Here is a 72089-nt window from a genome sequence, read left to right on the forward strand (position 1 = left end):
GACCTTAGCCATACTAAGTCATGCCAAGATATTATTAATCATGTTTTAGTTGTCTCTAAGATACATTAAAATTTTCCACTCTATTTAACAAAGATAATCAACATGTATATGTTATTTTTCTTTCCAAAATTGTTTCATTTGAACCCTAATTTTTAAAGATGGAATATAAACGGGAAATCTTATTAATGTGCTAATTTTGCTGTGCATCTTTCAAACATACACACAATTGTTTCTTGAGCACTGATACAGGTTCTGATAACAGATCTCTGTATCTACTCCAGTTTAATCATTGTCAAGAATATCTTCTCATTGAATCAACTTTTGACATTAAAATGTAATTAAGTCTGAGCTGCAGTAACACTACAAAACAATGACTTTCTTAGAGAGTAACAAGGATGCTTTTCAATTAATAGTATTTTGTCTTCCTTACCTGGCTGAATTTGGAAAAATTTTCCAATGGATGGTAAATTAACTCCATAAGATTACGGCAGAAAAGCCGAATATTACCATCAACTCGTTACAAATGAAATTATTTCTGACACCAACCTGCAGCCTCAGCCCATCCATTTCCATCTTCCTGCCATCTCGTGTTCTTCTTTTCAATTGGTCATGCCACATAATTTGGTATCAAAAGCAACATCCTTTTCTTTTATCTGTCCACATTACTGATATAAATAAAAGCGGTCCAAGCAACACACCCCTCAGCCAACAACTTCCCACAGTAACAAAAGTCCTTTTATTACCTTTTGGTGTCTTCAGGGGGTTAAAGGGATCTCCACAATAACAGGATACATCTATAAAAGATACTACTCTTTGCTCTTCAGGAAAACGGCCATGAATCTTTTCAAAGAAAATTAAAGCTGTTGTCCTGAGCCTGACAAACTTCGAGGGAGCAATAACACAAGGCCCAATGTGGAAATACAAAAAAAAATGCAAGCATCAAAAGGCAATTGCTCCATGTACCGAGACGGATTTAAAATTTTCATTTTCATTTCTCAACTATGTCAGATGTGTTTTCATTTGTGACTGTGCAAAAGAAGATAGGGGAAATAACGGCAACTTGAGTCGGGCGCATGCGCAGTGAAATGCCTGGCAGATTGGTAAGCCTGCCGAGAAATCTACCATCACTCTCAAGGAGAATGGAGGTGTCTAGCACCAACGTTGAACAGGGATTTGACAAAGGCTTGGCCATTCTTTCTCATGAGGATTTGGTGGTCCTCTCCTCCGCCACACTTTTTGGGTTCTACCCTGATGCAGCATCTGATGGCTAATGTGGTGTTCCACAGGGATCAGTGCTGGGACCTCTGCTGTTCGTGGTCGACATAAAATGATTTGGAGGAAAACGTGGCTGGTCTAATTAGTAAGTTTGCGGACGATACAAAGATTGGTGATGTTGTGGGTAATGAAGAGGATTGTCAGAAGATGTAGCAGGATATAGATCAGTTGGAGACCTGAGCAGAAAAACAGCAAATGGAGCTTAATCCAGACAAATGTGAGGTGATGCATTTTGGAATGTCAAGTACAGGTGGAAATAATACAGTGAATGGCAGAACCCTTAGGACTATTGATGTGCAGAGAGATCTGGGTGTGCAGGTCCACAGATCACTGAAGGTAGCAGCGCAGGTAGACAAGGCTTATGGCACACTTGCCTTCATTGAAAGGGGCATCGAGATAAGGATAGACAAGTTATGCTGCAGCTTTATACAACTTTACTTAGGCCACACTTGGAATATTGCGTACAGTTCTGGTCACCATATTATCAGAAGGATGTGGATTCTTTGGAGACAGCACAGAAAAGATTTACCAGGATGTTGTCCGGTATAGATATTGGCTATAAAGGAAAGTTGGATAGCCGAGGTTTGTTTTCACTGGAATACAGGAGGTTGAGGGGCGACCTGATAGAAGGTAATAAAATTGTGAATGGCTTGGGTGGAGTGGAAAGTATGAGTTTTTTTTCCCCCAAGTTGGAGGGGTCAATTGCTAGGGGACACAGGTTCAGAGTGCAAAGGAGGAAGTTTAAAAGAGATGTGCGAGGCAAGATTTTCACCAAAGGGTGGTGTTTGCATGGAATGCGCTGCCAGAGGAGGTAATGGAAGCAGACACAACAGCAGCGTTCAGGAAGCACCAGGACAAATACATGACTAGGAAGGGAATAGAGGGATATGGATCCTGTAAGTGAAGACAGTTTTAGTATGGAAGGGCAAAATGTGTTGGTGCAGGCTTGGAGGGCCAAAGGGCCTGTTCCTGTGCTATATTGTTCCTTGCGTCAACCTACACCACAGCACAAGTAAAACCCACAAAAACCTGGGTACTGAAAGAGAAGCTCAAATTGAAGTAATGCAAGGTACTGCTTACTGTCACCCAGGCATACTGTGCTGCTATCATGCTGCAAACATCAGTATTTAAACGTGGCTATTGTGACCTCAGCAGGCAAGCGATCTGTTCTCTATCAAGCTGCTCAGATTACAAATGTGTTGCCCTGTGGCAGTAGCTCCAAGAGCATGAATCTATTGTTCTTTGTCAGGATGAAAGAATTGTTGCTTCCACCATTGAAAGCCCAGAACTTGCTGCATATTTTGAATTGCTGCTTGGTCTTTTAGACCAAGAGAAGAATGTCCTGTAAGCTAACTGCAGTCTTCCCCAGTAAACGTCAGCAGTCTTCCACTAGACAATGCAATAATCAACAATATTAGATGTCACCTTTACTATAATGAAGCATCTCAAAGCCCCTGCAATATAACAGGACAAGCAATGGCATAGAGAAGACAGATGTAAGAAAAAGCACAGGATGATCATCCGACTCTTGCATAGAGCATTGAATGGTTTGGTTTCTGAAATTGGCTTTGAATATTTTTGATAATGGCTTTGAGTTCAGCATTGTGACCACGTGCTTGCTGCACTGTACTTGGTGATGGAAGAAAGAGAAGATGCCAGCTTGTCAGTGAATGTGAAATTGGGGTATCGCATTCAACAATCCAGTTGGATGAGCTGATCACAGACAATCCAGTTGGAATGGATCAGGTCGGTTAACTCACCCCCTTCTTGCTTTGCCTCCCTTCATCCTCTTCTTGGACATTGTAGGACTGAAATCCCTATATGTTGTCATACGTCTCCAAATTGGACATTAGCACCTATTGAATTACCAGTCATTGGTACCTTGTACCGTACCTTCTTGGAATTCAGAGATTCTGTGATCTCTCCTGTCCAATAGTGGCTGGTGAACTGGGAGATATTGCAAATATAGCCTACTACGTCTGACTTTGTGTAACCTCTGTTCTCCCTTGATTCGAAATGATGTGATTTGATTTATTGTTGTCATGTGTACCTAAGTACAGTGTAAAGTTTGGCTTTGTGTGCAGTATAGGCAGATCATAACATACAAAGATCATTGGGTGATTGAACAGAGCGAGGAATACAAAGTTATGGCTGCAAAGAAGGTGCACAAAAAGCAAAATCTTCATTAGATTTGAAATTTGAGAGGTCCATTCAGAAGCCTAATAACAGCGGGGAAGAAGCTATTCTTGAACGTTTTGGTATGTGCGTTTAAGCTTTTGTATCTTCTGCCTGATGGAAGAGGTTGGAAGAGAGTATTACCAGGGCGGGAGGAGTCTTTGATGGTGTTGGCTGACTTTCCGCGGCAGCAAGTGTGTAGATGGAGTCAGCGGATGGAAGGTTGGTTTGCGTAATGGACTGGGCTGTGTTCACAACTCTCTGTAGTTTCTTACAACCCTGGGCAGAGCAGTTGCTGTGCCAAGCCATGATACATCCAAATGGAATGCTCTCTGTGATGCATCTGTAGAAGACGGTGAGAGCCCTTATGGACATGCCGTCAGGCAGAGTAGTGTAGGCTAAGCTAAGGGAATGGAAACTACAGCACTCATGCCTAGGAAAAAGTAGAGAAAAAGGCTTTCAGCACATACCATGCCACTCCCTGTAGATTTCATCAACTTTAAATATCAGTGCAACCCTCCAAATACTTCTATTAACACAGCATTGGCCAACATCAATCAATCAGTATCTAACCTGTCAGTGGTTGATGATTCCCTTAAATAGCAAAGGTACAGAAAGATGTCTCCTGCCGCTGAAAACATCTGCTGCTGTACAAGGCTGAGAAAGGATGGTAGCTAAAGCGTCAAGATTGAAAATGACGCTGCTGGAGATAAATCATTCTTATACGCTGACTGACATGAATGGGCTACTCCAGATACTGCTAATGCATACACCATGCTTATGCTACCCAGGCTAAACATTGTGTACCAAAGTAATATCTGACATGGACTGCACCTGTTAAATATGCGTGCATGGTATCAGAGCCATTCTCAACCAGAGATAGTAACCCAGTGCCTAAAGAATGAGCACAATGTACCCAAATTTTGCAGCTATCGTGTTCCATGCTCTTTCCTGTTTGCTTTCGTAGCAAAAAAATTAATCGCCAATGTCAGAAACAAACATTTCCCATCTGTTCAGCAGCTTATTCCAAAAGCGTTTAAAATATATCAAGATCCTCAATAATAAAAACATCTAACATTTCATACTCAGAGAGCATGCAACATTGTAAGAGGGTTTGAAATAAATAATATTTGCTCCAGGTATCAAGTTGCAATGAGCTGTATTTTGGCAGAAATCTTTTAAAACAAATATAATTGGATATACTAGGAGAGAGAAATGGCTGAATGCATCTTGACATAAAACACTCTCTTTATAACAAAGATTTTCTACTTCCTTAAAAGACTGAAAGTTTACTGAGCTTTGAGAATCACAATTGATTTTCCACCCCTTTCACATATATTACATAAAGAAAATCAAAGAACTAAATACATAATGTCACATTATAAAGAAAATAATTTCTTCTTACAATCTCTGGCAGGAGTTTGAAATGGCTCTGTAAAATATGAAAAGACATGAACCAAGAAGGTGCTGCAGTCGGTCAGGGCTCCCATATATTTGCATTAATGTTTCAAGTTACTGGAGGCGGAGATGGGAATTAAACCATGATAATTAATATAAAGAACCATCATCAATGACGAATAGCAATCAAAGAAGCAGCTACCTATGGACGTAGATAAATGAAGGACAGGAAATATTTATTCAGCCATCTAATCCTTCCCTTGAAATACTGAGTGGATCATGATATAAACACTCTCCTCTCTCCACTCTCCCAAAGCCATAATATCTCCTGGGAAAAGCAAGAAATAAAACAGTAAAAACTCAAGCCAATTAGAAACAGGGAGTCTTAAAAATTCTTCTCTCATTTCCTACAGGTGATCAAAACTAGATCGGAAGATCACATTAACCTGAGTTTATAAGGCATGTATTGTACAAAGTGACCCCAGCAAGTTCAGCAGTAGCTAGACACAACAGTAGGCCAATTAAGCCTTTTAATTAAATGATAAAGACTTTATGCTGAAAAAATTGGATGGCTTAAAGAAGTAAGGGATGAGGAGGCTTGGGGGAGGGGTCTGGACAGTTTAGTTGGTGAGATGGCTAGCAAGGGGATCCTATTAATCTATTGTTGTCATGTGGTGGTCTTGGGTCTGCTTTACTTTATGGTGGAGATGTACCAAGAGTCATAGGACTTTTTCAACCAATTCTTCATTTATGTTACACTAACTAGGTGCATTCTAACTAAACACAAAGTCTAAGTTGCTGCTGCTCCTCTCTTCAGGGCATCTCCATCATCACGTGATCATGATAGCTTCCTTAGTACATACTCATAAATTAACCCTTTATTTTACATCTTTGTCCCAGCATCCCCCCCACGCCATCGTTATAAAATATATCCACAAAATATGTACATTGCCTCCAAAGTCTCTATTTTACTGGGACAGTTTTTGTGGTGCTTTCACCAAACTCCCTGACCTGATACAGTGTTGTTATTGAAATTGTTGAGCATGCCCATTCCCCAACTTAGTACACACATTTTGAGAGTGTTCCTTTCTTCTTTTCACTGAACAATTCCTTCTTCACTTCTCCCCAGCCCACTGTGACCCTCCCCCCAGTCAAGTGGAGGGCTTGTCCTTTATTGAGCTTTCCTTTTTTCTTTGATTTCTGAGAGCTGCAGACAAGTATTCCCTACTTCCCTGGAATTAATTTCTTCTTATTGTGGAGAATCAGTAGGCATTCATGACAACATGTTAGCTTGCTGCTTCCCCTGACTGTATTCAGTACTGCTATCACATTGCATTACAATCAATCTAAATGATTGGATCCTTGGTGACATTTTAACAATTTTATTTCTACTTCAGAGTCACGAGTGGCTAATAGTCAGTTTCACCGCTGAGCTGCAAATCTAAAACATGATCAGAAATTTTCTTGTTTGGCTATATTAGCACTTCTTTATAAACCACGTATCACCCTTCAGTTACTATTAAAGACCTTGGTGCAGAATCGATTAGCATTTTTCTGCCACATGGAGCCACACAATTCCAAGCCCTGTTGACAACACAACAGATGCCACAATAGCTGATAGTTCAGAGTCAAAATGAACTAAGATTTCTGAGGACTCTAACATCTCTTTCACTTGATCAAAGGATTCTTGTTGATGCTCTCCCTTGTACCATGCCTAGTTTTGCCTCGGGAGTTGCCACAAAAGTTCATTACATTTCCACTACACCAAACTCAAATCAATCATTTGCTTAGTCATTCCCTTGATGCAGATTTTCCGATGGCTGGCTGATTGTTTCTAGATGCGAGTTGTACTTTGGGACCTTGGATACAGCCAACACCAAAGGAATTGACCAGGAAATAAAAGATTCTGATGAGCAATTCTTGAAAGCTTGGAGCCTTCTGAAAGTATCCGTCTATATTGGAGAATTTGGGGGATTCTGCCGCAGTTTAAACACCCTGTCCCCCATCACCCAACACAACTCCTCTTGCATCACCACCGCACTCAATGACCCCCTCACCCACTGGGACCTGGCAACCCCCAGGCCCCAGCTCCCCTGAACTTTGCCCCTCCTATCGTGGGACCCATAATCCTTCTTATGGCCATGGTCCCAATTCTACTGTCACCAGAGTTGACAACTCCAACTTGCCAACAAGACATCACACAGCCCTATCTCAGACCAGATCTGATAAACCTTCCCCACCCTATGCTCTCCATCACTTATGTGGCCTTGCACCTTCCCTTTGTAATTGTAGTTTCAGAAGTAATTATCAAGGATCTTCCTTCAGGTAGCAAATTCAAAAAGAAATGAAAATTAAATCAAAGAGCTGAATCTTAGGTTATTTTTGACTAACACTGAGTTGCGTCGAGTTTTTGTGGAGGGTTTTTCACCACAATGTCTAGACATTTTCTAGCCAAACTCATTGCTTCAACCATGTTGCTATGCCATCTCTCACATATGATTTCTCCCCATCTTACCATGTGCCATTCCCTGCCCCCCGAACCCTGGCATTATACCATAATGGTACCCAACATGCTCCTCTATGCTCCCCTTGCTCAGTCCATGTTGGTGGTCACTTACACAAATGCCCTAAAGCCTGGCATGGCCTCCAAATCTGTTCCGCATACTGCCTGGAGTTCTCCCTCAGCACCACTCACTGCCCTTATCCCCACCTTTACAAATGCCTCTACTATCCCCCAGCTTTGACTCCTCAACCCTTCTGGCAATAATACTCTACTATGCTTACAGGCACTCCCATGTCACCTCCTTAATGATCAATAGGCAGATAGGTAGTGGTATTTGGCCTAGACCACTGACTGACTTCGATGAACAGCCCCTAGACATCAGACTCCTGACCACAGTGTTTGCAGTTTCCCAACTGATACATGGCAAAAGGCCTCCTGCCTTCTATCAACTCTGTGAATGTCTCCCAGGCAGCTGACCAGCTCATGGCTATGAATGTTTGGAGAGAAGCCACCTGATTGTTGAGAGGGGAGGAGCTGTCCCTGTTCAGTAAAAAAAAACCTCGAGCCTCAAGGAAAGGCAATTAGTTTTCTCTCAGCATTTGCCGTAAGATGCAGTTTTGAATCAATAAGCCAGAGACTTTATAAATGTGAACCAGTTGCCCTGTGTCTCCTGCAAAGGAGTGAAAGGACCTGAAGAGGGAAAATCATGGAGCAGCAAGTCCTGACAAGCCGAAACGATCATCTCAGTAAACACTGTGGATACAGACCACTGAACTACCTTCCCAGTCTTTCCCTCTATCCTTAACTCCCATTCTTTTTTATGTCTGTCTGCATGCGTATAGGGGGTGTTTTATAAGGGACTTTGAGTTTTAACCATATTACATTGATGGTTCATGATTTTTTAGCTGTAGCTAGAATCTATTTACCTTTTTCAGTACAAAAACATGGCTCATGCTTTGTATCAAGCCAGGTCTAACTGACAGGAAAATTGAAGAATTCTATGCACTTTAATAAAATATTTAACTTTTGTGACAATTTTAGGTATAGTGGGTCTTGATTTACAGTGGGGAACCCCAGTGAGGTGTCACACCCTGAACATGAGCATCCCAAGTGGATGTAGCAAAGCCCCTGGACTATGTGCAAACCATGCCCACAGTACTGCGTCCCCTGACTAGATTAAGTACTAGCCCCCACCTAGTTTCTGATGTGGCCATTTGGTTAAATGAATATGTAACATGCTTGCTGCATAGGCAGCTGGCACATGCTGCAAGTGATCTTTTGGTTTGCCATTCAACAATTACCAAGACTTCCCCTCCTCCAGATAAGCAGCCTGTCTGTGTGTCTGTGCAAAACAGCATCTCAAAATTATAGCATCAAGAGCTTTGGCCCTTTCTGAAATGTCAACACACTAACAGGCAAGACAAGGCATGAACGGTGTGAGCATGCAGGTAGCGAGCACTAACAGAGCAAATGAGCAGCCTTGAGATGAAGTCTAGTCAAGTCTGTGAGCTGAGAGCCATCCCTGTGTGCAAAATGTCCCTGAAGCATCCTTTCAATAGGAGTTGCCAGTGCACCCCATGATACAAGTCAGTGCTTCACATGCAGAAAGGGCAAGTGTATTGGAGAGGTGCCATGATGGTCATGAGGGGTTTGCAAGTACTGGATGCCAATATCCTTGGAAGTGGGGGGATGCAGCTGATATCTGTGTGTCATTCCCCAATACACCATTTGGCTGTATGCAACATGGAGTCCTTCAGCACAAAGGACGAGCTAAATCGCCAGTGTCCCACTCTGGTTAGCACGTTGAGTTTTTTCAATGTCTAACTTGATTGGTAAGGTAGAAAGCTGAATATTAATTAGAGGAAGCAGACTGTTAACAAGATCTTTAACAAGCAATAATCTCCCTCGCTTGACAACTCAACAATCCATGGAAAATCTCACCACACCACTTGTGGAAAACATAAATGATGGAACAAGTTGCTCCCAACTATAAGATGAGCTTCATCAGTCGTCTCATCTGATTCTTTCTCAAATCTCACCATAGCCCAGGTCACTTATACTGCTAAATAAAAACGAAAAGAACTGAGGATGCTGTAAATCAGGAGCAAACAAAGAAGTTGCTGGAAAAGCTCAGCAGGTCTAGGAACAGTTAAAAAGAAAAATCAAAGTTAACATTTCAGAGCTGGTGAACCTTCCTCAGAACGGTCAGGAACTTCCAGAACGGCCTGTTCTGAGGAAGAGTGACCAGACATGAAATGTTAACTCTGATTTTTCTTCGCAGATGCTGCCAGACCTTTTCCAGCAACTTCTATTTTTGCCACTCAAACCCCTGTAAGATTCTGGTTTAGATTTATTTGGTCAGAGTTTTTGCTGAATGTATTTAACTGCATGAAGCATTTGATGGATAACTCCACATAGTCACACCCAGTGGGATTAAACACTGTTCGGAATCATCCTGGGCTCATTGGCCATTTTCCCAACTGGATACCCAGAGTGAGCTCACTACAAATGCAGCGTAAGTATAAATCCTGCTATATGTTTCATATTCTCCATCGTAAGTTAGCACATTATATACAGGAGACTGTTGAGAACTTTAAATGACGGATGAACATTGTCAGGAGAGTAACTCCTTAAGTCACAATTGTCCTTGACATAAATTATTTAAATGCCTCCAAGCTTCAAGTCTGAAGTTAGAAAACAAAATAAGCACATTTAATCTGCTGCCAATTCAATAAGGATCCCTTAAGAGACGAGTTGTATAAACCATACTGGTATAGTTTATTTGTTGTACTATGGGAATATAACTCCTGACTAGCTATCCACTGACTTAAAAAGAATCCTTCACATGTACTGACAGCAATGTGTGACAAAGGGAGACTTAGCGCTCAATCAGACACAAAAGTAAACAGGCAGAGTTTTCATATAATTGGTGCAGCCTTTTGTTATATCTGCAGCTGAAGATCAATAAAATACCATTAATGGGTATTTGAGATAGTAGGAACTGCAGATGCTGGAGAAGCTGAGACAACAAAGTGCAGAGCTGGATGAACACAGCAGGCCAAGCCTACTCCTATGATGCTGCTTGGCCTGCTGCGTTCATCCGGCTCTACACATTAACAGGTATTTCTACCATTAACAGGTAAATCCCACCTGAAGGGTGCAGCAGGAGATTGAGAGGATCAAATGGAAGTTCCTGCCATCCAGCAATGTGACAAAATCCCTTGACGGTTACTTCAAAATAGCTTTCTTCCCTTAGATAGGCTTTGAAAAAATGTAATACAAACAAAGTGCTGGAAGCCCGAAGCCTGATCAATCAATGTTTGTGTTGAAAAAAGTTTTGGGTAATGCTTTTGAACAGAGTCCGTCTACAGAAGTGCTAACCTGCCTTTCTGTCTTTATAGATGCTGACTGACTGGATCACACTTCCTGCATTTTTTTATCTTTCCTTAAGTTACCAGCATTTTCAGAATTCTGTTTTGCTGCTCAATTTGAAACAAAAATAAACTCCACAAGATGCAACCATTAACAAAATCCCACCCACTGAAATGGTACTGCTGTCACAGAACAGAAATACACTTGAAGTGTAATGAAACATAAGGCCTTCAGTTTTAAAATATTTCAGCTGAGGAGCCAAATGAATGTTTTATACAATTCAGAAGCAAGAGAAATATAAATGGAATCTCTTCACAACCATACTGAAAAATGGATTCATTGTTATTAACCTTGTTATGGACCAGGCCAGACCCCACTCCCACAAAGCATATTACGGAGACAGCCTAGACCCTAACTTTTGTATTTTTTTAAAAGGCAAGTGTAGGGCACTATGTTCCAGATATGCTTTGATTGGTCCACCACTAAGCTTTAATCAAATCACGCTTTATTCTTACAACATATTTAAAATACAATAAAAAGAAGGAGAATTGGCATAACTTTACTCTATTGACATACTTAACAAGACAACATATTATTTAACCACTAATCATCAACTGTTCTAATATAGGCAGCATCCCAGACCAACACCCTTGGCAAAGGCAATTCGACAACGCAGTTATTATTCTAATGTGCTGTCTCTCTCCAGTCTAGTAGAGAGAAACAATCTGCCTCTTTTGGTTTTTAAGAGGAAGCCTCTCTGTCTAAATCTTCACTCTAGCAGCAGAGAACTCAAGCTTTCAGCTCCAGGTGCCAGCAAAACCCACCAACTGACTGAAAACAAAACTAAAGTCTTCGGTGTGACCCTCACCCCGCCCACTCATGATTCTTTTGCCTTGTTTTCTTAAAAAAAAGGGAGAACTGAAAGCTCTTCACCAGCTGCCTGTCTGATGGAGACATTCCAGCATCACTGTAACAACACCCCTCTGCAAGAGGGGCAGGACAGAACACCTGTCTCTTAAAGGTATCATCACACCCTCCAGATTGCGCATCTATCATTGCAAATTTCAGCTCCATGGTGGTACTTTATAGCACAATATGCCATTTTTAACTCCAAAAAGATGTCATTTGACATTCTCGTCTAGCGTGAGTCATGCTGGATACCATTTAGGCAATGGTGTCAGTGCATGTTCATCCATCTGTTGGACGTACCAGGACTGGTAAGATCATGGTACGACAGTATGGAACTTTGGAACTCAATATTCCAGTTGACACCATCATTTAACAGCTCGCAAAGCTGAACATGTGCTCAGCAGCATAAAGAAACCTCCGTCCACCCCAACCAAAGTGAACAAAGCCATGGCTACCCGCTCCAAATCCACACGGACACTACCTCGGCCACTGCACTTGTACACAATGGTGATTCAGAAGGCTTATATTGTTCGCTCACAGACAATTTAATGAGAAAGTGGAACTTAATTCTGGTGAGATGGTCTTTTAATTAAAATGTATGATGTGCAAGTTTATATGAAAGGGATTTCAAAGTTTACATCAGGAATCACAGAGCTGTCATGGTGCAAAATGGGGCCTTTTGGCCCATCGTGTCTGCAACGGTTCTCTGAGCATTTTAACTGAGTACCAATCTCCTGACTTTTCTCCATAGCCCTGTACCTTGTTACTATTTAAATGCCCTGTTGAATGCCTCAACTGAACCTACCTCCACCACATTCCGGGCAGTGCTATCCAGACCTGAAATACTCACTGTGTGAAAAAGGATTTTTCTCACCTCGCATTTGCTCCTTTTGCAAAACATTTTAAATCTGTGCCCTCTGGTGCTCAATCCTTTTGCTAGCAAGAACAGGTTCTCCCTATTTACTCTATCCAGACTCGTCATTTTGAAAACTTCTTTCAAATTTCATGTTCGACCGCTCCTCTTTAAAGATAACAATTTCAAATTCTAACATCTTTCCTCGTAACTGAAGTGCCTCATCCTTGAAGTCATTCGTCTAAGTCCCTTCTGCACTCTCTGCAATGAACTCATGTTGCTCCTATCGTGTCGCACCCAAAATTCTAAGTCCTACATATCTTCCCTCCTCTTGTACCCTATCTCCCTGCTAATGAAATCTAGAAGATAGCAAGTTTTATCAACAGGTCTCTTTACCTGGTCTTTACCTTTAATGTTTTATGCACATATACAACCAGGTCTCTCTAGTCCTGCACACCCTTTAGAACAGTATCCTTTATTGGATAATACTTCTCTCTGGTCTCCATATCACCTCACATTTCTCCACATTGATCTTAATCTGCCATCTATCTGACCACTCCTCCAATACGTCAATGTCTTTTTGATGTTCAACAACATCTTCATCACAGATTACAAATCCTTGAAGTTTTGTGGCATCTGCAAACTTTCAAATTGTCCCCTGGACACCACCTATATACATCAAGAAAAGCAAGGGACCCAATACCACCCACTGGGGACCTTCATGATGGACCTTCTTCCAGACAGAAAAAATACCAATAAGCTATTACTGTCAGGTTCCTACTCTTCAGTCAGTTCAGTATCCACATTGCTACTGTACCTTTTCTTCCATAACCTTAAACTTCCCTCAAGTCATTTGTGTGGCATTGTATCAGACATGCTTTGGAAGTTCATGTATACCACTTCAACAGACTCGCATTTGTCTAGTTTTTTTTTTCAAAACACTCCAGTTTGTTGGATACGATTTTCTCTTAAGAAATTCTTCCAAATCAAGCCACATTTTTCCATGTGACTACCAATTCTACCCTCAATAATTTATAAAAGATAAATTGACTGATCTGTAATTGTCCAAAGTTTAACCTGCCTCTAACATTTCAAGAACTTAATTCCTAGGTTTCATTCCACTGTCAGGAAGCTGATTTTTAATTTCCTACACAATTAATATCCCCTACTGACCTTGCTTCCTGCTCACAATGTTTCTTGCAGCAGTTATAATGTAGGGTTACAGATTATGTGTTGTAGAATGCATGTCAGGATTTGTGACAGGCTGCTGCATGTGACACAACCTCACCATCATGAGGGCACAGACCAGTCATATGGAATGAAGCGGAGGGCGAGGAAGAATTGGACAGTCAACTGAGTCCGTTGAAGCTTTTGCGACACTGCATCCCTGAGATCCTCAGGCTAGGCTCCTGACAATGACTCCCACTACTTTGCTTCTCACTGCTGTCACAGAGATTGGCTACAGATTCTCTAGATCCTTACAGCAGAGGCCATCCCATCTCCTCTCCACCTCTTGCCCAAGGCCCCTACTACAGCAGTCAATTTTGGAGACTGCTTTATGCCATGTTCCTTTCTGTGATGGTACAGATAAGATAGGCCAAATGGCCCTTTCTGTATTGTAGCTATTCTATCATTCTCTGATTCAATGCTATGCAATAAACACATGTTCTTTCAATCGAAATGTGCATTTTTAAAAATATAACATTGGCAACAATTGTTAATATAGTCACCATGGCAATAGCAAATGAAGAAAAGGCTTCAAATTTCAATAGTGCCTTTCATGTCCTGGGGATACCCAGGTGCCTTCAACACAGTGAACTGCATTTTAAAGTGTAGCTTCTGTAGGAAGATATAGCAGCCAATTTGTACCCTGCAAGTTTCCACAAACAGCATAGATAAATAACCAATTAATCAGCATTGGTGACATTGGATGGGAAATGCCTGTTAATCAAGGAAACCAAATAAATGTATCAGAGATAGTAGGAACTGCAGATGCTGGAAAATCTGAGATAACAAGATGTAGAGCTGGATGAACACAGCAGGCTCCTATGATGCTGCTTGGCCTGCTGTGTTCATCCAGCTCTACACCTTGCTATCTCTTAACCAAATAAATGTCACTACATTCCTTCAAATAATACAACAGGCTATTTTATATTGACTAACAGACAGTGCTTCAGTTTGACAGCTCATTTGACAAACAATGAGGAAGAAATTGGAACAGAACCAGAAAACATAGAAATATGGAGAATAGGTGCAGGAGTAGGCTATTCACCCCTTCGAGCCTACACCACCACTCAATATGATCATGGCTGATCATGCAGTCTCAGTATCTCACTCCTGCTTTCTCTCCATACCCATTGATCTATTTGGCCACAAGGGCCACGTCCAGCTCCCGCTTGAATATATCTAACAAACTGGACCCACTGCTTTCTGTGGTCAAAAATTCTGCAGGTTCACAACTCTCCTCATCTCAGTCCAGAATGCTTACCCCCTTAATCTTAGACTGTGATCCCTAGTTCTGGACTTTCCAAACATCGGGAACATTCTTCCCACATTTAGCCTGTCCCGTGCCATCAGTATTTTATATGTTTCTATGGGATTCCCCCTCATTCTTCTAAATTCCAGTGAGTACAAGCCCAGTCTATTCTGTCTCTCTTCATACGTCGGTCCTGCCATACTTGGCAGGTCTGGCAGCATCCGTGGAGAAGAAGCAGCATTGACCTCTCAAGCCCAGTGACCCTTGCTCAGAACTGTGCTTGTCTGTAGCAATACATGTCAGCCAGTTATCACAGTTGGGTGATTGTTCACCTCAAAATTATGTAGTTCTAGGTTCAAATCCAAGTCCAGGGCTTGAGTGTAAATATCAAAGCTGAAGCTTCAGAGAAGAAACGAGGGAGTGCTACACTACTGGAGATGCTGTCTTTCAAATGACATATTAAACTGAGTCCTCACTTGCATCTTGGGTAGACGTAAATGAGCCTACTTCAATGAGGAACTATAATTTTTATTCCTGGTGTCCTAACCAATATGTAGCTCTCAATTAAATTCACGAAAAATTATCTGATTGTTTCAAATTGTTGTTTAGAGGAGCTTACTGGGTGCAAATTGGCTGCTGTATTTCCAACATATCAACACTGATTGTATTCCAAAAGTACTTAATTGGCTGTTTGAGACATTTGGTGGTTACAAAATATATTATGTACATGCAAGTTTTGAAGTATAAAAATCCTTTTTTTTTGATTAATCTGAATTCTGAACTCTTAATTTATAACAATAGAGTTCCCCATTTATGCTTGGCCTAAGATGATATGAACAACCTGCATTAATGAATCAAGTAGAATCTATTAAGCAAGATTTCATAAATATTTGACAAGAATGTGAAGCCAATGCGAAGGTTTGTTTAATCCAAAATGTCCCAGGATTCCTTGATGCTGCCAGAGTGGCTAATGTCTGTCTTCTCCAGTTTTTCTTGGCTAAGTGAGAGATGTGTTCTGTCTTTTAGAGGCATTTGCACTGCGTGGGCTCGTGAATTTTCTCATTCTACCTTACCAAACTGGCCTTATTAACTATTTGGCCAGCCCCACATCTTACTACTCATTTTGCTCAGAACCACTCGGTGAATATCCCAGAATTCGGCACCATCTATGGCAATGTCCATAAGCCCATGGTGCACCTGGATGAGTACTGTCAGTCCGGAAGTGCCCTACACATGGCAGGCAAAGGGATATCAGTGCATACAGGGACCTAAAATTCCTGCTGGACAGAGTGGTGCAGAGACAGGGCTTCCTTTTTCCCAGGACCAGCAGTCGAAGCAATGACGCCAGACCATGCCAGCCTGGTCTGAGGTTGCCACCTGGTTTAAGCAGTCTCAGCCACCTACAGAGGAATGTCTCGTAATGTAGGAAGAAGGTCAATGATCTTCCCCATTTTGCCAATGTAAATGTCACCATCTTCTGTCCAAGATCTCTCACTCACTCACCTTGTACCCACCTCCCAGCAAGGCTCATGTTCTACCACTCTCACTATTATATGGAACATCTTCCCTCACTCACTCTCACCCAGACCAATGCCCAACTCCACCGATGCAACATTGGAAACTTTGGTGCAGGAAGTGCACCAGAAGAGAGAGGTCCTTTTCCCTCAGGTGTTGTAAGAATTGGGAGCAGGATAATGCCAAATGATCTGTCAAGTCTGTTCCATCACCCAATATGACCACGGCTGACCTTAAGTTCAATTCCACCTTCCCGATATAGAGTTGTAAACACTCGTGGAAGGGATGGAGATCTACTAAACTTGAGACTTATTGCAGGCAATCCAGGAGCTGTTAAAATGATATTTCAAGCAAATAATGCCCATGAATTGGCCAAAGCCTCTGACCGGTCACCATTCAATGAAAACGGTAATTGGATTGTGATGGCAGTGCAGCAGCATAAGGTAGAAAGTATGGACACATATAGCACTCACAAGCATCATTGTGTTATCTGCTTTCCACTCAGTACTGAGCCATTACATTGAGGACAGATGGAGATAAAATGAGGAGTGAGCACTATTGCAAGGATAATTTAACCTAAGAGCATTGCAAAGTTGTCTCATTGATTTCTCTGATTTTAATGGTGTGAGAATAAAACCCAAGATGTTAAACTTATTTACACATGAAGGAATTTTACAGCATTTGTCACTGGTTTCTGTTTGTTCTTCACTCTGTGTCTGTGTGAGTAACAGGTCCCCTCAGTCTTTGCCCCTTGCACTCCCTGCAGAGCAGAAGGGAGCAGGCTGCTGAACCATGAACAGTACTAGAGAATTAGTGCTGACTGTGGGACATCCCAAACCCCGCAACTCTACCCCTTGTTCCCATGCTCACTGCCGACTGCTCCCAGTTAATCGGTCATTTGGGCCTGGGATAATGAATTAACGCATATCTCAATGGTTTCAATGAGTGTCTGACCCTGGGGAATGGATGAAAACGTTTGATGACTTTTTTCCCTTTTTTTTCTTGTGGGCAGAAGCTGATCCTAATGGGGTTTTAAGCAAAGAATTGCAGGTGTCAGAAATCTGAAACAAAAACAGAGTGCTGGAGAAACTCAGCAGGTCTGTCCGCATCTTTGGAGAGGAAAAGTGAAGTTCTGAAGAAGGGCCACTGGCCTCAAAATATTAACTGCTTCTCTTTCCACAGATGTTGCCAGATCTGTTGAGGCTTTCCAGCATCCTCTATTTTTGTTCCTAATGGGATTTACTTTGACAGAGGAAAATACTAATCTTCATGGGATTTCAATCCTGACAAGAATTTTGTTGTTTTTCAAGTTTCCACTTTTGTCAAGACGAACCTTGCGGTAGTTCATTTAAATCCCTTTTTATCACTAATATATGCAAAGCTGAGGTGAGTGGACAATGTTAAATTTTCAATCCTGTAAAAATGGAGATATTTCCTACTCACTACAGAGTTGTTCCCAAAAGTGATCTATGTCTATAAAGTTGTTTTCCTCTCCTGAACTTGAATCCAATCACACTACTTCACCAGCTTCCTGCAATATCATGGTCCTGGGGTCTGTCCAGCCAGAATTGGAAACCCTTTCCCCATCTCCCTCGATTCCCTGAGAGGCCATAATCTGGTTATTTCAGACTTGAATATGATGGAGAATCCACAACTTTCTAGGGCAGGGAATTTCAAGAATTCACAACTCAACTTTGAGTGAAGAAATCTCTCCATAACTTAGCCCTAAGTCATCAACCCTTTATCTTGAGACCATGGCCCCTTGACCTAGATCCTCCAACCAGGGAGATCAGCCTCTGAATTGAGCTTTTCAGGTTTCTACAGAACCTCAACTGTTCTAATAAGAAAACCGCTCAGCCCCCTAACACACAGAATGTAGATTCAAGCTACCCAGCTTCTTATCAGAGGAAAGCATCCCAGGATCTGACTGAATGAACCTTTGCTGCACAGTCTCTAATGCAAATACATCTTTCCTCAAATAAGGATTCTGCAAGGTCCTTAGAGTAAGACATCTTTATTTTTGTACTCCAATCCCCTTGCAATAATTATAAGCCATTTGCCTTCCAAACCTGGATGTTAATTCATATTTCTTATATGAGCACTCCCAAGCCCATCAACTTTTATAATCTCCTGCCTTGTTAAAATATTAAAATGTAAGACCAAAACGGATAACAAGTTCAGATAATGACTTGTTGTTTTCCCCTCACCTCCTTTCCGTCTCACTTCCCTCAGCCCAACACCATGCACCATATCCCCTCAGATACCGGAGAAACTGAAATCCTAGTCAAGGACTGGCACGGGAGAGAGGGCAGTGCAAAAGGAGCAAGATACTGATGAAGAAAAAAACTGCAATGCAATCTCTTACTATTGAATTGACGACTGCAAGGCTCCCTGAGAGCAGTTCCATTACCAGCAACTTACCAAATGACTCCTCTAGGAGGTTTCAGGTTACCATGTACGAGTAGGTTGTAGAGTAGTTATGAGGCAGGAATGAGAGCCGAGTGACACAGATCCTGGACTGATATAAGATAAAAACAAGACAACCACCAGGATATCAGGTATTTACCAGCAAGATGTGCTGAGTATGGTTACATGTCAACCGCATATTCAGAGAGTGAACACCTTTATGGTTTGCAATACATCTCAGTATTAAGGTGCGCTGCTCACAAAGCTAATGAGTGCAGTCAATTGCACATACCTCTATAGCAAAGCCCCCTATCCTGCCAGGGCCACATAAAGGTCATCTATTTGCTCTTCTTTGGTAAGAAACGATGCTATGAGCTCCCCTGTCCTGGCGTACATAGCATCTGTCACATCTCTTGTGCAGGATTGTCTGGCAAATTGAGAGATGTCACCAAATTCAGAATGGATCCCAAGGTGAAGAAAGACTGAACACAGTCACATTGACAGTTACCACCAAAACTCTCCTCACTGTACCGTGAGATTTCAGCTGTTATTTCAAGAGGTGGCAGAGTTTTGTGAGAACATCCTCCTTCAGATAGTGAGGATACTGCTGGTGGCTGATGGCCTGGTGGTATATCGTGATACTATTAATCCAGAAACTCAGCTGATGTTCTGGGAACCTGGGTTCGAATCCTACCACAGCAGATGGTGGAATTAGAATTCAAAAAAGAGAGTCTGGAATTAAGAATCTACTGATCACCATGAAATCATTGCCGATCGTTGGAAAAACCCATCTGGTTCACTAATGTCCTTGAGGGGAGGAAATCTGCCACCCTCACCTGGTCTGGCCTACATATGACTCCAGACCCACAGCAATGTTGTTGACTCTCAACTGCCCTCTGAAATGGCCTAGCAAGCCACTCAGTTGTACCAATCATGACAAAGACTCAAAGTAGTGAAACTGGACGGATCACCTGGCATTGAACTAGGCTCCGGAAAAGACAGCGGCAGAAACAGCCTTGTCGACCATGAAAGGTCCCCCTCATTAACATTTAGGGATTAGTGCCAAAATTGGGAGAGCTGTCTCACAGACTAGTCAAACAACACCCTGACATAATCATACTCACAGTATCATACCTTACAGACAATGTCCCAGACACCACCATCACCATCCCTGGATATGTTCTGTCTCACCGGCACAACAGACCCAGCAAAGGGGGTGGCACAGTGGCATACAGTTGGGAGGGTGTTGCTCTGGGAATCCTCAACATTGACTCCGGACCCCATGAATTCTCATGGCTTCAAGTTAAACATGGGCAAGGAAACCTCCACATACTGCCCTCCCTCAGCTGATGAATCAGTACTCCTCAATGTCGAACAACACTTAGAGGAAGCACTGAGGATGGCAAGGACACAAAATGTAGTCTGGGTGGGGGATTTCAATGTCCACCACCAAGAGTGGCTCAGCAGCAGTACTACTGATCGAGCTGGTTGGGTCCAAAAGGATATAGCTGCTAGACTGGGTCTGCGGCAGACGGTGAGGGAACCAACAAGAGGGAAAAACACACTTGACGTCATCCTTACTAATCTGCCAGCTGCAGTTGTATCTGTCCATGACAGTATCGGTAAGAGTGACCATCGCACAGTCCTTGTGGAGACAAAGTCCCGCCTTCACATTGAGAATAACCTCCATTATGTTGTGTGGTACTATTGTTGTGCTAAATGGGACAGACTTCACACAATCTAGCAACTCAAGACTGGGCATCCATGAGGTGCTGTGGGCCATTGACAGCAGCAGAATTGTACTCCAGCACAATCTGTAACCTCATGGCCCGGCATATCCCCCACTCAACCATTACCATCAAGTCAGGGAATCAACCCTGGTTCAATGAAGAGTGCAGGAGGGCATGCCATTAGCAGCACCAGGCATACCTGAAGATGAGGTATCAACTTGGTGAAGCCACCGAACAGGACTACTTGCATGCCAAACAGCGAAAGCAGCAAGTGATAGACAGAGCTAAGTGATCCCACAACCAATGGATCAGATCTAAGCTCTGCAGTCCTATCACATCCAGTCGTGAATGGTGGTGGACAATTAAACAACTCACTGGAGGAGGAGGCTCCACAAATATCCGCATCCTCAATGATGGAAGATCCCAGCACATCAGTGCAAAAAATAAGGCTGAAGCATTCGCAGCAATCTTCAGCCAGAAGTGCTGAGTGGATGATCCATCTCGGTCTCCTCTGGTCGTCCCCAACATTACAGATACCAGTCTTCAGCCAATTCGATTCACTCCACGTGACATCAAGAAACGGTTGGAGACACTGGATACTGCAAAGGCTACTGGCCCTGACAACATTCCGGCAATAGTACTGAAGACTTGTGCTTCAGAACTTGCCGCTCCCCTAGCCAAGCTGTTTCAGTACAGTTACAACACTGGTATCTACTCGGCAATGTGGAAAATTGCCCAAGTATGTCCTGTACATAAAAAGCAGGACAAATCCAACCCGGCCCATTACCACCCCATCAGTCTCCTCTCGATCATCAGTAAAGTGATGGAATGTGTCATCAACAGCGCTATCAAGCAGCACCTGCTCAGCAATAACCTGCTCAGTGACGCCCAGTTTGGGTTCCGCCAGGGCCATTCAGCTCCTAACCTCATTACAGCCTTGGTTCAAACATGGACGAAAGAGCTGAATTCCAGAGGTGATGTGAGAGTGACAGCCCTTGACATCAAGGCTGCATTCGACTGAGTGTGGTATCAAGAAGCCCTAGCAAAACTGGAATCATTGGGCATCGGGGTGCAAACGCTCCAGTGGTTGCAGTCATACTTGACACATAGGAAGATGGTCATGGTTGTGGGAGGTCAATCATCCCAGCTCCAGGGCATCTCTACAAGAGTTCCTCAGAGTAGTGTCCTCAGCCCAACCATCTTCAGCTGCTTCATCAATGACCTTCCCTCCATCATAAGGTCAGAAGTGGGGATGTTCGCCAATGATTGCACAATGTTCAGCACCATTCGTGACTCCTCAGATACTGAAGCAGTCCACATTCACATGCAACGAGACCTGGATAATATCCAGGCTTGGGCTGACAAGTGACAAGTGATTTTCGCACCACACAAATGCCAGGCTATGACCATCACCAATAAGAAACAATCTAAGCACTGCCCCTTGACATTCAATGGTGTTACCATCATTGAATCCCCCACTATCAACATCCTGGGGGTTATCATTGACCAGAAACTCAACTGGACTCACCACATAGACACAGTGGCTACAAGAGCAGGCCAGAGGCTGGGAATACCGCAGCGAGTAACACACCTCCTGACTCCCCAAAGCCTGTCCACCATCTACAAGGCACAAGTCAGGAATGTGATGGAATACTCCCCACTTGCCTGCATGAGTACAGCCCCAAAAACACTCACGAAGCTTGACACCATCCAGGACAAAGCAACCTGCTTGATTGTTACTACATCTACAAGCATCCACTCCCTCCACCACCGACGCTCAGTAGCAGCAGTGTGTACTATCTACAAGATGCACCGCAGAAATTCACCAAAGATCCTCAGACAGCACGTTCCAAACCCACGACTACTTCCGTCTAGAAGGACAAGGGCAGCAGACATATGGGAACACCACCACCTCCAAGTTCCCCTCCAAGTCACTCACCATCCTGATTTGGAAATATATCGCCGTTCCTTCACTGTCGCTGGGTCAAAATCCTGGAATTCCCTCCCTAATAGCCTTGTGGGTCAACCCACAGCAGGAGGACTGCAGTGATTCAAAAAGGCAGCTCACCACCACCTTCTGAAGAGCATCTAGGGATAGGCAAGAAATGCTGGCTAGCCAGCGATGCCCACATCCCACAAATGAATTTTAAAAAATAGTTCAGAGGAATGTTGTCACAAGGGCCACAGGTGAATAAGGCCCCTGCACCTCCTTCTCCCTTTGTGAGCCAAATGTCCTCTTCTGGACTGTCTTTGGTTCATCTTCTTCTCATGGTGCAGCCCATGGGGAGTGTTTATAATATAGCAGTCATGACTGGGAGCAAGTAGTGCAACCAGAATCCTTTCATAACAACAAGTCCTTCTCTAGCTGTCAATTTCACCATATGTAAGCAACTCTGTAAATCACCAAGCACTTTTACAATCACCAACAGAATCAAGAGAAATTAATCAGCCATCAGCCTGAAAGTCATTGATGAGCCTTCAAAAAGCACTAGTGGGAGTTCTTCCTGTTGCTGAACACATTTCCGCTGTGTTTTTCCGAGCAGCATGATCAAAAATGGCAGCTTTTGCCTTAAGAGTGTTATAAAATACCGATCTCACAAGCTGCCACTCTGTATATTTTTAATGCACGCTCCCATTATCCACAATCATACGAGAAGCCCTTCAACACAGAAAACATAAAAAGAAGGTGCATACAGGACACAGATGTCAGTTTGCTACCAAAACAACTTCCGTGTGACTGAAACAATGGACACTACAGAGCACAGTGTTGTAGCCAGGATCCCTGACGACAATGCATGCTCTCAGAAATATCATCCAACGTTTCGTAAGTCCAGGGGCAAGTCTTGAATTAATGATTTTCAGACTCAGGAGCCAGTATTCTACCATTACATCAAGGCTGGCATTTAAAATATATTACGATAGATTCAAACACAGACAAACTTATACATCCAGACAATTTAATTTTCTTGTTAGTTCAATGTTTGATAAAAAGAAGCAAAAGAAATGACTGTGAAAAGAGGCAGGAGCAATTTCAATCAACATCAGATGTTATAAAAGAGCATTACACCTCATAAATAATGGTTTACAAATTGCATTCTTTTCAATTTCTCAGCTGAAATACTCACTAGCGTACACCTTAACTTCTTGGATTAACATTTTGTGCAGACTAACATGGATGTCCCCAAAAATTGGTAGGTAATCAGAGTCCCATTAATGAGATATCATTTCATTAAGACCCAAATTACTTCTGTGCAAACGTAGCTATAATTGTGCTTTAACACCAACTTCTAACATGTTTCTCTGCTGTTTAAGGCACTGTAATGTGTAATTAAGCGGCAACAGTGCTGACAGCATTTTCTGTTATGTCATTCATGTTTTCTCTACATAGCTATTTTGGAGTACAAAAAGACTAAATGACTGAAATTCTGCAACATGTAGTCATGAAAGGCCCCTTATTATGTTTATTCAGTTGTATTCATAGTCATAACTTATTACCCTGCTCTCTATATGCTTAGAATAAATTACACTGAACTTTAAGCGACAAATGCTTTGTGTGTTAATTTGAGGTTGTGGGATAGAGCATTGCACTCCTTTGTAAGAACTGAAACAGGGACAAAAAGGATCTGTCCTAGTGGAGGTGACATGTGCCATATCTACTTCAACATCATATTAATTAGTATGGTTTTGCAGGAATCTTGGGTAGTCACCTAAAACAGATATCACATTCCATACATATGTAAATGACAGGCCTGACATTGTCTTGGTTATTGTCACACCAAATATCAACACAACAATATTATAAGCCTTTAAAGCTATATTTTAAAAGCTTGAAAATTGATGTGGTTTACAAGTGTCACTAGATGTTTTTTGTGGATTAAGAAACCATATTATCACTAGTAAGAACAAAGAGACCATTCTTTTAGATGTGACTCACTGTGGGTCATACCAAAAGATAGGCCCATTGGTGTCTTCATTCAAATATATTGGTTTGCCTATCAAACAGATAGGCCTTTGGTTGACTGAAAGCAAAGGGATGAGAGTATCCATAACCCAGACTCCACATTGGATTACCACAACACCGTACTTAAACAGTGAGTCCACGGATTATACCAGGTCACATGATAAAGTGGCTGCCTTTGCTCCATGTTAAAAGAGATATTGGTAGAATTCAAGAGAATTCCATCAGTGAAAGAATCCAGCAAGTAACGCTATCAGAAAACTGCAGCCAGCTCAGCAGAGAATTGATTGTAGTAAGACTAGGTTTATACACTTGAAAGTGAACATAAACAAGTTCTGTTATGTGTGACAACATACAAGGGATGGCAAAAGAGATCACGTTCTGCAACTCTACACACTCAGTCTCTAGTTTGATGTGATCATGTAATGACAAAGCTAATTAGGCTCACCTTCAGTAGCTATTTTTAGAGTGAAGGTATTGGTAGCCTTCGCTCTAAATAATCCCCCCAAGTCTGTTTATTGAGCTGCTTGTGGAGTCTTGAGTATTGTTCAGAAGCTGAAATTGGATCAGTGAAGCAGAAATTACCTTCCATTACAGAAACTACAGTCCTAGAACTATAGAAAGGTACGGCAGATTATTTACTTCTTTCAAATAAGAAGCTACAAACAGAGAGAAAAATAGAAGTGCTAAAGGCACAAAAGTTTTCTGTGATGTCGCTTCCATTCTAGTGAAATATGGCATGCATTTGACTTCTCACTCTGATGTTAATATCTTCTTCACCCCTATGCAAAATGGAGGGTGAGCTATGAATATTTCCCCTTAACCATGGCATAAGAGCCAAAGGAATAGATATATCTATCTTACTATCCAATTTAAGATAAGTTTTCCCGTGATTAAACATAATGCCTGCAAAACAGAATTTATCTTATAGGTCTGCAAAATCGAGGGATACAAGTGCCTCCCATGGAATGCTATATCCCTAAGAAGAATTCATGTTGTTCCTCCACAATGTATGGTCTGTTTTCCCTTTTCTGTGCTGGCAGTGTAGATACATACTGGTCTCTCTCTCTCTTGGCAATGATGATCCTCCATATTACAAATTAGGCCAACTCCTGTCAGTGGCATCCCTTGCAGCTTCAACCACGTTCTAGTTCCTTCTGTGCTTCATAATCAGAATTCATTTGCTAACCAAACAGCAACCTGTCTCTCATATGGTATAAATTATTGCTCCCTTTGAAATTTGGGATTCTTGCATCTGTCCTGACAAGATCTCTTTTCTCAGCAGTACTCAAGAGGCACTAACACCAGTGACTCTCAAACAATCAGATCCCCAAATTATCTCTGAACTGTCCTTCAAGTTTAGTTCCTTGAAAACCAAATTCTACTTAATTGAATTGGTACACATTGAGCTCACAGTCACTCACAGTTCAATCAGCATGTATCTCACTATGTTTTTATTAAAGTCAATGGAAGCAGCAGGTTTATTCCATCCCCATATTTTGAACATCAAATTTTATAGCAAATTTAACAGAGTTAAGCAAGCCAGTCACAAAACTAAATCACAAAGTCACCCAGAAACTAAATTATCAGATCTGCAAATCACTTCACCAGCTTTTCCCTTCCATTTACTGATATTCTCCTTCATTCTCACAAACACCCGTATCTCAGGAGCACCCCATTTCAAAATGTCCTCGTGCCATTAAAGTTCTATTAAAGTAATCTAAATTTGTCTCTGCTCTGAAAACAGGGCCTAGCTTTCACCCCACAGATCCTTTCCTCTACCTCATTCTTACATTGCGGATTAATCTTTTCCATTTACTCTATTCCTTTAATATTGTCCCAGTTAGACACTTGACTTCAGTCCTTCCCATCCTATGCCGTAGGGTTCAGAGTTTTGGTGTAGTGAGAATATAAATCCCACACGTAGAATAATCTTTCTGCGTAAATCCCAGTGCTGCCAGCATCAACATAAAGATCTGGTTGGCCACATGGTTGAAGGGGAAAATATAAGGAGAGTTTGATTGAGAGTTATAGCTTCAAACCAGTCAGGACCTTCCCTTTAAAGAAAGCAAGATTGCCTAATCTAAACAGGGTTAACGTTTCGGGTCCGGTGACCCTTCCTCAGAATGGAAGTTCTGAGGAAGTGTCACTGGACCCGTAACATTAACTCTGTTTTTTTCCTTCACAGATGCTGCCAGACCTGCTGAGTTTTTCCAGCAACTCTGTTTTTGTTCCTGATTTATAGCATCCACAGTTCCTTCGGGTTTTTTTTGCCTAATCTAAAAGTTGTTCAACATATTACACAATCGCGAGACATTTCAAGTCAGGCAGCTTATTGTAACCTCTCTCACGTGGCTTCATAGCACTATACAAATTAAAAATAATAACATGCACAGAACTATAATTAAAGTTGAAGTGCAGGAACTAATCTAATCACATTTATGATGCATATTAAATTTAAATTAATATTTATTTTACCCTTTTGAATTGAAACATTTATACACATAATTGGCATGATTGGAGCAGTAGTTCAAAATTCAAATCTATGCTTTCTTAAAGCTGACAGGCAGCATCATTATTTATAAAGTTGTCTGGAATCATTCTCTGAATATCGTAACAATGTCATGTATTTTTGTTCCAAGGTTTTGAAAACTAGACTCACCCCTTGCAAATTTTTATTGGTATGTGCAAGATCAGCTCCAATAATGATGGAGAGGACAAAAACAATATATTAACAGAACACATCTCATTCGTTATAAAGTATGTCAAATATTAAAGTAATTGGCATGTACTGAAATCATGACATTGGATTCCATAACGTTGTTGGTGCTGATGCTGTAGAAGCACTGAGGCAGAAGGGGAGAGGACACCATGTTCTTGTCAAATGTCAGTGCAACACTGAGGCATGACTTGCTAGAAAGGAGATTATGGCAGACATGATAATGTGCACTAGCAACACGACTAGTAACATCAATCAGCCATGGTGGATGACTTGGAGGATGAGGACAGAGTTCAATGGTTTAATTATTGTGCATTTGATTGAGAGAGTTTGGTAGTTGATATATGCTGACTAGTCAAACCCGAGAGTTGACTTGGAAAGTAGATGGAAAGATATAATTGAAGCTGGAGTTGTATTAAGCAGGCAGTTTGTGATTGCCAAAACACCTTAAAACTCCCGCAATAAACATGTTGCATATTTAGAAACTAGTGTCACCCCCGTTGCTGTGGGATGTATACAAATATATAACAAACCAGAAAATATGCAACAGAGAGTACTTATGTCTTCAACTGTGTAAAATCCTGTGAACAGATATTCACAGGAATATTTACTAAAAATAAAGCAAAAATAGTTACAATAAGAGTAATAATTTAAAATAACATATCTACCAGTAAGTACACACATGATGAAGGGATGTTAATTAAGCACCGTTTGATGCTATATGGAAACTTTGGTGCCCTTGAAAGAAGTAACAAAGCACTTCAATTGATTTTTCACTTCCCTTTTATTGGGACGACAGATTTTGCTGGACATTTTGCAGGTAAATGCACGACAACTTGTAGAAATGACTGGTGACATCTTGATTGATGTACCAAATGAAATTATGCTGACACTTGATCTCACTTCTCTGCCTTCTTTCATGCACTTCAGGTAAAAACGTAGCACAAGGCACTTGGAATACTTTCAATGAAGCCTCTAATAGTATGGGAAGGCAGGCTCTCTCCTACGACTGAGGTGTTCCATCTGCCTTTGGAGCAAGGACTATTCACACTAATCGTTGACAGCAAGACAACTGGATGGGCAAAAAGCAAATGGTGCACAGCCTGACCTAACAGGCATGGATCCTCCTTTTCTTCAGGATGGAGATTTCTACTCAATAATCTGTCATTGACAGTAATGGTGCTTTCAAAATAAATAATTCACAACAATTGTCATATATAGGCATGTGAGCTCCTAAGTACTGTCTAGACAATAAAAAGAAAAATGAATATGGCAAGGCCAAAATGCTCGTCATTTTGCCATTAAGTACTTTCTACGTCTTCACAAATAACTCCCATCATGCATCTACATGACCTTTAAGTCTGACTTTCTCCTAGAGAACAGAACAGTGTGTGGTCGTATGCATTGACACATCACAGTTATTAACTAAAGGAGGAGGCCATATTTTTGAGCTAATTTCTTCAGGTGCTACTGATCTCATTTGCATTAGAGGATGACAAAAACATTTCCCTCAGGACAGCACCTCAGGACATTTTTCCTTTAGCAGCTCAGCATTCCCACAACAACAAACAGCTGCTGTTAGAAATCCAATTGTCTCGCAGGGAGAGAACAGTGCCTTAAAGGATATGCAGGAACTTGAGATCTCCAGTAAAGAATTGGACAAGACAAAGATAATAGGAGCCACTGAAACTCACCGTAGTCTCAGAGGAAGATAGAGTTGACTTGGAAAGTAAATGGAAAGATATAGCAGAAGATAGAGCCTATTTGAGGCAGACTACTGGTGGTAAGTTAACCTGGGGGAGATCTCAGGTGAGGAGTGAGATTCATAAGTTGGGCCTGTATGTTGATCTCAGCTGGTACAAGAATTGAATCCAACTGTTGACATCAGTCCATCTTGCAAACCAGCCGACTGAGCTACGCGACTCCACAGAATTGAAACTCAGCTAGGTATGATCTTGTGAAATCTATGCCCATCTCTAGCTAGACTCAATCTGAAACACATTTTTAAAAAATACCTACGCCTACAGAACTTTTTTAAAGTGAAAGTCTACATTTTCGAGTAAAGACACAACACTGCTAAAGTGTGAAATAAGCATGCTGGAGGAACTTCAGAAGCTGAAGAAGGTTCATGCCGGACACAAAACTTAGTTTTAGAGGTTTACAGCATGGAAACAAGCCCTTCAGCCCAATTTCTCCATGCTGTCCTGTTTTCACAACTAAATTAGTCTCATTTTCCTGCATTTGATTCACATTCCTCCATACCTATCCCATCCATGTATCTGTCCAAATGTTTCTTAAATGACAAAATTGCACTCAAGTCCACCACTACCTCTGGCAGCCCATTCTAGACACTCACCACCCTCTGTGTGAAGAAATTGCCCCACTGGACACTTTTGTATCTCCTTCCTCTCACCTTAAACCTATGTCCTCTAGTTTTAGACTTCCCTACCATGGGGAAAAGCTGGAGGCTATCTATCTTATTTATGTCTCTCGTGATTTTATAAACCTCTTTAAGATCACCTCTCAGCCTCCTATGCTCCAGGGAAAAATAGTCCCGGCCTTTCCAACCTTTCCTTATAACTCAAACGTTCCTGTCCAGGTAGCATCCTAATCAATCTTTTCCGCACTTTTTCTAGTTTAATAATGTCCTTTCTATTGTAGGGCGACCAGAACTGCACTCAGTACTCCAAATGTGGCCTTACCAACGTCTTATACAGCTTCAGTAAGACATCCCAAATCCTATACTCAATGCTCTGACTAGTGAATGCAAACATGCCAAAAGTCTCCTTCACTACCCTGACTACTTCAACTCCACTTCTCTCTCCACAAATGCTGCCTGAGCTCTGAGTTTCTCTAGCATTTTCTGTGTTTGTTTCAGATTTACAGTGTCTGAAGATGTTTTACCAATGGAAACGTTAATTAGAATGCTACTATCAGTAACCCTGGCTGACTGAAATCCTGCTGCTACCCCTCTCCATTAATAGAGGAGTGATTCCATGCTCATGTAAACAATAAACTCTGAGTACTCCAATGGGAGTATTTTAGTCGGGGGGGGAAGCAGCAATTCTTACAGGTACAGGACACAGATTGTCAGTCACAGTATTGACTGGTATATTTTGCGCTGTTTGCATTTACAGAAGTTAGAAAGAGAAGTTCATTGATCATATTTGAGCTTCCAACATTTCAAAATGATTTAGCAACAACCTAGAATTTGATGTGTTAAACGGGAATTTGATAATTAGTTCATTAAGCTTCTGTAAGTGAGGTACAGAATTATTACCTTGATGTAGACTGTGTGGTTTCCCTCCACAGACAGAATGTTATCAGGGATTTGAATTGGGCTCTTTCTTGTTCTTGGCTCCCAGATGCTCTTAAAATACCAATTATACTAGGAGGTAGCGTTTTTATTCTCAAGAGATTGGAATAAATTAAACTCTACCATTTAAAGTGGTAGTTTCAGTCAGTTATTAATCTTGACATTTATCTGCATTGTAGCTGGCAAAGCTCTTTCTAATATATTTAATATGGGTAATACAAGTTGTAAAAGTATTTTAAGATTCTGTTAAGATACAGCAGTATTGTTCGTTTCTCTACTAAATGCCTATTCTATAAGTATTTTTACTTTCAGTGATTGAAATGGGGTGTATATACTTATAAAAATTAGGTATAGAGTTAAAAGCGACTTAATGGCTACATTATTATTGCTCAGGATGTCAGAATTTATATTCCCTTAAGTACACTTTTAACTCTGACATCCATTTTGAAGCTATATAATAACACTTAACACTTAACTGTGTTAAATAATTGAAAATGCTTTCAGAAATATTTGGAGAAAAAAAGTAAATTTACTAAACAAGAAAACAATGTTGGAAAAATATAGCTCTGGGTTTACTCTTACTTCAAATTAAGTTAAATGAAGAAATAAATTATACAGACAGGAAATGCATTTTCTCTAAGTACTGAAATAAACAGCAATTTATAACATCTGACAGTACGTATTTAAGACAATGAAAGGGAATAGAAATTGTGCTATGTTCTTTGTAGCAAGACTGCTCCAGACAGAAATCAGAATCTACAAACATACTGAATGATTAATTTGTCAAAATAGACTGAATCTCTACCAAAGTGCCTTGCAATGCTCTCAACAGGCAGGCAATCAAGCCATTGCATAACACAAGTTAAAGTCTTCCTTGTAATATGAATTCTATTTTTGGATATATTGGGTTAATTGACGGAGGAACGTTCTAGTTCATTTTGGCACAATTAAAGTCAAGTCAATCCTTGTTGCAAGACAGAGAGAAGCTAAGGTATGTAATTCAAATACAAACACCTTGACTCTGATATCAATTTGAAGTTGGCTTCAGTACTGGACAGGAAAATCAAATGTGTGAAATACAGAAATCATCTGAATAGACTGACAACAATGATGTTCTCCACTTTTATTTTTACGTCTGCTGCCCAAAGAACTTGATGCAGCACCACATGATGAAATCTTGACTCTGGTTATAGGGAAAATGCACAGCTGGAAACTTGGAGGTACCGAGGATGGACAATAGGCAGAGTGTAAGGCTGCATCCTGTTCCAAATGACAATTTGCTGGCATTAATGCTGGGTGCAGTCAGGACTGGGAGGCATAAACTTTTCACTCACATTGAAGGAAGAAACCTGTAGTTTTTGCCTGTACGGACTGGAGGTAGCTGAGGTGGTGAGCAGCAGGTGGAATCTATTCCAGTCTTGCAAAGAGGGCAGGAAGTAACACAATGACCTATCAAGTTCAAGTAAATTGAGTGGACCTTATAAGTACACTATGGCTTAGATATTCTCCTGATCAGCTTGTTCAGAAATGTATTAGACATCTCTGGACCAGGTGTTACTTGCCTGGGCCTCCTGGTCTAGAGGTAGGGACATCAGCACTACAAGAGCCCCTTTAAATCAACCCATTCAGATGTACCATGGCACACAAACCCAGGCTTCAAGCTTGGAGGTAGGGTCATTACCACTGCACCACAAGAACTTTCATTCTTGCAATGGTTGAAGGCCACCACCAACCTTCCATTTTGTCTTGTCAATCACTCCTCACACCCATTCACCTTTCAGCAGCAACTAGACTTTTAAGCACTTCTTCACTTTTCAATTTAACCATCGTTTCAAATTATCCCAATCCTTCAGTGACATGATGTATTGTCACCCTCATCAAATACACTGCATTCACCCACACACTCCTGATGGAGAAAGTGAGGCAAAATACATCAGAGGTGGCAAGAATTGGAGACGAGCTGTTCACCGCACAGATGAATAGGAGGATGCCGTGGAAGTAACTGCTACATAAATGCCAAAGGCATAGCTGCAACATGAATGAATTACTCACCACAATCAAGAATGATGAAAATCTCTCCTGATGACCACAGCCAGATTAAGCGGAAATTCAGATTTCCCACTCTGGCTGGATTCCTGCAGACACAGGGTCCCAGTGGCTACAATCACATGGTAATCTGGGCACCACCAGACCAACCTGGCATTTTTATGAACGGAAATGAAAATACTACCAATGTGCATAATGTACGTTGATGATTTCTCTTGGGATGGTACTGTGGAATCTGAAAATTGTGTTAGTAATGTAGATCAGATCACGTTTAAAATTAAGACAAGCTTGCGGGGGTTTTGAAAATATTGCCTTACATGTTAAGCAGTGTCAGTCTGGAATAACTTTAAATCTACAATCTCATTCAGACAGCATTAATTCTGTTCCAGATAATCATGCCAGGTCATCACAGAAAGATGTATTTATGTCTAAACAAGAGCAAAATTTGACTGCTCAGTCGAACCTGCACATTCAGATTAGAACAGAGGCGTAATTTGGAATCAAGTGCTATGATGAAGCCATCTAAATTCAAAATATTTTAAAGACAAAAGAATAAAAATCTGCAGAAATGTATACTTAAGTTCCCTTCTATGCTGACTCGAGGAACATGACACTCATCAATTTCAGGCATGCTTCATGCCCTAATTTTTCTAATAGGTATTGTGCAGCTGGTTTGATAATATTCCTGATGGATGAATTTGAGAATATTTTCCAATCTGAAGGGAAATCTAAGAGAAACAGAAAGTACTTTAGCTGCTGAAACACTGGATCTTATGGAGGTTGGTATAGGATACTATTTGTCAAATATGTTGAGTGAGATTCCACACAAAAGAGTACAGAAGATGATATACCATTGAATGTTCCATACATTTAATGTCAGGTAATATAGGGTGTGGGTGGAGACAAGGGGATGAATTTTACTAGAAATCAAATAAGTGTCAGTTTCATGGAGGGTTTCTCTCTGTGAGCCTAATGGGTTTCCTTGCATGATGGTCCCAAATGCATCTCACTAATCATACACCATGCTCCTCTGGAGACCCTCTCCACTGCGGTTAGCCAGATTCTCCCACTCACTGTAGATGGAAGTACTCACCACTGCCAGACCATCCCATTATCCCTGGCGCCAGTGCCATATTTAATAATCCATTGTGTATCCACTGAATTGCAGGCTGTCTGGAGCTGCTCTGTACAGTGGGAAGCATTTCACCCCATTAACTCCGGATTCAACGCATCATTCTCTGCCACTTCCGCCACCTGCAATCTGACCCCGCTACGAAGGATATATTTCCCTCCCCACCCTTACCTGCCTTCCGGAGGGACCGCTCCCTCCGCGACTGCCTTGTCCGCTCCACACTCCCCACCAGCCCCACCACTCCCGGCACTTTTCCCTGCAACCGCAGGAGGTGCTACACCTGCCCCTACACCTTCCCCCTCACCTCCATTCCAGGCCCCAAGAAAACCTTCCACATTAAACAGATGTTCACCTGCACATCCGCTAATCCGGTCTATTGTGTCCGCTGTTCCACATGTGGCCTCCTCTACATCAGTGAGACAAAGCGGAGGCTTGGAGACTGCTTTGTGGAACACCTACGTTTGGTCCATGACAAATGACTGCACCTCCCAGTCGCGAACCACTTCAACTCCCTCTCCCACTCCCACTCCCTGGACGACATGTCCATCCTGGGCCTCCTCCAGTGTCACAACGATGCCACCCGAAGGCTGGAGGAACAGCACCTCACATTCCGCCTTGGAACCCTATGACCCAATGGTCTCAATGTGGACTTTACGAGCTTCAAAATCTCCCATCCCCCAACCTCATCCCAAGACCAGCGCCCCCTCTCATACCAGCCTCCTTGACCTGTCCGTCTTCTCTCCCACCTATCCGTTCCTCCCACCTCACTGACCAACTCCCACCCCCACTTCCTACCTACACTCACCTCTACTAGCTTCATCCCCTCCTCCTTGACCTGTCTGTCTTCCCTCCCACCTACCCGCCCCTCCCTCCTCACTGACCAACCCCTATCCCAACTCCCACTCACCTTTACTAGCTTCATCCCCACCTCCTTGACCTGTCCGTCTTCTCTCCACCTATCTGCTCCACTATCTACCTTCTATCACCACCTGCCCCTCTCTCTATTTATTTCAGAGCCCCCTTCCCCTCCCCCATTTCTGAAGAAGGGTCCAGACCCAAAATGTCAGCCTTCCTGCTTCTTTGGTGCTGCCTGGCCTGCTGTGTTCATCCAGCTCCACACCTTGTTATCTTAGACTCCAGCATCGGCAGTTCCTACTATCTCCAAGGCAAAATTGGTGCCATGCTTTGCAGATAAGGACCTGGAGGTCCTGGTGGAACCAAGTTTTGGAACCAGGCTGAATAGTGCAGAGAATTAGCACAATCACACCACTTAGCTTGATGCCCATGGGATATGAACACCCTGTCTCCAGAGCATTGCAAAGGATCGTTGCTGTTACACCATTGTGTAAGAGTTGTAAGATAGTAATAAACGTTTTTACAATTTAACCCATGCTCAACGAGGGTAGAGAAAACATTTTTGTCTTGTCTTAAGAGAACAAACTGATACTGTTGGAGCAACTCACTGTAACCATGCCATGTTGCAGTGGCTCATTCAATAAGACACACCATAGTGGTAAACTGACCGTATAAATGGTGCTGCAGAAAAGTGACAAAAGATGGAATGAAGAGAGCAGAACCCTATATTGAAAACTCCTACTCTCTCAAGCCAAAGACCTTTGGCCTCAAAAACAGGCTGTTGACTCACTGGAGAACAGATGAATTGAGAAAACTGGCAACTACCATTTTCATTTTGAAATTATATATCATCGGCTCTAGCGCCCTTTTTCAGCAAACTCAACACCCATATTTCACTGGCTAAAATATTTTTCTACTACCTGGGTGCTAAGATGAAAATCTATTTGACAAAGTAAGAAAAACATTTCAAACATGTCCTAAAGAGATTGGCTGGAGACAAAGAAGCTCATGGAATCAGGTGCTCAACCCTAGGCCACTGTTAGCGTCGATGTTTGGTAAAGATATTCCTAGCTCTTCGACTGTTTCATCCTTGGCCAGCATAATCCTCATTAAACATTTCAAAAATACTTTAATTGGTCCCATGAAAGCTTTCTGTGGCATTTTTGTTCTGGCTAACAATGTTTTCTTCCACTAAATTGATGCAGCAGAGTGCAGATGGTTGGCCAACAAAAGTTGGCTTCCTCTAGCTGAATGTTACTTTTTAATTTATAGTAGAAAGGTTAGTGTAGTTAGTTTATCATATTGTTTTCTTCTGCGTCCTTGTTACTGCATTAATTTTCTTTTATCTTTGTGTCATTTTTATGTGCATTGCAAAATTGTTATTTCTCATATTTTATTTCTTTAATTTCATTTCCAGTAACCATTGGAATTGTTTTCAAGGTTCCAATGATGATTCTGGATATATTAGTAGACGAGTAGTTTCTGAGAAGAGATGGAAGGCAGAAATAACCTCACACATTACTTCATGCCTTTGCCTCTATAGCACTTGGTATTACAAAGATGGCACTTCTAATAGACATGGAAGTCCTTGGATTTGTACTGAATATTTCCAGTGATGTAACACAATAGGTGTTTGCTCTACCTACAGTTTCTCTAACTTTAGTAATGACCTTAGTGATCTGTGGTCAATAAAGCTAAGATTGAGAGAGAAATCAATCTTATTCTGTATTGTTCCTTTATGGCCTCATCAATATACATGGCACCACATTTTCTAAATTAACTATTACTACTAACCATTTACTACTTTACGATCCACTCCTTAGCACAACTAAATCTTTTTATATGCAATTGCACTTTTTAATCTATCTCTAACTTCTCTTCTTCAGACAATCTTTGCCAAATAATAACTCAAAACTTCATATCACTTAATCATTTCATGCTTCTGTTTGCTTTGTTTGTTTATAATCCTTTGTTCCATCTTATCGCAATAACCCTTCATTTCAGTTCTGAATAAAAAAATTGATAAAGATAATCTCCTATTTGCTTAGTATTTTGATTACGAAGCACACTATTTCCTAAAAGATATAGCTAACAGATGGCTTTGTCTTGGAGCTCTCCCAGGCTATTGTGAAGTAGGTGTTATAAGGTGAGTAAGGATGGCATGACATGAGGGATGTGGCCATTATGGACATTTATATTCCTTGGCTCATTTTGCCATTTTCAACTGCTTCATTTTTCTGATGAAGGGTCATATTGCTGCCATGCATTTGAAATTATATCGAAATATTACCGCGTGCAATGAGTCACTGAGAAAAATGGCCTAATACATTTCACAGAAACAAGCATTGATACATCATTTTGCTCCTTTTTTTAACCAGTTTTGTCTTCTGTAAATTGCCATATTCCCCATCGATAACATATCAAGGATTTAAAATATCACAGGTCACCAGAGTCATAATTATACTTAAAACGTATCAGTCAGTTTTAGTTTTATTTAATGAGCCAACAGAAACAAAAACAGTTAGGTATAATGCACAATTTTCTTTTTCAAACCTATTTTTAAACCAGTAAAATCTCATGCTTAAGCATATTACTTGCCAGCTAACGTCCCTAGCAACAGACACACAATGTCGAAATGTTTCCCTGATTTGAAAACTGCTTCTGCTGAACAATATTTATTCTGAATACAACACACTTACTTTATATTTCAACGTTTGATGTGAAGAGGCTACAACAAGAATGGCAATGATACTTTAACAGCTTTTTCACAGGCTATCAATTATAGTTTGCAGCATTTTTGCAAACACAGTGGTACCTGCACAAACAAGCCTCAAAGGAAAAATCAACAGCAATGAAGAACACTTAATAACTGTTGAATTTTCACAAAACATATCCCGAAGGATGTGCCACAAATCTTCTACAATCAAATTCAACCAATGTGACAAGGAATTCATTTGAAATGTTTCTCATTTTTGTTTTAACTTTGGTTAAACAAAAGGGTTTCATTCAATCATAACAATCAGCCTCAAAAGAAAGAAGCTGTTTTGGTTTTGTGCAGCTGATAAATTTACACCAATGGCCTGCATCACATTTGTCTGTTTTCCAAGGCCATGCCAGAGGGTGTGGTTCTTTTTAAATGGACGGCCTTGCTGTCAGGCAATGGTGGCACCGGGATGGCCTTAAGGGAAAGACATTGATAAAGAAAAAAAAACTTACATTTATATAGATAACACAGTGTGCAGCTGGAGGAACACAACAGGCCAGGCAGCATCAGAGGAGCAGGAAAGTTGACGTTTTGGATGCTGCTTGGCCTGCTGTGTTCATCCAGCCCTGCACCTTGTTGTTTCGGATCAGGACCCTTTTTTAGAAAATACATAGTGCTTTCAATGGCCACTGTTTGTCTCAAAACATTTACAGTTGATGAAGCACTTTACAAGTGTGGTTACTGTTCTAATTTGGGAAACATGATGCAAACTCCCACAAACAGCAATGTGGATAATAACCAGATACTCAGTTTTTTGTGATGTTAATTGAGAGCTAAAAATTCACCAGGTCATTGGGGATTGTTCCCGAGAGAGCAGAGATAATTTCAAAACAACAAGAGAACACTTTTCAAAAAAATTTCGTAACGTCAGACGAGAATGGGAGGCCTTTGTGTAAAACAACTCTCCCTGGTTTTCCTTCTTCATTCAAAAAATGATCTTGAAATTCCACAAGGTAGGTTGTCAATGTGTTTGACGTTCACCTTAAAGAAACAGGGTAAGGTTATGACTGATTAAATGTTGATATGAATTTAGAAGTATCATTGTCTCAATTCCATTGTAACACTCTTTATAAGTTTATTGAAAATTTATATCAATTACGTGACTTGAGAAAGAAGCTTTTAGCTGTTCGGTGCGTCAAAGTGTTCCTTTCCCTGAGGAGTAAGTTTCCTGTTAATTGATGTGAGCCTGGATTTTATCAGCCAGCAGCTTTCAGGAATGGTTTTAGAACCATTCAGATGGCATTGTTTCTGGGCAGAAATCTGCAGAGAATGCAAGGAGAGGTGATACCACAATCTGCCACATTCTGTCAATGGGTGTGGGTCAAGTCGTTTACAATAATAGATGTTTAAGCTTTACGAGTGCATCCCAGAGGAATGAATGCTTTTCCTCAATCCATTCACATCCGTTTAGCAAAGTATAAAATAATTCCTTTTCTGAACCTGATGCTGTTCCACAATTACTGTTTACTCACGCCACTCCCATTTCCACTGAGGTAAAATTCCAGTTATGTCCCAGTGTCCTCATTGCAATTTGAAATGTAACCGTGAGAAAAGTGCCACCATTTGAGGTGGCATGGTGGCTCAGTGGCCTTACAACGTCAGGGACCTGGGCTCGATTCCACCCGCGAGCGATTGTCAGTGTGGAGTTTGCGCATTCTCCCCATGTCTCTGTGGGTTTCCTCCAGATGCTCCGGTTTCCTCCCACAGTCGAAAGATGTGCAGGCTAGGTGGATAGGCCATGCTAGATTTCCCATAGTGTGCAAGCTAGGTGAGTTAGCCATGAGAAATGCAAAGTTACAGGGATAGGGTGGGGGAGGTAGGTCTGGGTGGGATTTTTTTTCAGAGAGTCAGTTTGACTCAAAGGGCTGAATGGCCTGCTTGCGCACTGTAAGGATTCTATGATTCGATGTGAGAAAGGTCTTTGGAAGATGTCACACTCCTTGTTACTTGTGCACTCAAGCACGTTAAAATCCCAATTTGGCAGTGGTGGGCAGGCACCCTGAGGTGGCATTACCTCCTCACTTACTTGGTGCCCGCAGTACACTTGGGGTTTAAACTGTCCGCATAAAGATGAATACAGCTCAGAAACCAGCTCTGTACAACATGTAATGGTCTTTTTCCCTGCCATTTCTTTCATGGTTCAAATCAGTTGTTTTCCTCAAGTGAATCAGGATCCAGCATTGGCAACAGGCATTCATATTCAAATTTGATTGTATGATTGTACTTAGCTGATGAACAGCATAGTGAGAAGAAACCACAGATACAGGTGGGGCAGGCACCTACAGAGAACAGACACAGTCATGCTGAGTGGTGAGAAATGCCTTCCCACATGTTGTAGTTCATTGAGGCACTGTTGATACATGGCTCTTTAACTTGGCTTTAAAGAACTCAGCATGCAAACGAGGCAAATACTTGATGTTACCCTCCTCAATGACTCTCTTAACAAGATTCACATCCTTCTTAAAGTATAGTGTGACATGATATGATCCCATGTCTTGATGTGGTGAGATGCACTGATGATCTGTCACTATCAATGATCTGAAATTTACGTTAGTTCCTGTAACACAAGGCCAAGACATGGGACACCATGAGATGTAGGAGCAGAAGCAGACTATTCATCCAATCTAGTCTGCACTGCTACTGAATGAGATCCAGGCTGATCCCTTTTTAGTGATTGTAATGAAGCCAACCAGATGGATTCATAGAATAGGCGTTCCCCGATTGGGGCTGTTAATCTGGTCTAATCAGGGAGCCCTGGCTGACAGATAAGAACAGGAGTATCAGACATACTGACATTCTGAGAGCTGGCTCATTGTAAAGGACTTTCCATGCGTAAATAAGGGGTGACTTCATGACAGGATACCAGCCTCTGCGGAGTTATTTCAAAATCCACTTTCCTGCCTTTCTTCTGTGACCCTCAATTTCCTCACTGATTAAAAGTCTGTCTATCTCGGCCTTGAATATACTTAATTATCCAGCCTCAATGGCCCTTTGTGATGTAAAATTCCAGTTCACTACTTCTGAGAAAAAAAATCCTCCTCATCTATGTGTTAAGGCCCTTCCTCTGAGATTATGCATTGTAGCCCTAGAGTTTCCCACAAGGGAAAGCAAACTTTTTGCATCTACCTATCAAGTCTTCAGAGATCTAGTAAATTTCAATAAGGTCACCTCTCATTCTTTTAAATGCCAAAAAATACAAGCCCAACCTACTCAATCTCTCCTCATAAGATAGTCCCTCCATACCGGGTATCAGCCTAGTGAACCATGTCTGAACTGGCTTCAAAACATTCTTAAGGGGCACAAAACTGTTCACAGCATTCCAGCTGCAGTCTAACTAGTGTCTTGTATAGTTTTAGTAATACTTCCCCACTTTTATACTCTATTCCCTTTGAAATAAATGCTAACATTCCATTTGTTTGTTTTCCTTATTACCCGCTGAACTTAGATGCCAACGTTTTGTGGTTCACGGATGACAACTTCCAAATCCTTCTGTTCTGTAGCTTTCTGCAGTTGTTCCCAATTTAAATAAAGTTCAGCAATTCTGGTCTTCTTGAAAACTTGCATAACCTCACATTTTATTACATTATACTGCATCTGCCAAGTTTTTGCCCTTTCACTTAACCCGTCTACAACCCTCTGCAGACTTTGTCATTCTCACCGCTTTCCTTCCCAAATATTTTTATGCCATCACCAAATCTGGCTATAGTACATTCACTTTCCATAGTGCCGAAAAATTCAATAAACTTTTATTCCACCACCTGGCATCCACGTATGTCAACTGCAATCACAGGCACTTGCATGTCCGGACTCAAGTTACGTTATCTAGATGTACTGCAGTTCACATTTCTCAATAAATTCTGCTGCAAGAGAACAAAGCCCAGTAAGATGGCGGCTGTGATCTTTATACAGTTGGATCACAGGCAATGATGACATCATCAGCATGAGTCCCTTAAAGGTGTATCACACATTTGCAAGGTATAGCACAACATTGACTGTGGTATTGTGACCTAACCAGAGTTTTATCAAAATTTAGCCTAGCATCCCTGCTTTTGCATTCAATACTTCTATTAGTGAAGCAAAAGTATCAATAAGCTTTGATAACTGTTCGTTCATTATGCCCTGCCACCTTCAAAGATCTTAATCCCTGAGAATGGTGCCATTATGTAAAATACCTCTCCCTGCTTATTCTAAAATCAAAACCTTAGACTTTACGCGGAGACCGCCTGTACAATCATTCTACCTATATTCTTAGATGTTCCCCAAATTTGGGAATACATTTGCTGACTTGATAAAATACAGATTACTAGATGAAGTCTTCAAAAAGAGTGTTGTCCTTCATATTGAATGTGCTCTGTGCCATGTATAGGTGCTTAATCATCACACACATTTTATCTATCCTTCTGCAGCTGCTTCAGCCTATAATCTACATTAACAATGAGTTACAATTGCGTCGTTTTACATTACCTTCCTGAAGGGTGTGTGTAATTACATTTTAATAGTAGAACTGAACTGAAAATTAAATTACTGGAACTGTCTGAATAGTGAAACGTGGAGGAGGAACATATGCACATTTCTCTTTCTACATTCTAATTCATAATCATTAAAAAGCCATATGTGGAAAATACATTAATGAGTGGGATCTGTTAATGGTTAGTACTTTGCAAAGTGAAAAGAAAGTTTCCGACAGTTCCTTGCATATACTTCTGGTCACCGTTCTATCAGAAGGTTTTGGATGCTCTGGAGAGGGTACAGAAAAGGTTTATAAGGATATTGCCTGGTATGGGGGATTTTAGCTATGAAGAAAAGTTGGCTAGACTGGGTTAGTTTTCACTGGAATGCAGGAGGTTGAGGGACGACCTAATAGAAGTTGAAAAAGATTGTGAATGACATGGATAGAGTGGAAAGTATGAGGCTTTTTCCCATGGGTCAAGGGTCACTTACTAGTGGACACAGCTTCAAGGTGCGAGGGGACAAGTTTAAAAGAGATGTATGAGGTCAGTTTTTCACACAAAGGATGATGATTACCTGGAACGCGTTGCCAGAGGAGGTGGTGGAAGCAGACACAATAGCAGCGTTCAAGAAACAACTGGATGAATACATGACTAGGAAGGGAACAGAGGGATAAGGATCCGGTAAGTGAAGACAGGTTTAGTATGGAAGGGCAAAATGTGTCAGCACAGGCCAGGGGAGCTGAGGGCCTGTTCCTGTGCTGTATTGTTCTTTGTTCTTTGTACAGTGCCATTTTTGTTCACGATTTTTAACGTTCAATCTGAAGAGTTCAAAATGCCAGCCTAATTCTAGAGGCTTTCCTTCATAAGAATTACAAAAGAAATGCAGGTTGATGGACTTAAGAAACTCATTAGCCATAATCTAACGAAAAGGAGGCACAGGTTTGAGATAATGAACAGCCAATGGCTGCTTTTATGTTCCTCTATGTGATCTGTTTTAGATCACCAATTAATACAAACAACTCCCTCAACTTGGTCTGAGTACATATTGCAAAATTTCTCCTGCCTTCACCACTAATTATACAAAGATTGACAATTATTTTTCACCCCTCACCCACAGGGGAATGCCAGAAATGGGCAGCACGGTGGCTCAGTAGTTAGCACTGCTGCCTCACAGCGCCAGAGACCCAGGTTCAATTCCACGCCTCGGGTGACTGTCTGTGTGGAGTTTGCACATTCTCCCTGTGTCTGCGTGGGTTACCTCCGGGTGCTCCGGTTTCCTCCCACAGTCCAAAGTTGTGCAGGTTAGGTGGATTAACCGTGGGAAATACAGCGATAGGGTAAGAGGGTTGGGTCTGACTGGGATGCTCTTTGGAGGGTCAGTGTGGACTCGATGGGCCAAATGGCCTGTTTCCTCACAGTAGGGGGTTCTATGATAAAAGTGCCATGCCACAAAGAATCTGTAGAATCCCAAGGATCCAATTGTCTGCCATGACAGCAAAAAAATGGAGGCACAGATTTACCACAGGAAGAAACATAGAGTGTCTTCAGCTACTGAAGCAGCCATGGTGAAGGATGAAGAACCTTGGATAGGATTTGAATGTGCAACATTGAGATATTTATAAACGTCATATCATACTTGATTTCACCTGTGTTGATGGTTTCAAATGGGAAGGAACAGTACGTTTATGAATAAAAGGAACTGCGATAGAAACTTTGCTGAATACAACGCTTGTCTGTAGACTGCTGAACCTTTATTTTTACCTGTTTGACAAATGTATAGCTTGCAAAATATTCCCCAATACTTTTGTGCAATTCAGAAATATTGCAACATCCTCCATGATGTTTATGGAAAATACTGAAGTACAAAATATGAGTTTATGTACCACAAGGATTCAGTTATTGATTGCAATTGATGGATACCGGATGACTTTCAAAACTGTAACCTAATTCATAAGTTTTCAAGTTTAGATTTCCCTTTGGATGCCCATGAGATCAGATTCCTGTGCCTGCTTCAATATTTTTCTGAGTTTACTGGCACAGGTTATTTCTACATATTGAAAACAACAAGGAATATAGGGATAGTACAGAAAAATGGGTGATGTAAAAGATCTACCATGATGTATTGAATGGCATTGCAGAGTCAATGGGCCAAATGGCCTACTCCTTGTTATGTGCTCATATCTGTCATTTTATACCAACAATGAAGTGTTTTCAGATATAAAATTTATATTTTTAATATGCGCATATGTTTGCTGTAAATAGCTGACAACAAGGTTTCTACTTTGGGTGGGATTGGCGATCCCATTGCTAGTTACACCAAAAATTAGTCTTCTTTTGAGAGGTTACTTGATATTTTCTGTTGTAACATATTTGCATTTCACTGAAAACAAAATCTGTCATGAATGACGTCAACAGAGCAGCATTTCACAAAGTCATTTTTAAAAATTGCTTCAAAAATACCCTTGATATATTTAGAAGAAATAACTTGGGGTAGTTTGACTAACACAGCCAGGAACGAATTTATGAGAAAAAAAAATTGTGTCTTAAATCACAGCATCTGTCTACCACCTGCAAGTATCACAGTTTCTTAATTATTGTAAATGACTTTTAATTGCTATGTAAAACCAATTGCCAACAATCTTGGGATTCTGTAGTTGCTTTCTGAGTAAACTAGAAAAAAAATATATTCCAAGGCTGTTAAAGCATGTCTATTTAAAATATGTTAGTGCCTTAAAGAGGCGGCTTAACTTTTGGTCCCTCCTCAAAGGCCTGAAAATGAACACAATTAGCAGAAATACAATGGTCTTTAATTTATTCTGGGACATAGCCTGTTTGTGGGGTGAGTTAGCTTTAGCTATCATTTTCTTCTATACTACTGCCAAAGAAACTCATTTTGTACTGTGAGCAATTTTTGCTTTCAAACTTCATGCTCATTTGAGGTTACATCAATTTTAGATGAATTGTGCCACAAAAAAGCAACATGACCCAACAAAAGTTGCTTCCCATTGTCTTTTAGAAGTTAAAAGAAAATCTAAAAAGAAATCATGAGGGCTATCAAAATTATAGAACAATTTTGCTAGTATAATAGAAGAGAAAGTGTAATTATGGATAACGTAGGAACTTTCGCAACTAGTTAATATTACAAACAAAATAAACAAAAATACATTGTTGTAAAGTTATTTTGTTTTAGCCTTGACAGAAGAGCAAGAGGAGAATATAGCTGCCATTGTTAGGAAACAGTAATGAATCAAGAGATATGACTAATTAAAATTAACATAAATAAAAATTACAAACATAAGTTGATTACTTCAGAAAGGTGATACTGAAAACAAGATATCATTGACCTGCTTAGTCTAACATCAGAGCCGAAAAAGTTGTTGTAATTTATACTTAAAGGTAGAGTGACTGGTGGTGACAGGGCTGGTTGAGTGTCAAGGAGGGGAATGCTGTACAAGTGATTGAGGGATCCGGTGGGGAGATGGTGAATGAAAGTGTCATAAAATTAACTAAGCTGATTTTAATCCTTCTAACCTTTCCAGGGCAACTGTTAATGTAAGTTGAAAAGAATTCAGAGTTGGAGGCTTCTCTGGAACTCCCTAGACACTGGGTAATTGCACATCGGAAGTTTACATTTCCCAGCAATTACCACATGGTCAAGGATTTACAACTTCCACCAGGTCCTGACTTTAGGGATGAGTCTGGTCTCTGACTCCCACAGGACTGCAAGATCTGAGCCACAGATCAAGGCTAATATGTATGTATTCAATTTGCAAGGAGGTGACAAGTGGTGTCACATTATTCATTGTGACCAGAGAGCTGGAGACCAGATGCACCAGGGCAGATATGATTCAGGATCCTATCCCCACATACCGATCATGCTGCAATTTCCAGGGGAATTTAAACTTTAGATCGGTATATGCAAGTAAGTCCCCCGACTCTGAGTTACAGACGGAGACTTTGGTGGGTTCTGACTTGCCTTCATAGTTAGCCACAAACAGTTAGAGGGATTAAAACCTGCTGGCTAACTATAAAACTGAACCGTAATCACTCACACTGACTTCCCCAATAATGACTCTCCCCAAGTTTCCAATTGTTCCTCTTCAGACACTACCCAGTCCCCCAGGCACCAGATGTTACGCCCCCCTCTCTCCACCAAAGACCCAGTCAATCTCATTCATGTACACCTATCAGGAATATACGACTCAGATGGAGTCTGTTTGGCCCAACTATAATTGCCACTCCTTGGAAGAGGGATTTCTATGTTTAATAATTTATTTAAAAAACAGAGAGGCTTATATCCCAACCAGTACTTACAGCAGGGGGCCCAGAAGTGTATCAATCCACAGACTCCTTAGGAACATTGGAATATTTGCTGGAAAAATATCGTTGGAGTATCCAAGCAGTTCAAGTGGTGCAACAGAACACAATTCATTGTAAAGTAGGAAAGTCAGTAAGGCTGAAGCTCTTAATGTGCTTTGGGAACTTGAACTTATTTAATAGATGTTGCAGATCACAAGTACTCAAACAAGGAACGAAAGTAGGCCATCCGCCCTTCAAGCCTCCTCCATGATTCAGTAAGATTGCAGTGACCAAAACCGGAGCCATGTGGATCTCAGTGACTATGATATTCTTGATTGGTGTTGTTAATCTGGGCCAATCAGGGAGACCTGGCTGACAAATATGAATAGAAGATTCAAAAGGTCTCCTCAGTCTAGGGACTGGCTTTGAGCTGGCTGGTTAGAGTCCATGTCCTGTGCACATGTAAATAAACAGTGACTTGGTGATGGGATACTGGCCTCTGTGCAGTTATTTCAAAGATCATGGCTGATTTGATTTTAACCTCATATCTACATTCCTGCATATCTCCATTAATCATTCATCCCCCTTGATAATCAAAAATCTATCTACCTTTGCAGTTCATCAATCTTTGGCATGGTTCTAATGCATCAGCAAAGCGCTGAATAACATCTGCAGGCAGGTCTTATTTTGCTTTTTAATACGTTCACTCTAGATTCAAAACAAAATACTTTGCAGCAAATTGTAAAGCAACTTTAGATAAGCAGTGCACATCATATGGCAGGAAGAGTTTTCATGACACTTATATTTCCATCCATCTGAGATATTTTTCTACAACAGCTGCTTGACGTTGCAATTACTTAGAATGTATACAAGTACCTGCTTTTCTTTCAACAAATATTATCAGTGCATTTGAATGAAAGGAATTTAAGACAGATTTTGCTCATAAATAGTTTTGCTCAATATTGCAAGACTCTTTAATGTGTAATGACAGTTATAATTTTCCTTTTATTTAGACTCATAGAACCCCTTCAAGTGCAGATAGAGGCCATTCAGCCCATCAAGTCTGCGCCACCCCCCCCGAAGAGCATCTCATCCACCATATCCCTGTAACCCCACATTTAGAGTAGAATAGAATATCCTTTATGTCACATGTACAGAAGTGCAGGAGTACACTGAAAAGTTTTACAATGTTGCCTCTTGTGGCACCAATTTAGGTTCTGGTGCCGAGGTACAATCTCAGATGCGAACGAGGAATCAAAAAGAAATGTAGTTACTTTACATTATAGTGTTTAAAGAATAAGTTAGAAATAAGACATAGTTAAAGGGTTGACAGTACAGTCAGATAAAAAGAAATTCAAATAAACATTACATTGTCATGCCAGACCCCGGTCCAGCAACTGTCCCTGCTCCGCTCCAAGCCTCCAGTTCACTCCGCACTGGCTCTCAGCTGCTCCATGGTAAGTTTTCTCTGGGACTACTTCCCCTCACCAGCCTCTGCCTGGGACTCACTCCCCACGCTAGGATCGGCCATTTACTATGGCTAACCCACATTGCTTGCACATCCCTAGTCACTACAGACAAGTTAGCATGGCCAATTCACCTAACCTGCACATCTTTGGACTGTGGGAGGAAACTGGAGGACCTAGAGGAATCCCACACAGACACGGGGAGAACATGCAAACTCCACACAGACAGTCACGCAAGGCTGGAATTGAAGCCAGGTTCCTGGAACTAAGAGGTGATAGTGCTAACCACTGGGCCACCGTGCCTGTCACTGGCTGACCAACACTTACTGCCCATCTCAAGTCCCATCTTGTTCTGAATGGTTTGCTAAGGACTTTTAAGAGGCAAGCACATTGCTGTGGGTCTGGAATCACATGTAGGCCAACCAGATATGGACAACAGATTTGCTTCCCTTAAAGGACATTGTGAACAGGATGGGCTTTTACTACAATCAATAATAGTTACATGGTTGCACTCACTTCTAAATCCAAACTTTTTTTACACTGTTCAAATTTCAGTGTCTACCATAGTTGAATTCAAACCCAGAGCATTAGTCTGGTGGTCTGTAATTAATTGCCCAGTGACATTACTGCTACTCACAACGGCTAGCATCGATTAAGGCACAGCAAGACCTCACCTACATTAATGTGACAAATGATCGGGTTATCTGTGTTTTAGAGTTTTGGATCGTACCATGGAATTTGTAAGGTAAGGCTTCAGTCTAACATCTCATCCAAAAGACAATTCCTGCAACAGTGACCACAAGTGTTGTTCTGAGTGAGGGAATGGTCTGAATTATGTGCTGAAGTCACAGAATTGTGCTCAGACATATTATCTTCTCATTATAGGGTCCTTTCCGCTGAGTCAAGGTTGAATCTTGCTAATCAATCGCATTGCATCCCCCTGTATTTTTGCATGTATAAATCCTCTCTAATTACAGCTGTCCATATCTTAAATCACACCAAGTTCCATCCTGGTCTACTTTGGTCAATAATTCGCAAGGCCACAATTTTAAAATTCTCATCCTTGGGACATGCACTTCCTTACCTTTATAACCCCAACCAAACCTACAAGATCACTGGGATGTTCCAACTTCAGTCTCTGACTCGTCATTAATTTTCATTTCTTTCAACATCAGTTATCTTCTTGAACCACTGCAGTCCATGTGGTGAAGTATAGTCACTGATATGACGTAGAAAAATGCAGCAGCAATTTTTTATACAAGTTCCTTCAAACGGTAATGTTATAATGAGAAAATAATCTGTTTCGTGATGTTGTGTTGTTCATTTAAATGTCCCTAGTTAATCACCAGAGGTTTAATTTTGTTACCTTCATTAAAGGAGGGTCATAAATATTGAATAAAAAGCCTTAATATTTAAACTCGTCTCATAACTGGTTAACAATGTGTGCGATTTGTTTTTTCATCAATCTCAATTAGAAACGGCTTCACAGTTTTGTTTTCTTATACCAAAGGTGGTAAGTGCCTGGAATGCTCTACCAGAGGATGTGATGTTAGAAGTAAATACAATAGCAATGTTTAAGAGGCATCTTGACAGATACATTTTAGAGCAGGGAATAGAGGGATACGGACTGCGTAGAGGCAAAAGATTTTTAGTATAGAAAGCCATCATATGTTGGCACAGGCTTGGTGGGCCGAAGGGCCTGTTCCTATGCTGTACTATTCTTTCTTCTTTAGATGTCATGGCAAGCTGAGAATTCAGAATAATGCATACCAAACAGCACTAACTAACTTCCTGTTAATGAACTTTAAATTGTTATGTGCAAGCTTTGGTTTGGTAAAGGTAGCACAATGCAGGAAATGAGTTCAATTTAAAAATCAGATAACAAACCCATTGCAGACAGGAGAAAAGCACATCCTGCATGTTCCACTGTCACTAATGAGCAAAATAAAAATTAGGTTGTTGTTTGAGTCACTGAGTACACCAAAAGGAATTGCTTACAATCTTCATTAAAAAAAAAACATAGCTTGCATAAAGCAAGACTTAAATTGTCTTGTGTCTGCTTTCTAGTCTGAACAGGGTACAGGCATTAATACCTACACTGACTTGGTAAGAAGGCACGCCCAATAAATTTCTGCATTCACTAATGTAGTAGGCAACCCTATGCCAAAGTCTAATGAGTATAAATGTCATGCCTGCCCTGTTGAATAGTTAAGCATAGTTTCGCATCTGAAATGTGATACCTCAGAATTTACAGGCATTTTTTTTTGCTGATAAATCCACTTGTGTCCCTCAAAGCAATTTTTATCATCTCTGCACTGGTTGCCAAGTTTATGGTAGGATGTTATGTTTTCTAATTGTTTAGAATATTTACAACACAACACGAGACCATTCAGGCATGGTATCTGTACTGGCTGAAATAAAAGCTAACCAGTCACAGATTATAGTACTTCAAATGCACATTCAAGAATTGTTTTTACGTACAATGAGAGTTTCTGATGCTGACAGCTGTGCAGGCAAATGAGTTGCTGACCCTTGCCATCCTCTGAGTGAGAATAAATCTCCTCAATTCTCCTGTCAATTACTTTAAATCTATTCCCCCCAGTTATTCAGCTCTCTACCAAGAGAAATAGATTCTTCGAAGCCAGTCAATCAAAGTTCCTCATCACGTTTTACATCTCAATTAAATCTCTGCCGTTTGCAACAAAACAAAAACAAACAGGGGTTTGGGAAACAGGTCTCTCTTTTCAGAATGAAATGACTTTCCTGAAGGACAAAATTTAAAGGGATTTACTTATCAATGTCTTTGACACTAATTTTCTTGCCTTATGCTAAACTGTATGTTCCTTGACATGTTGGGATGGAGGGAAGGGAAGGGGCCTGGCTTTGGGAATCCCAGCCTTTTATTTTGTTGAAACGTGTTTGTTCTGAAGCCTATGATTTCCTCTTTGAAATCCTCTGACATGTTTTTGAAGTCAGTGCACTGACGAGGTGGCAGGAGAGGGAGATATTTGTTTGGCATCAGGGAGGTAACAACCCTGCTCCCAACACCACAAGAATTATATGCTGGATTCAAAGGCCCAAGCTCTCCCTGGCACCATTTAAGAGCCACAAGTGGGTGAGTACCCATACAGACTGGACTTCAGTTACTTCAGCTCTGACAGGCAAGATAGAGTCAACAGTCTCCTCTATGTTGGAAAGATGAAGTGTAGACTGGGCGACTGCTTTGTGAAATGCCTATATCCTGACCACAAAAGTGACTCTAAACTTCTAGCGGTCTGTCACTTCAAAAACTCCATTGTGTTCCCTGGCCAACATCTGTGTCTCAAACTTGCTGCCGTTGTCCAGTGAGGCTTAGTGCAAGCTGGAAGAATGTCACCTCATTTTCCACCTGAGGAACCTACAGCCTTCAGGACTCAATAGTGAGTTCGATAATTTCAGGGCCTAAGCACCTTCGCCTGTGTCTTTACCCCAACACACACACCCCAGGCCTTTTTATCATAGGGGCTGCTTTCATCACAGCCAAACCATCTTCACCCACTACTACTCCCCACCAGCAGCTTTTCATTCTCCCCGGTTCACCATTATCTCTCCGTTTGTCTGCACAACTACTGTTCTTTCTCCTTAGGCTCCATCACCACCTATTGTTCGCTCCCCACCCCTAGCCCCCGTCTTCAGCATAAAAACCGATCTTTTCCTTACCACTATCCATTCTTAAAAGGGGTCACTGGACCTGAAATATTAAGTCTGCTTTCTCTCTACAGATGCTGCCAGACCCGCTGAGTTTCTCCAGCAATCTCTACTTTTTGTTTCTGATTTCCAGTATCCACAGTTCTTGGGGTTCTTTTTTTGTTTAGAGTTGGTGAACTCAGCTAATTAACTAGCTTGGGCAGAGGGCCAGTGGGGGGAGCAGTTTCGTTTGAACGGCACTAACTTGAACAAGGCAGAGGATATGCACAAAGGCAGCGGAGTGACCTCTGGTAGTCAACTTTTTAACCTCGCTCCCATCCCACATTATCCCTCTTCCCTGCTGCCCCTAGCCCTCGAAAACGTCCCCAGACAGGACCACCTTTCTTGGCAGTGATCTTCCACCTGGAAGTGGGCATGGTTGGTGTCCTAGCATCAGTTCTAACTTTGGCAGAAAGACAAGCAACAGCCAATCAGCTACCTGCTGGCTTGGAAGTTGTAGTCAGCTTTCTTACCTCATGGGCCCTGGAATTTTCTTCCTGCTTTAAGGGAAAGTTCTTATCCAGGAAGCGCTCTCTGGTCCATTTTTTGCCAAAACATACCTCAACTTAATAAAACTGGCCAATCCCCAGTTAAAAACTTTCACTCCTGGTCTACCTTCGGAGTTACCCAAACTGCAATAAATGTGAATGAAATATTAACATCCCCAATAAAATTCTCTCGGCCTGACACTCTTTCCTTCCAGTCAGCTTTATTCCTGAATCAAAGATCAAAACTTGACCACTGGCTTGCTATGCACTCATTTAAAAAAATCTTCTGAATGCATTTTAAGAATTCTGTGCATTCTGTTGTATAAGGTAATAGTTCCAAAATGGTTAATGTGAAGCAGATCTGGTTAAATTCTTCACAAACAAAAAACATAAATTGCTGGAAAATCTCAACAGATCTGGCAGCATCTGTGGAGAGAAAGCTGAGTGAATGTTTCAGGTCCAGTGACCCTTCCTCAGAACGGAGGTTAGATTCTTTCTTGTTAGAGCTGGTCATTGTCTGGTACTTGTGTGGCACCAATGTCACTTACCACTATTCAGATGAAGCCTGAATGTTGTCCAGGTCTTACAGGTTGTGGACATCATCTACTTCATTAACTGAGGTGTTGGAAATGCTGCTGCGCATTGGCAAACAGCCCCACTTCTAACTTGATAATGGAGGGAAGGTCATTGATGAAGCAGTTTTTGATGGTTAGGCCTAGTCTACTACCCCAAGGAACTCCTGCAGAGTTGGTCTGTGGCTGAGATATTTGACTTCAAAAACTCTTCCTTTGTGCTAAGTATGACTACAGCTGGTCTTAGAATGTTCAACCCTATTTCCCACTGTCTTCGGTTTTACAAGGCCATCATAATATCACGCTCAATCAGATGTTGCCTTGATATTAAGGGCAATCATTTTCACTTCAACTCTGGAATTCAGCTATTTTGTCCACTTTGGACCAAGGTATAATGTGATGCAATGTTGAATGGTCTTGGCAGAACCCAAGCAGCACATCAGTGATCAATATGGTACTTGAGCTATCACTTGATAGCACTGCCGACTACAACTTCCCTCACTTTCCTGATAATTGTTTGTTGCCAGTTGTGATTTGTTACACCATCCACAGACAGGTCATGACTGGGCAATTTTCCACTTTCCTGATAATTGTTTGTTGCCAGTTGTGATTTGTTACACCATCCACAGACAGGTCATGACTGGGCAATTTTCCACATTGTCAGGTAGATGGCAAACTTGTAGCCGTACAGAACAACTTTGTTAAGCACATAGCTAGGTCTTGAGCTCTTGTCCATTGCCTTTGTTACGTCATGTATCTTGAGCCATTTCTTAAAAAAAATGTGACATGGACTAAGTTGTCTGAACAGTGGCATCTATGATGATGGGGTTCTCAGGGGGAGGTCAGGATCGACCCTCTGCTGGTATTTCTGGCTGAAGGCAGTTGAAAATGCTTCAGCCTTGCCTTTAGCACTGACATTCTGGGATGCTCCACCATTGACGGTAAGGGTCCCTTTGGACTCTCCTCCTCCAGTGAGTTGCTTTAATGTGGACCACCATTCATGACTGTTATGTGGCAAGCCTGCAGGGCTTTGATATCATCTATTGGCTGTGAGATCATTTTGTTTAGTCTGTAGTGTGACTATTTAGCATGGACGCAGTCCTCTGCAGTAGCTCTGTCAACTTAATGCCTTGTTTTTAGGTCCACCTGTCGCTGCTCCTAGCATGCTGTACTGTTCATTGGTCTCTGACTTGATGGTAATGGTGGAGTCAGAGAGGTTACAGATTGTAGTAGAATGTAATCTTGCTAATGCTGACAGCCCAACACTCCTCAAGAATAGAGCTGGATGAACACAGCAGGCCAAGCAGCATCAGAGGAACAGGAAGGCTGACGTTTCGGGCCTAGACCCTTCTTCAGAAATGGGGGAGGGGAAGGCTCCTCAAGAATACCCAGCTTTGAGCTGTTCTGAGTATATCCCATTTAGCACGATGATTGTGCAACACAAAATAATGGAGTGAGTCCTCATCATTAAAGATTGGATTTCATCTCCACTAGGGCTGTATAGGGTCACTCCTCCCAATACCCTGTCATGACCAGATGCATCTATGATAAATAGACATCTTTTCCCTTTTGTTGGTTGCCACATCATCTGCAACAAGTTCGGTCTAGCAGCTATGTCCTTTTGGACTTGGTCAGCTTAGATTTCAAACTTGGTCGGTAGTAGTGCTAACTAGTCGTACTGGTTGATGGACAGCAGAGATTTGTTGATGGTCTGTAGACCAGACAAGAGAAGAATATCAGACTTTGTCCCTTGAAAGACAGTACAGAAATCAATGGATTTTGAAGAAAATCTGAGAGTTACATGATCGTCATAATTGAAAAAAAGTCTTGTCTTATTTCAGTTTTCTTAATTAATTACATGCAAACTCCCCCAACTGCCTGCAAATTTGCACTTCAATCTCCCTCTGACTGTTTTGGGGTTTTCAATATTATCTCAGAAAAGTGATTGCCACTTTCTTGTTCTTTAGTTCAACACTCATCTGATAATCCTTTCTGTATTTCAACCTTCCAATCAGCAGTAAGAAAAACATAAGTTGCTGGAGAAACTCAGAAAGTATCAGCATCTATGGAGAATGATCATTTCTTGACAGTACTTCTCCATTCTGTTCAACTTCATATCACTAAGGGAGTACATCACAGGAATAGTAGCTTGGTAACTAAAGATAGCTGGTACAAATCATCAGCAAGGTACTTGAGAATTTTTTTTTTGGCATTTTCTGATATTTGAAGTAATAGCAGTTTGATTCCAGTTCTGATTTGTCGATATTCAGTTTCATTTTTGGAGGCAAAGGATGGTTTGAGAAATGTAGACCGTAGTCTTTGTCAAAATTATTGGAAAGTGAGGATTGTTGTCAGACTATGTTGGCCGAAGACAAATATGAAGTGACTTTAGGGGTATATTTAAATTTATTAAAACTTCTAGACTCCCCTTGCTCTGGCTGCTAGCTTTCCTATTCCAGATGTATAACAAGGCTGCAGATGGAATCATGCAGTCACCAATACTTTCATTTGCAATTCTTCCTCTGTAGACTTGTCCTTCAAATAATGTACAAGCCTTCTAATTTTCTCTCCAGATTCATTAAACCCCTTGCATAATGTCACAGACTGTGAAGGAGTGACAGGGATTTGGAATAAAAAGTGTTGTCTGCCAGTATTAGCCAAAACCTCAATCACCAGCTGCTACATTAACCTCATTATCCAAATAATCAGCATTGCAAATTTGGTAGTTGTTTTTAAATTGTTCTAATATTCTGATAATAGCTGGAACATACATTCTGCATGAAGTGAGACAGCGAATATCATTTGTAATAAATATTCATACTTGAAGTGAAGTAGTATTACCACATCTCTTAATTTTGAACTTTGTTATGATTTTCAGCATTGTAAGATTGTCATGTTCTGTTACTTTTTAATTGAAGGGAAAATAAAGGGGGCCAAGTAACCTATTCCGACATTATGCAGCACCGTGACTGGGTGGCACAGTGGCTCAGTGGTCAGCACTGCTACCTTACAACACCAGGGACCTGGATTCTAATCCACCCTCGGGCCACTGTTTGCGTGGAGTTTGCACACTCTTCCTGTGTCTGTTTGGGTTTCTGCTGGGTGCTCCAGTTACCTCCCATGGTCCAAAGATGTGTAAGTTAGGGGGATTGGCCATGTTTAATCGCCCATAGTGTTCACGGATGTGTAAGTTAGGTGCATTAGCCATGAGAAATCAGGGTTACAGAGATAAGGTAAGGGGATGGGTCTGGGTGGGATGTCCTTTGGAGGGTTGGTGTGGACTTCTTGAGCTTAATGGCCTGTTTCCATGCTGTAGGGATTCTGAGGAATCTATCTGACAGCAAGCCTGGGTAGCTTGATTGATCAAGATTTAAGAAAGTCTAGTTTATTTTACTGGGAAGAAGATGCAAGGTGCTTATGCTTGTAGATAAGAGCAGCAGCCTTCATTCTTTGCAAGTCCTGGAAAAAAAAGTGTTAAGGAGGGCAGGTTTTAAACAGTTCTGCTTTAAAATATCCATTTAGTTCCAAGTTGCAAGAGGGTTGGCCTATCAAAGTTATCTAACCAGGATTTCTACATGAATACAAGGCCCATGTGATTCAGATTGCTATGGAAATGTGCCTTGAAAGGGGAAGGATTTCTAAGGCATCCCTGAAAATTCACAGACATGGTCTGTCCGATGCAGGAGAAAGACAGCAAGTAGAGGCAGAATATCTCTATGGTTCGTGGCCCTGGAATTCAGGTAAAAACTCGAGAATTGATTGGAAATAAAAAAGGAATTAAAACAAAGCTGGGAGTTTCAGCTGGCTTGTGCCAGGGTTAGGATCTTCAGTAATACTCTAATTGTGGATGACAGGTTTTCCCAGAATAGTGAAAAGACAGTGTGGAGAAATAATATGATTCAATGAAGCCAAAATTTTACTTTAACCATAAAAGGCAACGTGTGAAAGCCAATTTGCTGGAAGTTTAAAGCTAAGCCAGTCAGTTTCATAGCTGTGTCTAACGTTTCTTGAGAAAATGCTGTACTAGCGAGAGAATGAGGTTTATGATGTACCCCAGGCTGAGAAAGGAAAAGAACAGAAATAAATACTCATGAGCTAAGAATCATTGTGAAATGATTCTGGAAGAACTGAATATAGTATCCACTTAAAGATAGTGTAAAACATACCCAAGAGTGTGGTTTTTGATTGTATTAATGCAAAGGAAAAAGGTTGTGTTCAGTGCTTTAAAGCACATGTGCCTACAAAAAATACGAAAAGTGATTTCAGTTCGGTATTACAGTAGTAAAAGTATTGCAGCATAAAATGTCATTCTATTGAAATGTCAGCTATTAACTGAAACTGCATTTTTTAAAAAGTTATTGGTCTCCACTGGGGTTGCAACAAAATTGAGGGCTCTTATGGGAACTCAAACCCACAGAAAGAAAAACATAGACTGCGTTTAGCCAGAGTTTAAACAAATGAGATTTTGAGCATGCTGAAAAAGGTACATGCTGTCAAAGCTTTTCATCTTGCACCCATCAGGACAATTTGCAAGAACGGCAATTTAAAGTGACAGACTATATACTTTGCGAGAGAAGAGTGTAGCTTCATTGGCAAGTGAACTCTAATTGTTCAAAACGTTGCCACAAAAAAAATCACTAGTTTGCAATGATTGACAAAAATATGATGCAGTGACTTTTACAGGCAAAAGTTTAGAAATTAATGATAAAGACAGAACCAGACATCTGTGGTACTTGCAAGAGAAAGGGAAATTGTGTTTGATCAATATAATAGTGTGGTGATCAGATTGATCAAGTGGAGGTTCTTAATGGAGAAATCAACATGATTCAATGAAGCCAAAATGTAAATTTTGCCATAAAAAGGGGGCATGTGAAGACCAATTGCTGAAAGTTGAAAGCTAAGTCAGACAGTTCTGTGCACAGAAACCTCAAACTGAATTTTGCTGTCTAGCTGGAAGTCCCGTACCAAAAACTAAATGGAGGAGCTGACCCCACTTCAGCCAATGGGTCCTGAACTGGCACAGTGCTGGAAGTGACCAATATAAACTGTTTCTAGGGCTGCCAGCCAATTGGTCACCCACCCTCAAAAACTGTTTGGCTAATCAGAAGGCTGGCAGCTTAGCAGCTCCACTGTTAGTGGTGGCCACCGCTGGGGCTGTAGTTCAGTGGAGTTGCACCCTCAAAGACTTATAGGTCCCTCTCGGAAAGCCAGGCCATAATGACTGGTTAGTGGGAGAGTAATAGAGCAGTGGTTCCAAAACTTTTCAGTAAAACGACATGCTTCAATGAAACAACCAATTTCATGGCATATGGATGTTTTTTCCAGAAGAATTGATTGCTTCTAAGCATCAAATGTACTTGCCTTTACCGTGGTTATAGCCTTACTAGAGAGGTTTGCAACATAGCGTCTATGAGAAGCTAAAGAAGGATCAAATGCAATAATGTGTCAAATCCACTGGAAAAGATATACCTTTTCGACTGCGAGGACGAACACATTTTCAAAATCCGCTGCATTCAACCATTTCTAACTGTTCATGGCAATAAATCTGTTCCACATACTGCACTTGGTCCAGGGCCGTGGATTTTGCAGGTAATATTTCATATTTGTAACAATAATTTTAACAATATAATTCTTATTAAAAGGTTGTCATATGCTAACATTGACTTGTTTTGTCTTCTTTTACTATCAACACAAAGGCTTGCAAAAGTCATTGCTTGGCTCCTATGGTCACATGATTTCAGTTTTGTCTTTGCCTGCTACGTTTAGAATGTTCACATTTTAGAACCAAAAGATTGATATCTCATTTTTGAATCGACGATTAATTTTCATGAGTTTTCCCACCCTGGAACCCACCCAAATGTCAGCAAATTTTACTTGAACATTGTGGTAGACATGATGGTGGACTCCTCGTTCCTTCCCCAATACAGAAAGCAGGAAGTAGCCATCAATTATCCATTGAAGTGGTTCAGATGGCCTATTCTTGGCTAATCAAACAAATTTCTCATGGCTAGCACTGCAGCATCGTGACAAATTCATGGGCATTCTCCCAAAACACCTAATCTTTAAATATTTTCCGTGATCTAACCGCCACAACTCTCTGAGGTAGAGAATTCCAAATATTAAATAGCTTGTTATTTATTCACTCGTGGGTCGTGAGCATCGCTAATTGGCATCATTTATTGCCCTTCCCCAGCTGCCTTTCAGAAGACAGTGGTGAGCTGCCTTCTTGAACTGCTGCAGTCTATGTGCTGTAAGTTGACCCACTTTAGGGAGGGAATTCCAGAATTTTGACCCATTTTGACAGTGAAGGAATGGCGATATATTTCCAAGTCAAGATGGTGAGTGGCCTGGAGAGGAACTCATAGGTAGTGGTTTAAAGTTTTTGAGGCGTCGGTGTTCCTATGTACCTGCTGCCCTTCTAAATGGAAGTGGTCATGGGTTTGCAAGGTGCTATCTAAGGATCTTTGGTGAATTTCTGCAGTGCATCTTATAGATAGTATACACTGCAGTTGCTCAGCTATCGGTCAAATTCCCAATACCTGTCTCACTCACAGTCACACACACTCCTGTCCCTGACCATGGGGCAAGTTTCATGTAATTCTTCTAAACAGTGTAACTGCTTCCTGAGTATCTAGGTACCTCCTAACCCTCCCTCATGTGTCACAGTGTCCGCAGCTCAGATTTCCACCTATCAAACCCAAACCAAATTTCCACAATCAGCCAACACATGCTCCTGTTGTGTTCACTGCAGAGTACATGAGCGCCCAGCAGTTCCCACATACTCCAGATCTACACGTCACCTGCCCAGGTATCACTCTTCCATTCAATTAATTATTTTGGATGTTCAATATTTTAGAAATACATTTCTTAACTGTACTCTCCAACTGTCTTAACATCTCCTGATTTAAACGACTTGACCAATCAAAAATGACATGAAAGAAATATCCTATCACTATCTAATAACCGACTTATTTCCTGTGATATCACAGATCGGCTCTGGTAATTAGAAACATGTTAAAGGGGATCTCTGCTGTTAGTTTGTGTCTCCTGTCACTGCTGTCTTTCTAATCCAGGTCCATCCTTCTCTTTATGAAGCTGCAGTCTACAGGCTGTTCAAGAAGCTATCATGCTCTTTATGAAGTTACTGTCCCTGATTTCTCTCACAACATTTCAGAAGTACAAGGTTTCAATACTTTAGGGTGCTAGTGACTGTCTTTGGGTCCTTATCCTCTACTGCTCTCAACCTTTAGCCAGACATTTTTCCTCTCAGTAATGGCCCAGAAAATTTAGCCACGTTCTCCAATGAAAAAGACATCAGGTGGCAGGTAAACATTGGAACTGTTTATTTCTGAAATAACTGGCAATTCTGACACCAAAGAGCAGTGTTTTATCCCAACTGTATATTAAGTAAGTCACACTAGATCACCACCAACAAATGAATCTTGATAGTCTTATGAACAGATAGCGGAGTTAGCAAAGTAATCATTCCAGTGCCTGAAATCTAAATTACACGAACAGACCGAACTTCAAAATGCCGTTGATTTCAGCTTGCTCAGGATGAAATCTCATTTACAAGTGGACATAGTATGATGCTGATAAAATACAGAATATTAACCTTTACAATTCTAACATAAAGCCTTGCACTTTGTCGCTGAGAGAAAAACAGTTAAAATGAGCTCGGATTTTTAAAAGGAAGCCAAAGTCCCATGTTGATGTATAACTATATCCAGAGAAAGCTGTCCCAGGAATAATTACCTGGACATTATTTGCTGAGAGAAAAATTGCAAGTTGTTGGCTCCTTTTGTATAGGCCACTGGCTTTTCTTTTGTAGCCCAGGTTCTTTTCAAAATGTTATTTTTTTCACTTTTGGTATTGTCAGTAGGTGTTGTGTGGTGCAGACTGATACCTTAATTGACTGTGACAGGGAAGAAATGGCAGTATTGTTCCAAGTCAAGATGATATGTTGCTTTTTTTAATTCACTCATGGGACGTGGCTTGAATTTGCTGGGCCAGCATTCATTTCCCATCTCTATTTGCCCTTGAGATGTGAGACATGCAGGTGGTGGTTCTCCCATACAATGCTATTTTTGTACTGTGTTAGAGGTCATGGGTTTGGCAAGTGCTTTGGAGGAATACATCTTGTACATGGTACTCATTGCTGCTACTGTGTCTCATAGAATTCCTACAGTGTGGAAACAGGCCCTTTGGCCCAACAAGTCCACACCAACCCTCAGAACATCCCACCCAGACCCATTCTCCTATAACCCACCTAATCTACACACTACAGGCAATTTAGCACAGCCAATCCATTTAGCCTGCACATCTTTGGACTGTGGGAGGAAACCGGAGCACCCGGAGGAAACCTGAGCAGACACGAGGAGAATGTGCACACTTCACACAGACAGTCGCCCGAGGGTGGAATCGAACCCGGGTCCCTCAAGCTGTGAGGCAGCAGTGCTAACCACTGAGCCACCATGCCGCCATATCTGTGGTGAAGTGAATGAATGTCAACTGTGGTGCATAGGGACCAACACAAGTGGGCTGCTTTGTCCTAGACGGTGGTAAGCTTCTTGAGTGTCGTTGGGGATGCACTCATCCAAGCAAGGGGAGAACTATTGCAACACAGTCCTTACTTGTAAATGGTGGATATGCAGTGAGGAGACATGAGATGAGTCCTCTCTACAGAAGTCCTAGCCTCTGACCTGTTCTTGTAGCCACAGTGTTTATATGGCTGGTCCAGCTCACTGGTCAAAGGCAATCCCTGGAATGGTGCTTAGATCCTCTTTTAGAATCATACAATACAGAAGAGGGTCTTTGGTCTATTGAGTTCAAATTGCCACTTGCCACTTCTCAACCGAAGCCTGGATATTGTCCAGGTCTTACTGCATATAGATATGGGCTGCTTCAAAATCTGAGGAATGCTGAACGGTGCTGAATTTTGTACATTCAAATGCTTAATATCCCCACTACAGACCTTATCATGGAGGGAAGGTCATTGGTGAAGCAAGGAAAGATGGTTGGACCCAGGACACGAGGCTGAGGAACTCCTGGGACTGAGACAACTGACCTCCAACAACCTTAACCATCCTCCCTTGTGCTAGCTATGACTCCAAACTGAGGAAGATGTTAAAGCTAAAGGAAAATAAAATCGTTTAAATAAGACCGGCACATTCATTCAATTACTATTCTGAATGCTGTCTTCATCGTCCACATTCAATAATCACTCCTGCTCCAGTGAACATTCAAAAAACTAAAACCTCATGTTAGCACAATATTGATAAGGGCTGTAGGGTTGCAATCAAAACTATTTTTTTCCCTAGATGCAACCATGCGAGCACTCCTAACCACCATTCTCCTTGTTCAATTACCCAAACTTCATTGGATAGTGCAGGCATTCCTAGTTGGGATCTCTGGAGGCCCAGTCTAGTGAAGATATGGGTTCAAATCCTCCTGTCAGCATCTGGTAAAATGTTAATTTGTTTAATAAATCTGAAATACAAAGCTAGGCTCAGTAATGGCGATCAGGAAACTGTTGTAAAAATCCATCCAGTTCACTAACATCCTTTAGAGAAGGAACTCTGCCACCCTTACCCCCAGTCTGACCTAATCTAATGCCAGATCTACAGCAAAGCCTTTGGCATTTCACTATCCGGAAATGGCCTGGCATGCCAATCAATTCAGGACAATTAGGAATGGGCAACAAATGCTGGTCTTACCAGTGCCATCTACATCCCATGAAAGAAAAGAAATCACAGCTGAACAAGACATTGCTGCCAACATTTTCATGAAGCCATTCAATTTCAAGACAAGTCTTCACTGTCAAAGACTGAGCAGTGCCTAAGTTCTTCAGGTAATCCATATGGGAATGCTTGTCAATCAGTGTTGTTAGTGACAGAATGAGTCACCAATCTATCTTTTTTATCACTCACCAACTCATTCTGAAATGCATAAGCACTGCAGGTGGCCCTCCACACAAATATTCTCACTGTTAGACAGAAGAGCACTCTCAGTCAGACTTCAAACTCAAAGCAAAACTTAAGATCCACTTTAAAGACTTGCTCAAGTGTGTCAGATTTTCAGAGACTAATGCATATTGATTTCTCTTTGTCTATGCACAAAGCTTCCCATTACCTAGTGAAAAGAACTGATGAGTCCTATCTCACCTGTACTGCCTTGCATTTGCAGGAAGCTACTCCAAACAAACATACAGATGAAGATGTTTTTCAGACAATTTCTTCAGAACGAAGACGCGAGCTATAAAAAACCTGCACTCCCATGTTTCTGAAGTCTAGGCCTGAAACGTCAAAATTCCTGCTCCTCTGATGCTGCTTGGCCTGCTGTGTTCATCCAGCTCTACACCTCGTTATCTCTGCAATCCCATGTATTTGATTTTCTTCACCCGAATACAGCTAGAACAGGAAGTTGAGATAAGAGATATAAGTTAAATAAATTAAGAGGGGAGACGGCTTGAAAACAAAGCTAATAAACTTGCAAATTCTGGGAGATGGCTGCATGCAAATAGATTAACAAAATCTGCAGGTGTATAAATCTAAAATAAACCAACAAATGCTGAAAATTCTCAGGGCAGCCAGACAGAATGATTTGTGGTCAAAGAAACAGAGTTATATTTCAGCTCAATAACTTTTCATCGCAACTGGAAGGAGTTAGAGATGAACTACTTTTAAACCGGAGAAAGTAGAGAAGTTCTGTGCCAGGGTGGAGTGCAGGAGAGATTAAAAGACTAAAAGTGAAGAAGGCTCAAGACAAAAGAGGACAATAAAACAAAAATAAGAGATAATACAGTGTGGAGCTGGAGGAACACAGCAGGCCAGGCAGCATCAGAGGAGCAGGAAAGCTGACATTTCGGGTCAAGACCCTTCTTCAGAAATGAAACAAAAAGATGCCTTCGGAGGAGGCATTAAGGGACAGCAGGAAAGCAAGTGAAGAGGGATATATGGAAAATCTGGCAGTGCGAACAAGATCTGGCTATCTGCAGAAATGCAAGTAAACCTGAACATTTCACCAACTGATGGGGAACCTCGATCTCAAGTGCCAGATCATGGTATACAATATTGTTTGGTAAAGAATCCATTTTAGATTAAAGAAACTGTGCAAACCTGAGACCATTTTCATGAAGTAGGATATTATGACAGGAACAGGAAAGGCCATTCATCCCTTTGAGTTTGCTCTTTCAAGCAATTAAATCACCTATGCCATAACTCCAACTTCCCAGCATTTCTCCACTTCCTTTGATATCTTTAGCCAAACAATTCAATCAGTCTGAGATAGTAAGAACCGCAGATGCTGGAGTCAGAGATAACACAGTGTAGAGCTGGAGGAGCTTCAGTTGTGATTTCTGAAGAAGGGTCCAGACCCAAAATGTCAACTTTCCTGCTCCTCTGATGCTGCCTGGCCTGCTGTGTTCCTCTAGCTCCACACTGTGTTAAGTCTATCAATCTTACTTGTTACTATTTGCTACAATAGTTCTCATTTTTGAAGTGAGGATTAGAGAAGAGTTTCAAATTTCGCCCACCCTTGGCTATTTAAAACATTCAGTGTGAAATGGTTAAAGCAAGTCATTTCCACAGGCTTCACAACCAAATATCACACATTGAACAGTTCTCTCCTGAGTTATTTTAGATGGCTAAGAACAGCACAAGCGTCTACCAGTGAGATAGCAAAGACTAAGCAGCTACTAATGGAGATGCTGCAGCTTCAGATAAGTCTAAATCCACTAATAAATAGCTAAGAGGGCTTTTGCCACATGAAAGGGAAAAACCCATAAGCTTCTTCCTATTCTGATTCCCTCAGCAAATTTCGGATCTCACAAGGAAATCAAAATACGTGCTTACAATAACAGAAAGCACGTCAGCTAGCGCCTTCATTTCTGATCTGTGTTGTAAATTATAGTAAATAACGTTAGTACTGACTGTCCAACTGGAATCCCTTTGATGTTTTCTATTGTACAGTTTGGTTACAGAAAATACCACCTTCCAGAGACCAAGCTTTTACCTACCCCTAGTCAAATCCAGAATAGTGCCTGACAGCATCATTTGTAAGACATTAACAATTCTGAACTTAGCACCTTTCTTAGGGAGATAATTATTTATTTTAGCATGTTTTAATCATTTGCATAGATTTGTTGTGGAAGATTTACCAACAAACCTACGACATGTTAGCTTGCCACAAAACTTATGTACTCAGCAGGAAAATCTGGTTTACAATAGTACACACTAATCAATCTGCTAATGATATGTTAAATAATACTGGTAAGGTACAAAAGTGAACACCACTTTTTAAGTTGAGCGTTTATAAAGAGAGATGGCTTGTGCAGTGTGGTGGTAGATAGAAGATGGTCATAAGTAATACCGCATTCTTTAAAATAAACCTAATACTAACAAAAGGATAAGCAGGTAGTTTCATAGTTCACCATGTGCCTTGGGATCTATTTAACATGGTTTGTAAAAAAGGGAGTCAAGGCCAGGGTACTACTCCAGTGAGACGAGCTAAAAGAGTACAATTGAGAAGAGAGAAATGGCAGGAATCCGGGGGAGTAAAGAGAAATGGCACAGTAAAAAAGATAGAGGAGTGGAGATGATCAAGGTGGAAAGAAAGGATGTAGGGAGAAAGCAAGTGGAGAATGAGGAAAGGGAAATAGTTGAGGTGCAACATGGTGGATAGGTAGGAAAAGGGGGAGAACAGGTCAGGGGAAAGATAAAATGCTCGAAGCGATCAAAGAAAAGGAGAGTGAGGAAAGATTAGAGGGTTAGTTTACTAACCCATGACCAATTTGTAGTGGGAGCAGTGGAGAAGGGGTGAGCAGTATAACATTGCATAAACGTTGGATGTTAACATGAAGGTAGAAATTGGAAGCAGATGTAGGCCATTCAGCCCCTTGAGCATGCTTCACAACTCAATAAAATCATGGCAGATCAAGATAACCTCTGGCTCCATTCTTCATCAAGAACCTACCCACCTCTGCTTTAAAAAATATTCAATAACTCTTCCTCCATTGCTCTCTGGGGAAGAGAATTCCGTAGACTAACAAAACCCTGAAAGAAAATCCCATCTTAAATGGAATCCCCTTCTTTGCCTTCACCCTGTCTAGCATTCAGCCTGTCAAGTCCCCTCAAGATCTTACAGGTCTCAATAAGATCAGATCATACTCTTCCAAACTCCCCGCTCATCCAAGGTGTGAGTTCTTAAACTGCTTCTAACTCATTTATATCCTTTCTTAAAGAAGGCGACCAAAGCAATACACAGTAGTCCTGATGAGGTCTCACCAATTCTTTCGGCAGTGATCTGGGACTCCTTTAGTAGCTTCAGGGATGGTTTTCGTTGGGTTTGGTCTGGCTCTCTTTGTGGCAGCTTTGGTAACTGTCTGTGACTCCACGTGGCGTTTCTTCAGCGTCGTGGGGGACCAGTCCAGGATTTCAACAAGGGGATCGGGTCCTTGAGCCTAGAACCATGAAATTCCTCTTTTTACAAAAAGAAATTATTCTTTTTTACTATACTATTGTAGAAGGATTGTTATTCTGAACTTTTTATTTCTTTATTTTTCTAATTAATTCATGCGATTTTGTATTTTGAAGGTCTGTAATGCTAGACTCTTTATTTTTCTTTCCTAAGAATTTGTACTCAAGAATCTGTACCCAGGTACCTTTGTATCTAAGAAAATGCCATGAGTGGCGATGTGTAAACTTTTCACTGTACTTGTGTGAGTACATGTGACCATAAAGCTAACTCAATTTCAATTCAATGCCTTGTACAACTGTAGCAAAATATTCTTATTTTATATTCCATTCCCCTTGCAATAAAGGACAACATCTCAGTTGCACTTCTCATCACTTCTCATCTACCTACGTACTAACTTGATAAGCAGAACCTAAAAGGATTCTGTGAAACATTGGTGAAGGTGAGATGTGTGGAAGAATCAGAGGAGATGTCCAAAAAGGTCCATCTTGACTTTGAGTTCATGTCGTCCAACCTTTCATGCTTTTCACAAGCAGTGAGGTGAGATTCTCACGAGTCAGTGGCAAGATGCTAACTGATGGGGATTTACACTTGTTCAACACCATTGTTAATACTTCAACTTGCTGCATTTATATTAAATCTTCCACTTTACCAAGCTCGCCAAACCAGGTAGGCATCGTCAAAACTCAACAAGAAAACCAGAGAGTGGGGCTGGTGGATTCAGCTCGTTTCTTGCACCAAACAGCCTCCATGTTGGCTGCGATCAAACCACAACTGAGGGCATGATCAATGGGCACTAGCTATATGTAGCCCTCCTCCATGGACATCGGCTGCCAGGATGTGCCTACCCATCACGACCAACCTCGTACTTTATTCACTGGCAGTGCATTCTGGAAGAACAGACTTGCGTTGCAGGGTACACTAGCAACTCACATTGAAATGCTACAGCAGGGACACAGAGTGGCTCAGGCTGCTTCTCAGGGCTGCTCACCTTCTGTCTCATGCTTGCTTACTTAGCACCTATCTCCATGCACATGGTATCTCTGCTTTGCCTTGTTGTGCCACTTGGCACAGTCACACAAACTGGCAGCTTGCATTGCTGGTTAGCAGTCCTTAGTATAGGGGGTACACAATATGTAAAACACCATTGTGCTGGGTCAATCGCACCCTGGCTCCACATGCCACCAGCTTACACCGCAAACACGCAGCATGTGCAGCAAGCAAGCTGCCATGTCTCAAAGTCTGAGGGGAGGAATCCTCATTGAAATCCATGGAGGCAATTGTCAGTCAGAGGATCCCGGCACAGTAAGTCGAGGGCAGCTTCTAACTTTGGGCACTGCTTCACCTATACAGGCTTTCTCTGTCCTATTATAGGCTGTCTTCTTCTGTAATGAGAATGGGTAATGATGGAGGCTGGTGCATTTACAACATTTAAGAGGCATCTGGATGGGTACATGAATAGAAAGGGCTTAGTGCGCTATGGGCTAAATGCTGGCAAATAGGACGATGTTAATTTGGGATATCTGGTCTGCTGCACAACACTATGACACTACAAGTGAGGTGACAGCAGGTGGCACAACTGTTAGCACTGTACACATGGCAGAAGGTGGCGAGCTGGACTGAAGGACTGAAGTGGCAGTTTAGACGATATACAAGGTTGTTGGCGTGGGAATCTGGAACTAAGATCAAGTGAGGGGAACATTTTACATGCAATGGTGAGAGCTGCAAGAGCATGAGCCTTGATCAGAGCTGGGTGCTGTAGCAGAGAAGAAGTGAAAATGAGATGGCAAAGAAGAGTGTGGCACTTACCCTGGCTGCAATGCTGGCCATTTCTCTGCATCCTGATGGTGGCACTGATGTGGGCAGGGACCTCAGAGCAGGATAGCAGCGTGGTCTCCTGTGTCAGTCCTTCAGGAACAGAACACCTCTGCTCTGCACCATCCTGCTCACTAGGACCTCCTGTCAGAGAAATACAATGGCATTTTCCCCTTCTCCAACCTGTTCAGCTCATCCTGGCACACAAAGATCTTTTAAATATGGTGCCGGTGCAATGGATACCTGTGTTTCAACAGATGCCCATTTACCATGAGCTGTTCTGGGAACAGCACGTGGTAAGAAGGGGCAGAAATCAAATGCGAGAGATGTTATAGGGGTGGTGTAGGTAATTAATGCAGTTACTTTTCTAAAACAGGGTGTGAAAACCCTCTAAGCCTCAGGGCAGAGAGGTGAGCAGACCAACTCGTCCATGCTGATCAGATATCGTAAAGTAATCTAGTCCCATTTGCTAGCATTTAGCCTATATCCCTCTAAAAACCCTTCCTATTCATGAACCCTTCCAGATGCCTTTTAACTGTTGTAATTGTACCAGCTTCCAATATTTCCTCTGGCAGCTCATCCCATAAATGCACCACCCTCTGCATGAAAACGTTGCCCCTAAGGTCCCTTTTAAATCTTTCCCTCTCCACCTTAAAACTACGCCCTCTAGTTTTGGACACTCCCACCCTAGAAAAAAGACCTTTGCTTTTCATCTTATCCATGCCCATCACGATTGTTGTTGGAGGTCAGTCATCTCAGCTCCAGGACATCTTTGCAGGAGTTCCTCAGGATAGCGTCCTGGGCCCAACCATCAATAAAAGATAGCAGCGGTGAAATAAGCAACGTTTGAGCTCCTTGGCCTGGGATTGGTCAATCCGTCCATTTTTCTTTCCCAAATTTTCTTCCTCTCTTCTTCTTCCTAAAATTTTAAAGTGTTTTTTTCCAATAAGAAAAACTGCTTTGGAGCAGCTCAGAGCCGGAGTGAAGGAGGCTGGAGGCTCGGAGCGGGATGGAGCGGTTGAGAGCTGGAGCGGCTGAGAGCTGGAGGCATGGAGTGGAGCAAGGATGGTTGTAGGTTGGTGTAGACAGTTAGTGTCTTGCAAGTCCACTCAGGCCACATGTAGAAGCCCCTGTGCTGAGCTACTACATTGTATTGTTTTTCTGTAATTTGTTTACCTGAGTGTAATGTTTATCTTTTTAACTGTGTCTTATTTCTAACTTATACTATGAAACACTGTAACTTAATGCAAATCTTTTTCTTTTTTATTCCTCTTTTTGTGTCTGAGATTCGTACCTCGGTACTTTGTACCTAAAATGGCACCATAAGAGGTAACATTGTAAACTTCTGTACTTGAGTACACATTACAGTAAAGGATATTCTGTTCAGCTGCTTCACCAATGATCTTCCCTCCATCGTAAGATCAGAAGTGGGGATGTTTACCGATGATTGCACAATGCTCAGCACCATTCGGAATTCCTCAGATACTGAAGCAGTCTATGTTCAAATACAGGATCTGGACAATTTCCAGCCTTGGGCTGACAACTGGCAAGAAACATTCACGCCACACAAATGCCAGGCTATGACCATCACCAATATGAGACAATGTAACCACTGCTCCTTGACATTCAATGGTGTTACCATCACTGAATCCCCCAGCATCAATATTCTGGAGGTTACCATTGACCAGAAACTCACCTGAACTCGCCAGATAAATACAATGGCTATAAGAACATGTCAGAGGCCAGGAATACTGCGGCGAGTTACTCACCTCCTGACTCCCAAAGCCTGTCCACTATCTACAAGGTGCAAGTCAGGAGTGTGATGGAATACTCCCCACTTGCCCTGGATGGGTGCATCCCCAACAACACGCAAGAAACTTGGTACCGTCCAGGACAAAGCAGCCCGTTTGATCGGCATTACGTTCACAAGTATCCACTCCTCCACCACCAATGCTCAGTAGCAGCAGCGTGTACTGTCTACAGGATGCCTTCAGAAATACAACAAAGATCTTTATACAGCAGGTTCCAAATCCACCACTGCTTTCATCTAGAAGGATAGTGGTAGCAGACACATGGGAACACCACTCCTTGCAAGTTCCCCTCCAAGCCACTCACCATCCTGACTTGGAAATATATTGCTTTCCTTCACTGTCACCAGGCCTAAATCCTGGAATTCCCTCCCTACCTATAGCATATAGACTTCAAGAGTTCAAGGCAGCAGCTCACAACCAACTTAAGGCCAACTAGAGAAGGGCAATCAATGCTGGCTAGCTAGTGATGCCCATATCCCACAAGTGATAACAAAAAACTCCAGTTGCGTATTAAGGTTTTTATAATGATTTATTTCCACAATCATAGCTCTTTTAAACTGACTATTGCAACCCATTAGTATTTTTAGCATTGTCATATAATTTACCAATCCATGCAGTTATTTACCTACATTACAAAATTGAGGACACCTCAAAAGTGCTTCGGCAATGCAATAATAAATAAAAGCAAGATTTTTTTTTCTAGTTTTAGCAGTAAAAATCAAAATCTGACTGACTCTGAATTTAGTTAACATTCAACATGGTTGTGATTTTTGTATGAACCCTTTTAAACAGATTATTTTCCAGCAAGAATTGTCACAGAATTGTACAGAAGCGTCAAAACTCTTGATTTGCTAATTCCCTGACTAAAGCAAATTTAATTTCACTTGAGTTACAGAACAGGAATAATCCTACATTACCAAAGCCATCGTACAAATGAGTACAGATACCTACAATTTTCATTCTTTGTATTGTTTAATGTAATATCTAGGATGTAATAACTTAGCTAACAGACTGGGAAGTTTAATTGAAGCACTATGTTTTAATATGCAGCCCAAAATAATTTGATTGATGGTTGTAGAAGGACAACAGTTATTAGAGATGATGTAAGAGCCGTACTGCTTGAAACGTTTGCTGTGTTAACTTATGATAATATTTACGAGGTCTTAAAATCATGTTCCATGTATATCAGCAGCAATAGTCTATTACATATCAAAACCAATGGCCCAAACTAATAGCCATTTCCTCAAATCATGTGACCGTCCATTGGATTCCAATGCACAAACTGTAGCCCTATGGGATCTGAAAAGAAATGTCCTCTTGAGGTCTAGGCAACTCTGTACTAATTTAGTCCTTTTCTGCTGATTTCTCCAATTTGAATTCATGAAACTAAAGATTTGAAAAGATTTGCCCTTAATGATTCAACCTTAATGATTCTAAATCAGTACATTCCAAACTGGTGTTATCAACAATTTGATTATAGATATGATTAGTATAAATGCTAAATTGAATCTGATATCTGGCCCCTGAGGTTGCATAGGAAGAAATCATGTAGCCCATGATGGTAAAATATTTAGATGTCTCTTAGATTCACATTTGGGCCAGCTCTTCTACAATCACAGAGGGACCTTCATGAAATTATCAGTTTACGAGATTACAAGGCTAATTCCACAATCCTACGCAGTTCGTGCAAGTAGGAAGAAGTAATCAAAGAATTGAGGCTCCACTGTTCCAGTCCTATTGCCAATCTAGGCTCTCTGAGAGTGCAACTATCTTGGGAGTGCAAGATATCAGAATATGTAGAATCATGGAGTCACGCAACATGGAAACAGACCCTTTGGTCTGTGCTGACCATGTTCCCAAACTAAACTAAAAGTCCCACTTGCCTGCGTTTGGCACATATCCCTTCAAACCTTTGCTATTCATGAACTTATGCAAATGTGTTTTAAACGTTGCAACTGTACCTGCATCCACCACTTCCTCTGACAATTCATTCTGCACATTAACCACTCTTTGTGTAAAAAAGTTGCCCCTCATGTCCTCTTTAAATCTTTCTCCTCTCACATGAAAAATATGCCTCCTGGTTTTGAATTCCCCTCCCCTAAAGAAAAGACCTTTGCTACTCACAGTGATCTATACCCCTCACGATCTTATAAACCTCTTTAAGGTCACCCTTCAACCTGCTACACTCGAGTGAAAAAAGTCCCAGGCTAACTAGTCTCTCCTTATGATTCAAACCTTCCAATTCCTGGCAAATCCTGGTAAATCTTTTCTGAACCCTCTCCAGTTTAATAATATCTGTCGCATAAGAAGGCAACCAGAACTGCAAACAGTACTTCAGAAAAGGCCTCACCAATGTCCTACACAATCACAACATGCCACCCCAACTCCTATACTCAAAGGTCTGAGCAATGAAAGCAAGCATGCTAAATGTCTTCTTAACCACCCTGTCTACCTCTGATGCAAATTTCAAAGAAGTATGAACCTGCACCCCAGGTGTCATGTTTATCCAAGTTAAAGTCCATCTGCCACTCCTCAGCGTTTTGACCCACTTGATCAAGATTCCTTTTTAATCTTAGATAACCTTCT

The sequence above is a fragment of the Rhincodon typus genome, chromosome 14 (assembly GCF_021869965.1).
Source record: "Rhincodon typus isolate 14 chromosome 14, sRhiTyp1.1, whole genome shotgun sequence".
Lineage (NCBI taxonomy): Eukaryota > Metazoa > Chordata > Chondrichthyes > Orectolobiformes > Rhincodontidae > Rhincodon > Rhincodon typus.